General features: G+C 38.8%; 8 protein-coding genes and 2 non-coding genes across 18 annotated transcripts; 5 read left to right on the top strand and 5 right to left on the bottom strand.

Moving 5' to 3' along the window:
- Positions 1-811: 811 nt before the first annotated feature.
- On the bottom strand, positions 812-11790 carry LOC131324076 (telomere repeat-binding protein 5-like). Of its 4 annotated transcripts, XM_058355913.1 has the most exons (11): positions 11506-11790; positions 10217-10236; positions 10037-10105; positions 9215-9947; positions 8890-9102; positions 8715-8777; positions 8518-8597; positions 7900-8141; positions 2043-2333; positions 1739-1802; positions 812-1442 (listed from the first exon to the last, which is right to left on the bottom strand). In XM_058355913.1, exons 4-11 carry the CDS (start codon positions 9906-9908, stop codon positions 1287-1289), a joined length of 1803 nt encoding a protein of 600 aa, XP_058211896.1. In that variant the 5' UTR covers positions 9909-9947; positions 10037-10105; positions 10217-10236; positions 11506-11790; the 3' UTR covers positions 812-1286. The 4 variants fall into 4 exon arrangements, with proteins under 4 accessions (XP_058211896.1, XP_058211904.1, XP_058211884.1 ...); XM_058355921.1 differs by lacking the exon at positions 10217-10236; XM_058355901.1 differs by having other exon boundaries at positions 10037-10236; positions 11506-11789.
- Positions 6462-6569, top strand: LOC131309340 (small nucleolar RNA snoR100). The gene has a single exon (XR_009194971.1). It is a non-coding gene; the product is annotated as a small nucleolar RNA snoR100 (small nucleolar RNA).
- A 4730-nt stretch (positions 11791-16520) lies between the features above and the next one.
- LOC131331677 (protein FAR1-RELATED SEQUENCE 5-like) lies at positions 16521-19478 on the bottom strand. The gene is made up of 4 exons (XM_058365630.1): positions 19257-19478; positions 17982-19165; positions 16716-17871; positions 16521-16640 (listed from the first exon to the last, which is right to left on the bottom strand). Exons 1-4 carry the CDS (start codon positions 19476-19478, stop codon positions 16521-16523), a joined length of 2682 nt encoding a protein of 893 aa, XP_058221613.1.
- Positions 19479-21207: 1729 nt separating this feature from the next.
- LOC131322610 (uncharacterized) lies at positions 21208-24877 on the top strand. Its single transcript, XM_058353993.1, has 4 exons — positions 21208-21492; positions 23601-23704; positions 24336-24465; positions 24555-24877. The coding sequence occupies exons 1-4, from the start codon at positions 21379-21381 to the stop codon at positions 24591-24593; spliced, it is 387 nt and encodes a 128-aa protein (XP_058209976.1). The 5' UTR covers positions 21208-21378; the 3' UTR covers positions 24594-24877.
- A 326-nt stretch (positions 24878-25203) lies between these two features.
- LOC131322595 (PGR5-like protein 1B, chloroplastic) lies at positions 25204-29996 on the bottom strand. 3 transcript variants are annotated; one of them, XM_058353966.1, is made up of 8 exons: positions 29661-29996; positions 28103-28165; positions 27923-28009; positions 27689-27743; positions 27275-27511; positions 26216-26289; positions 25967-26065; positions 25204-25475 (listed from the first exon to the last, which is right to left on the bottom strand). In XM_058353966.1, the coding sequence occupies exons 1-8, from the start codon at positions 29892-29894 to the stop codon at positions 25383-25385; spliced, it is 942 nt and encodes a 313-aa protein (XP_058209949.1). In that variant the 5' UTR covers positions 29895-29996; the 3' UTR covers positions 25204-25382. The 3 variants fall into 3 exon arrangements, with proteins under 3 accessions (XP_058209949.1, XP_058209963.1, XP_058209956.1); XM_058353980.1 differs by lacking the exon at positions 27689-27743 and having other exon boundaries at positions 27275-27395; positions 29661-29995; XM_058353973.1 differs by lacking the exon at positions 27689-27743 and having other exon boundaries at positions 27275-27506; positions 29661-29993.
- Positions 29997-30618: 622 nt separating this feature from the next.
- Positions 30619-30690, bottom strand: TRNAG-UCC (transfer RNA glycine (anticodon UCC)). The gene has a single exon. It is a non-coding gene; the product is annotated as a tRNA-Gly (tRNA).
- A 1634-nt stretch (positions 30691-32324) lies between these two features.
- LOC131335867 (RHOMBOID-like protein 1) lies at positions 32325-36936 on the top strand. The gene is made up of 6 exons (XM_058371420.1): positions 32325-32897; positions 34130-34293; positions 34576-34739; positions 34832-35091; positions 35974-36100; positions 36596-36936. The coding sequence occupies exons 1-6, from the start codon at positions 32572-32574 to the stop codon at positions 36719-36721; spliced, it is 1167 nt and encodes a 388-aa protein (XP_058227403.1). The 5' UTR covers positions 32325-32571; the 3' UTR covers positions 36722-36936.
- A 2699-nt stretch (positions 36937-39635) lies between these two features.
- Positions 39636-46234, top strand: LOC131304510 (uncharacterized). Of its 3 annotated transcripts, XM_058331774.1 has the most exons (5): positions 39636-39796; positions 40488-41423; positions 44750-44866; positions 44969-45140; positions 45195-46234. In XM_058331774.1, the coding sequence occupies exons 2-5, from the start codon at positions 40497-40499 to the stop codon at positions 45860-45862; spliced, it is 1884 nt and encodes a 627-aa protein (XP_058187757.1). In that variant the 5' UTR covers positions 39636-39796; positions 40488-40496; the 3' UTR covers positions 45863-46234. The 3 variants fall into 3 exon arrangements, with proteins under 3 accessions (XP_058187757.1, XP_058187742.1, XP_058187749.1); XM_058331759.1 differs by having other exon boundaries at positions 44969-46234; XM_058331766.1 differs by having other exon boundaries at positions 39645-39796; positions 40387-41423; positions 44969-46234.
- Positions 46235-56435: 10201 nt separating this feature from the next.
- LOC131304501 (expansin-A4-like) lies at positions 56436-61017 on the top strand. Its single transcript, XM_058331750.1, has 3 exons — positions 56436-56695; positions 57512-57830; positions 60309-61017. Exons 1-3 carry the CDS (start codon positions 56548-56550, stop codon positions 60616-60618), a joined length of 777 nt encoding a protein of 258 aa, XP_058187733.1. The 5' UTR covers positions 56436-56547; the 3' UTR covers positions 60619-61017.
- Positions 61018-62615: 1598 nt separating this feature from the next.
- Positions 62616-66386, bottom strand: LOC131302869 (factor of DNA methylation 3-like). 2 transcript variants are annotated; one of them, XM_058329669.1, is made up of 9 exons: positions 66138-66380; positions 65008-65085; positions 64570-64892; positions 64385-64468; positions 64197-64280; positions 64063-64088; positions 63717-63987; positions 63330-63584; positions 62616-63098 (listed from the first exon to the last, which is right to left on the bottom strand). In XM_058329669.1, exons 1-9 carry the CDS (start codon positions 66280-66282, stop codon positions 62841-62843), a joined length of 1524 nt encoding a protein of 507 aa, XP_058185652.1. In that variant the 5' UTR covers positions 66283-66380; the 3' UTR covers positions 62616-62840. The 2 variants fall into 2 exon arrangements, with proteins under 2 accessions (XP_058185652.1, XP_058185645.1); XM_058329662.1 differs by having other exon boundaries at positions 63717-64088; positions 66138-66386.
- Positions 66387-68293: the final 1907 nt, after the last annotated feature.

Genomic DNA, 68293 nt, shown 5'->3' with positions numbered 1-68293 from the left:
TATAATTTTGTCTGCAAATGAAAGGTTAAAACTTATAATTAAATTACATCACAAGAGGATAAAAAGGGAGTGCGGTTATGAAAAATGGGAGTATAAAAATCAATTATCAAAATGAATGGTAAATATGTTCTACAGTTTAACGTAATTACAAAACGAAAAAAAGTGACAATTCACATAGCTATCGATATCATATATCATATATATCATACACAAATTTTGAGACCTTATAGTTTTTTGCGTGTTCTACAAGATGAATGGTGCTGATCATAATTTTGGTTCCGGGATGTGAATGGAAATTGAGAGCATGGAGGGGAATGGGGACCGTGAAGCCACTCTCTTTAAAACCCCTTAATCAAATCTTGGCTTCTTCAGCAAGTGCTAACGAGCTCACTGATGGTGAAGTACTGAAGTTATTACAGAAGGCGGCAAAGTCTCCGACTCGGCTTGCTGGGAATTTGGGACCCGATCCAGGAGCTCCAGACACACCGGCCCACCCCTCCTTTTGCTCGGTCGATATTCTTGCTAAGGCAGAAACCTTATTTTTGTCCCACTTTAAATATCACTTATGGAAATTCGTCCAATTTGAAACTCCAAAAAAACATATTTTTATATATTAGTATTTGTTTAATTTTCTTACACCATATTAAAAAAATTACTAATATGTAGAAATATGTTGTTTTTTTTTTAAATTGGATGGATTCCCGTGAGGAACATTTAGCGGAGTAAGCAACACCATAAGAGGCAAGGGAAAAAAAGGGCTGTAACGTCTTGGGAAAGTTTTACACAGGGCCTTTCCTTTTCAAGTCCAGAAAAAGTCCAATTGATTTTATTGAATTCATGATATATACAAAAATGGCTCAATACTATGTAGGCCTTCCAAAGAAGATTACAATTTCTTCACAAAACATAAAAGATCTGCATATACAACAGATGAAAATTCTGCCCCCATACCGATTTCTTTCTATTTCCAACCACCCAAAATAATAAGTACAAAAAATACAGTAGTCCCCAAAGAACAAATTTAATGAACACGGCAAGGCCAACCATTTTGGCATAAAAAAAATTCAGTTAGCAAGCTCTCTTATTCAGTCCAACATTTACAAGTGCCAATCTCTTTCCCCAACAGGAAAGAATCGCCACGAGAGCTATAAAAATAACTATTACGTACACCTTGTTTCCCCCTTCATCGTTACTTTTCACATAATCATAGTACTTACAAGAATTAAATGAAACAGAATCGCTTCTTCAGCAAGTTTCTGCGAGCTCTCATTAATGTTGAAGTGTTTTCAAAGAAGGAGGCGGCAAGTCTCCGGCTTGGCTTGTTGTTTGGCCCAATGAGCATGGGCATTGAGGACCCGGTCCAGGAGCTCTTGGGGCACCGGCTCACCTCTCCTTTGCTGGGGCGATATTCTCGCCGTGTGCACCAATGTTTTCCACTTATCCTGCACAACCCCATGTCACCAAGATCAAAATCTCATAAAGTGCAAGGACCAACGATTCATTTCGGCGTATGTGTTTCAGTTAGTTGTGAAGAGAAGGTGTTTCCGTCTAATCATTTTCCGGTAACACAAGCAACTAATTTTCTTGGACCATCTAAACTCCCAGCCCTAGTGATCCCAATTTCCTTTCACTAATTTAAAACGTAAAAGAATGGGACATTAAGAAATAACAGAACCACCCCATAGAGATAGGCCTAAAATCATTATGAACGAATGAAACTGAGAAATCACATTCATACCTTCAGATCAACATAAGTTCGATGCTTTGCATTATCGAAAGCTCGCAACTTAACATCGCGCAATCTGCAGAAGAAACAAACCAACCAGGGGTGAGATAAAGCATTTAAAATGTTTGACAAAAGCATTCCAAGGACATAATGTGTGTTTGCAGAAGCTTTCAGGTTTGATAAAAGCTGATTCTTTGCACCAATATCTAAAAGCATAAAAATGATTGCTTCTCGGCTATTAATTTCGCTTTTCTGTCTTGAATTATTTGGTTCTTCTTTCCTTATGTAGTTCCTTGGTTAGGTTTTCCAAACATACCTTCCCGTTCCAAGCTTCTCAACAGCTTGAACCAATGCTTCCACTTCAGAAACAGAGAAAGGTCGACGAATTCGGCGCTGCGCAGCCTCAGATCGATTAGATTTCCTCGCAGGAACCACAGCACTTGCCCCAACATTCATTGCTGGAACAACCACCAATGCTCTAGAATCTGTTAGGTTTTTATCAGTTGACATGTCAGGAGGAGACGGTGCCGAATCATGGTCACTTTCAACAAAGCTTCCCAAATTCAGCGATGGAGGATCCAGAACTGCAATAGGCGTAGGTGAATACCTGGTGGCACAGCGTTACATGTGAATCGTATGATCAAGACTAACTTAAACGATCTTTCCTTGAATGAGGAAGAACATGAGAACTTACATTCCTACTCAAATTTAAACTGTTATTGTGAAGAAAAAAATTCGAGCTTCCTAGGGACTATGGTGGTGCCAAATTTAGCACACATCCATTATGAATGAGAATCTAACTGATCTTTAAGAGAACATAATTATTGCACTTCAAATGTTCGAACTTTCCAAAACTACACGTTAAAGATTCCAACCGCTTGATCTGATCACGAAGTCGCACTGCTGTTTGTCATTCGATTCAATCCCTATTAATTACAAATAAAGATAGATTCCTTCCGCTCTAGTTCTATACAGACTTAAGAGCATCCGCAATGGTACTAATCAAAATCAATAATCAAAATGTACCACATCAGCATTTGATTATCCATTTAGTTCATAATCAAACTTAACAACCTCTACCTCCACATTGGTTATTTTTGTATCCCTAACCAAAAAAACTCTACAATGCACATTTGTCCAATCGCAAACGAGTTTTAATCACGCACCCGACCATACCAAATTATTCGTCTCGATAAGACAATTCCAATATGGGGTGTTTTTGAGTTATTGAGTTTTGAGTTTAATTGTTGAGTTTGGTTATTGAGTTTTGGTTATTGGTAAAAGTTGTTAAGTTTGGTTATGGAATGAGTGAAATTTGGTTATTTACTAAAAGACTTGTAACTTTGGTTATTACAATGTGGGGTGTTTTTTGAGTATTGTTGTTAAATTTGTTTATTTACATCCATTTGCTTATTACAATGCGGATGCTCTAATATCTATATTATAAAACAGAGCGATTTTCTTTTAAAATGTTTAGACATACAAACAAAGTAGCATCTATAGCCGTTCGATCGTACTTTCTCATAAGGTTATAGCTGTCGGATTGAATGAATATTTCCTATTATATATGCCTACGCTAATATAAAAAAAAAAGAAGTTACGTTTCCGTGATCGTTAAATGTTTGCACTTCGAAGACCCTTTTCAAATTGAAATGTTGAAAAACAGAGTAAACACAATAAAGAGAATTGCTTTCATTATACTCTTACAAGGAAAGGAAAGGAAAGAAAACACACAAAGTGTTTAATTCATTTTCCCAATGTTTTAATTTAAGCTCGCAATGACAAGTTATAACTGTCTCACTATCTGGGCCAAATTATTTTTTCACATAAATCACTCGGGCCCAACAGTACTAAACCAAGCCCTGGGAAACACCCTCAACAAATGTCATAATTGGGAATTCAAATTTCACTCCCTTCTGGACTCTGAACGTATTTAAACCTGCAACTCCCAAAATCCTCTTTACTTAAAAAATTTCTCCAAACCTCCCTTAGAGCAGAGGCGAAAACAATGCTTTACTCTTCTTCTGCAAATACAATGGCTTCCAACATTCCTGTTGTTGAAGACACCGGAAAACCGTCTTTTGCTTTCCGTCATTTGCTCAATACAAAAATTACGAAGGCACAGAACCATTCAAGTAATTTGAAAAACGATGTCTTTATCCCAAACCCCCAAAATTCCAGATACCCACATTCTGGGGCCTGCCTTCGATGAACTTCCCTTGGCACTCACTGTACACTACCCTGTTTTCGAAGAGTGCCAAATTCTCCGAGATGATACCGGTTTGGGTTGGTCTTACTGGCCAAAGAATAATTTGGCTTGCTGGCCAGTTATTGATTCTGACTGGAACAAGTTGAGCTTGAATATTCTATATTTTTTTACTGCTTAGCCTTTGCATATGTTGCTAATGTGACTATTACTAACTACTATGAATATCTTGTTTTGAAGGATCATTAACCAAAGCACCGTAGTTGAGAACAAACTATATTGTTCGAGTGGCGACTAACAATTTAGATCAGTAATGCAATGTGCCACAAATTCTATTTTTGTTTGAGTGTAATATTCTACATCTTGAAGTACATTGACCAGGTTACTTTATTTTCTTAATTTCCTGCTTTAATTGAAATGTTCATGTACAAAGTACAATAAAAGCAGTGGGTTTAGAACAATACAAATGCATAGCTAAAGCATAAAAACAACAAGGTAACTGATAATGCCACGACTAAATTTACTAGTGCCACGAACGTTTGATGGACATGACGAGTTTACCCATCAATTAAGTTATACGGACATACTACTGACTACTGTACTTTCGTCCCCTCCTCTCTTTTAACCTTTCCTCCTGTTACTCGTCTTTCTTGCTTCAAAACAATATTTTTCTCATTCCGTCCTCCGATCTATTCCCCACCCTCTTGGCCGACGAGTATGATCTCCCGTTATATCTATTTTATCCCTCATCCTCTTCGCTCATCGAGTTGCATGCAAATACGGTATCGCCACCCTGTTGCCGGCGGTGTATTTGAGCAGAGAAAATATGTTGAGGAGTTTTCGAAAGGAAGCAATTGGATTTTTTGTGATTTGGATTTCCGGTGGCGTTCAAATTCGTCTTCATTTTAGTTCTCGGAAGTAAGCGATTGAGGGCTTGGGAAGATCAGATGGCAAATGGGAGAGGGATAATGAAGAATTGCTGGTGGGTGTGGCATGTGGAGATATAGAAATTAAAGAAGAGATGATAAAGAGAGAGGAGGAGTGTGTGGTCATGGTTGTCGATCTCTGTTAGACAAGAGGGGTGGGAATTTCTGGTGCTTATTAGGAAAAGTGTAGCAGGGTCAAAAAAGTCAGATGAAGTAATGTTTCGTGGCATTAGGAAAAATAATCGTGGCGTTATCAGACTCCAAAGAACAATTGACATGTAGACATGCAAAAGCAATGGCCTTAACTTTGTATGTATATGTAGACCTGCAACATTCAGTGCAGCTACATAAGAGTACCATAGTTGTAATACGAATAAGATGGCCCAAAACAATCAATCCCTTGTATTTGAAAATCTGAAACTGATTTCTCTAATTCAATAACCTCTTGCTATTTCTCTACTATCATCACAACGAAAATAAAAAACACTTCTCCACTGCAAATTCATTCAATGAGCACGTAGAAATGTGTGAAGCACGGGCATTACACTAGTATACAATAATGGCTCAATACTATGTAGGCCTTCCAAAGAAGATTAGAATTTCTTCAGAAACATAAAAAAGAATATGATCAATAAAAATCTGCATATACAACAGATGAAATTCTGTCTACATACTGATTTCTTTCTATTTCCAACCACCCAAAAAAAAGTAGGAGTACAAAAAAATACACAGTTGTCCCCAAAGAACAAATTTAATGAACACGGGAAGGCCAACCATTTTGGCATCAAAAAAATTCAATTAGCAAGCTCTCTTATTCAGTCCAACATTTACAAGCGCCAATCTCTCCCGTAGGAAAAGAATGCCGCGAGAGCTATAAAAATATTAAATACACCTTGTATTACCCCTCGTCATTAATTTTAACATAATCATAATACTTACAAAAATTAAACGAAAACAGAATCGTTTCTTCAGCACGTGCTGCGAGCTCTCATTGATGTTAAAGTTTTCAAAGAAAGCGGCATGTCTCCGGCTTGGCTTGTTGTTTGGCCCAATGAGCATGGGCGTTGAGGACCCGGTCCAGGAGCTCTTGGGGCACCGGCTCACCCCTCCTTTGCTGGGGCGATATTCTCGCTGTGTGCACCAATGTTTTCCACTTATCCTGCACAACAATCCCATGTCACCAAGATCAAAATTTCATGAAGTGCAAGGATCAACGATTCATTCGGTGTATGTGTTTCAGTTTACTTGTAAAGAGAAGGTGTTTCCGTCTAATCATTTTCCGGTAACACAAGCAACTACTTTTCTTGGACCATCTAAACTCCCAGCCCTAGTGATCCCAATTTCACTAATTTAAAATGTAAAAGAACGGGACATTCAGAAATAACTGAACCACCCCATAGAGAAAGGCCTGAAATCATTATGAAGGAATGAAACCGAGAAATCACATTCATACCTTCAGATCCACATAAGTTCGATGCTTTGCATTATCGAAAGCTCGCAGCTTAACATCGCGCCATCTGCAGAAGAAACAAACCAACTAGGGGTGAGACAAAGCATTTAAATTGTTTGACAAAAGGCGTTCCATACCGATGCTTTGGACTATCAATGAATGAAGCATGGTAATGTGCACATAAATTGATTTGGGTCTCTAGGCCTGCCATCTCTGATGCCATTTGGCTTTGATTTGGGGGCATGGTTTTACAACAAAACATCCTTGTAGCTCCTCGGTTCTTGGAGGTTTTAGGGGGGCCACTGTTTTAGTGGTATTCTGAGAGCAGCCACTTTGTGCATATATTGCCAAAGGTTAGGTCTGTCTCCAATCATCCTCCACCCATACCCCCAATGAATGGGGACTAGATGGATTGTGTTATGTTACGTATGTATGACAAAAGGCGTTCCAAGGATATAACGGGTGTTCGCAGAAGCTTTCAGGTTGATAAAAAGCTGATTCTTTGCACCAATATCTAAAAGCATAAAAATAGTAGCTTCTCGGCTATTAGTTTCGCTTTTCTGTCATGAATTATTTGGTTCTTTCCTTATGTAGGTCCTTGGTTAGGTTTTCTGAACATACCTTCCCGTTCCAAGCTTCTCAACAGCTTGAACCAATGCTTCCACTTCAGAAACAGAGAAAGGTCGACGAATTCGGCGCTGCGCAGCCTCAGATCGCTTGGATTTCCTCGCAGGAACCACAGCACTTGCCCCAGCATTCATCGCTGGAACAACCACCAATGCTCTAGAATCTGTTAGGTTTTTATCAATTGACATGTCAGGAGGAGACGGTGCTGAATCATGGTCACTTTCAACAATGCTTCCCAAATTCAGCGATGGAGGATCCAGAATTGCAATAGGCGTAGGTGAATACCTGGTGACACAGCGTTACATGTGAATCTTATGATCAAGACTAACTTAAACGATCTTTCCTTGAATGAGGAAGAACATGAGAACTTACATTCCTACTCAAATTTAAACTGTTATTATGAAGAAAAAAATTCGAGCTTCCTAGTGAATAGGATGGTGCCAAATTTAGCACACATCCATTATGAATGAGAATCTAACTCATCTTTAAGAGAACATAATTATTGCACTTCAAACGTTTGAACTTTCCAAAACTACACGTTAACATATTTTAGTTAATTAATTACTTAAAATGCAGGCTACAATTCAAATTTGGAAGAAAGAAGGTAGAAATGGAATTTTGCAGATTTTGGCACATTGATTATTCAAAATAGACAACAAGTTCAAGATATCCAAATAAGGTAGAATGGACAAACAATTTCAGACTGATTATCGGGAAAATATCAAAATAAATCTGGGCAGATCTACAGGGTTATGTTACCTATAAGACCAGCAACTAAAACGCCATAAAAGCCAAAAGAAGTTAAAGAGGAAAAAATGAAGCTTAAGTCAGTTAATTAATCACTTAAAATGCAGGTCACAATTCAAATTTGAAACAAAGGTAGAAATGGAATTTTGCAGATTTTGGCACATCGATTCCTTTAAAAATAAACATCAAGCAGAAGTCAGGGGAAAACCCATGTTACCTTGTTAGAGGCTGAGGTGAGTCACAAGTGAGTGGAAAAAGGGAATCTTCGTGATGCAGAGGAGGGGGAGCCAGCGAACCGCTAGGCTCCAGGGAGAAACTCAGAGCATCAAGCTTGTTATCATCAGATATTCCAGTTTGCAGCAGAGTTTTGTTATCATCTCTTAACTTCTTCCCCTGAAGAAGTACACCAACACGTAGCCCACCCCCAAGTATTTTAGTCACTGCCTCCATAACTGTTCTCTGCATAACAGGGGAAGATTGAATTTAGTGTGTCCAAATTCAGAAAACAGCTAAAACCCACAATCAGAGCGTTTCCGAGACTCAGGCCCCAGATAATGCGCATCGTGATACATGACTAGCATTCACAAATATGAAATTTTAGCAAAGACAGTCACACTCTATACCCTCATTATGCATTATTTTAGTTAGGGGATCTCAAAGGGCATGCAACAAAATCTCAATGATCCTATCCAAAACAAACTTAATTTGAAACTTCCCTCCCTATTTAAATAAGAGGTAAAGCCTTCGGCTACACGGCCTGTCTCATCCATTAATGATGTAAAGGGAAGATACTGCTAGATAGAAACAGTAGAGTTAATGTTCGCATGTGACATACTTTTAGTGAACCAACAGTTGCAGATTCTGGAATCTCAATAAAAAGCTCTGGAACCTTGAAGGACTTGATCCTAAGCTTCACTGAATAAAAGGAGATGCAACTTCGTGTAAGAACCACTTCGAATGTCGCACAGACAGACAGACACCAATCAAGTAAAAAGAAAACATATGAATCTCTCCATCAAGACTCTCACATACCATGGGAATCTTCAGATTGGAAGGTCCTGTATTGACCTGGTAAGCAAACTGGTTTCCCTGAGGCTGCATGAGGAGTTAGGATTATTAGGTGAAGAACCCAAAGACAGCACTAAAACCAAACCACAGCTGAAAATACAAAAACCCATAAGAAGAAACGGAAGAGACGGAAATAAACCTCCACACATTGTTGCACTTGAAGCAGAAGCATCGCAGCTAAACTTCTTCCCCGGGAAGCTGGTGATGCCCTTACAACTTATCCCTCTATCAGGATTTGGTACCGAGCTGTGGTCATAATACAGCTTCCTCTTTTTGATGGGGTAATCCCTTTGAGACCTTTGGTATTTGTAGCAAAACTTCCTATGGTGGTAGACAGGCTTTACTTCAGAATCTGGAGACAAGATTAATCCTCAACTAAAGTAAGTGTTGTAAAAATGAAATTTGCAGTTATCTCCAATTTATTGTGGGACCCCAGTGAAATTAAACAATAAGCAACTACTCACCAGCATTAAAATGTTTCTCCTCGCGCTTTAATTTTGGAGTGACTTTCCAATATTTGGATGCAAACCCATTCCTTAGTCTTCGGTTACCAACACAACTTGGTGCCCTGAAGGACTTTGTTGTGGTGCTGCTAGGATGAGTGCACCCAGAAGAGTTTTCGTCATCATCTCTTATAACTAAGTTTACATCCTCCCGAATTGCAGGGAAAGAACCACAAGAAAAGTGATCAGTGCCCAAAGGCATTGTCATGCTACTTTCTACACTAACTAAAGCAGGGTTTTTCCTGTCCCTAAGTGTTAGATTATCCAAACTGCAGATATCAGCCTTGGCAATATTTGATATGTTTCCAGTATCTTGTAGCTCTATGTTCATCTGTTTCTTAAATTTATCCACTACTGTACAATCAAAAAACTCCTGGTACCCAGAGGAAGCCAACTCTACTTTGTTCTCGAAGCTTCCAACTTGAATCTTGCTTTTAGCAACATTCACCGAACAGTCAGAAGTTATCATTGATTCAAGTCCCCCACAAGGTTCTACTCTTAAGATTTTATCTTCATTCTGCTGCTCTTTCTTCATAGAAACTTGCAAAGTTGGGCTCAGTTCTTTTTCAGTTAACCTATCACTTGAACTAGGAGATCTTTCTTCCTCCAACAATAGCTTGCCAGCTACGGTAGCCAATAAGTCAAACGCACACATTTGATTGTCATCAACTTTCTTCCTAAATGAGCACCTCCTCTACAACAATACACAAGGAACCAAAGTTAGAGGTCAGAAACAGGAACAAAAGAGGAAATGAGTGATTCTATGGGATAATATCGATTTACCCTATCTGATCTGGTCGCTCGAGGGATGGGAGGCACCTGATAGCCATCAAATCCATAATATAACCTCTTCTGCAACACCATATCTCAGAGATCATAACAGAAACTCAACAAAAAGCAAAAGACCAGCATTCCTATATACAGTGTTTACACAGTCCAAAAGAAGCCCAAACAAATGTACACCTGCCAATCACCCAAGGTCACTGCAACAAACAACGATTACCAATCAGAATCGTGATAGGGAACGATTTAAGATCAAAATTAATAGCGGGAGATATTAGTTAGAAAAGTCATAGTAGCACAGAGCTTTATACTGAATATAATTAGAATAAAAGTAATATTGATGCATTTTTCATATGATCAAAGATGCACCATTACCACTGCAAAAGTCATAAGTCTGTCTCATCTTTTTCTTTATCCTGACAACAACCAGATAGAACATAATTGAATTTGTGCAAACAGAGCTGGTCAATTTCTATGCTTACAATTCAAATGGCTTTGGTTACAACTTACAAGGACATCGTGCCATCAGATATGCATGATCTAAACTAAAAGAATACAGAGAAGAATATGATTCTAATGCATCAACGTCACTTGACAGCTAAAACTGAAAATCTAGATCAGTATACGTGATGGTAAATAATACAGTAGCACATACGGATCAATTGCAGCTTGTCTGAATTTACACATGAAGTGAAAAAATTCAGGCCAACTGAATTTTGAAAATCAACCCCAAAATGTTTAAAATTGGTAAAGACATGATTTTTGGGGGAAAGGAAAAGAAAGGAGAGAAACTGAAAAAACCCCTCATAAAACCCTGATAGAAAGGACCCCAAAAACTGCCAAGACAACAACAGAGTGAACAGGTGTATCGCAAATGGACGAGCTCAAGTCCTATGTACCCAAATTCTTCTTTCTACGCATTTTCGGGCCGCTGGATCTAGTTAAAATTTTATATCACTTAAAAGTTTGAATTAATCCAATGGCCAGAAACACACCGGAACACGGGTACACCAAATTTCTGGTACAGATGATTTGAGGGGCATTTGGACATATGCATATAGGCGATCTAAAACCCAAGAACCAGATCAACCCGGGAAACCGGAGAGAATTCAGATGATTTCGAAGGGAATGTGGAAAAGATTTGGAAAAAATGGATCTCAATTGTTTCTTTGATTTTCAGGGCAAAAAAAAAAAAATTGGGACAAGGTTTTTTCCTTAAATTCCACGCCAAACTAAAGATCGAACCATCAGAAACGGATTTCAAAGAATGAGAATTCAAATCCAAAGGAAAAAGCAACATCATGAGAAATTCAAATGACAACCAAAATCAGACAACAGGAAAAGAAAACAAAAAAAAAAAAAAACAAAACAATTCTGCCTTTAACTGTTTTTTCGAGACATCCCAATTAACACGACAAGTCATTCATTCAAGATTAAAAAACAAACCAAATCCATCATCTCATTCTCACCTTATTTGGCCCGAATTTACAAAAAGCTTCGTTCTTTTCCCGCGAATTTGCTTATGATCATCAAAGATCGGAGAATTGTCGGAGAAAATAAAAAACGTTCAGAATTAGAATTCCCATCGATCACGACGCTCAAACATACCCGAAACTCTATCTACCCCATTTCTCTCTCTCTCTCTCTCTCTCTCTCTCGGAAAACAAACGTGTTTTCGAAATTCAGACGCTACCCATAATTCTCTCTCTCTCTCTCTCTCTCTCTCTCTCTCTCTCCAAAACCCTCTGAAAACCATCCAAGCATTTGCTTAAACCCCAGTTCTTATACCATCGACTGTTATTGCCAGAACAACCGGTAAAAGCCCGTAGTGTTCCCGGCTATAGCAGGTTGAATATACCACCTATAAAGACCGGTTCTTTGCAAAAACATGACCCACACATCTCCCCAAGGCTTTTGGGATGGCGCCACGTGGATTTTGGATCCTGTGGCCATGGTTTATTTGCATGATCGATAAAAACGGTGGGTCACGAAGAGAGGAATTTCTTTCGGATTTTTTTACTTCTGAATTTTGTGGGACGTCCACTTGAACTATTGATTTTCAAATATAGGTAATTTAATTGCAAAAATTGGAAATTCCTACCACATTAAAAAAAAATATAAGAAATGAAGGAGATTCATATTGAGGTCGAATTTGGACTCTAAATTAATATGATCATCGTGACCAATTAGGATGTGGGTAATGTCCGTCCACTTAAAAAAGTGAATAAACAAAATTAGATTCGCATTATTTGTTAATTTCATATCTCTAATCAAATCATATATCCTATTTTTTGTATAGCTACGATAAGGTAAAAAGATGAAAACGTGTTTGACAGGTATTATTAAACACAAGAATTGAAAAGATTTTCCGTTGTGGCAACGTGGGAGCTTAGAATATATATATACACACACACATACACGTCAAATAGTTGGAACTTCAAAACAGTATATATAAAATTAATGAAAAAGGTGTCGACTAATCATGCACCAAATACGCAAGTGGGCTCGCTAGTGCCAAACTACTTTCAAAGGAGAAAGTGATTTCACTCTTTTTCTCGAGTTTTAATTTTTTTTGAAAGTGAAAGTATATGAATGTCTCATAATTGACGAAGGGGTCGTATGGCAAAAGTCAGTGTGTTTATAATAAGCACACAACACTAAAATATCCAAGTTCAGATATTTTTTTCATGGTCAATTTGTAGGGTAACGTGAACTCTAATGATAAGTAAGGTTGACAATATAAATTTCAAGCTTTTGATTATAAAATTGTGAGGATGAAGGAAATAACAAGGTAAATTCCTAGACAAAGTAACGAGTTTGACTACGGAAAGAACGTAAGAATATGAGTACTATTCCAATCAAAGAAACATAATAAAAGAACAACGCATAGATGGTTTTTTAAAATTAAGAAAGTGGTTTAAACAAAAATTAAGTGCGTTGAAATATTTATAGGTATCCCAAAATGACATATTTGTTAAAGTTTAATTTTTGGCCATTAAGCTTTAAAGTTTTTTGACATTAACAAATCTGCCAATAAAAGTATATGAGGATACAATATATTTCTTTTTTATAAGCAAAGAAAAAAATTTTATATCATTAATTAAAAATGATACAAAAGAGAAATTCTTTTGTAATATATACCAGAGAGCATCATGCACAAAGGTGGTACCTCACCTATTACTACACCTATGAGGATACAATATTATGATATTATCCATATATTATCTTCTTTTTTTCCCAAAAGCAAGATGTGGTCAAATTTTGGAAAAAAAGTTTCCACGTGGGATAGAACAAGTAATTTGACGCGGAAAAGGAATCTCTTGGGCATTTTTCTGCCGGTATTATCTCAACGTATGCATTTTTTAATTTCCGGAAAACAAAAAGACAATAAAACTCAAAAGAGCGAAGGTCATAACAAAGGGGGTAAACGTGGCAAGGTTTAGAGCACGAATTAAGTCACACACTCCAAATTTGTGTGCACGTGAGCGCGAAAGAGTCTTAAAAATACATTTCAAACGTAATATGAGAATTGAGAGAGAAACCGTACAGGCCGACATTTTAAAAGATCATGCAAAGAAGGCCCACCAACCACTGCAAGATAACGGCGTTAGTGTCGGAGGAGGATATAGGATAAGGAGGAGTATGGGACCCAAGACTTTGAAGCTGTCAAAAGAAAACGTGGTGCCCACTTTCGAACACGACGGCTGCCCAATGTTGTTAGAATTCGAAGGTGGAGTCCGGAGAGTGAGTTCTTTTTGGCAGTTATGTCGTAAGAAACAAGGGTGTCGTGTAATTGACACCTGTCATGATGAGCTAGAGAGAGAGAGAGAGAAACAAGAGGAGAGGGGAGAGAGAGAGAGAGAGAGAGAGAGAAACAAGAGGAGAGAGAGAGAGAGAGAGAGAGAGAACAACGGCTGGCCAAGAACATGTGAGAGATTAAGCTCGTGTCTTTATCCAACTTGAAGTTTCTTACACAAAGGACGTGCGGTTTTTATCGTGCTTACGGAGTACGTGGCGCGAGTTTCTCTCTTTAATACCCGTTTGGTTTTAGATTAGTGGGAATTAGGTGAAAAGGTAGTTAGGGACACTTGGTCCAATTACAAGGAAAAAGTTTTGTAACCAAAAATAGAAAAGACTTTAACAAGAAAATTAATACATGTCGGAGAGAGTTGCGGATAAGATTTTGCAAAAAAAAATATTTGCTGCTCGTCGAGCCAGTATACGTGAATCTCGACTAATCACGTAAGACCAATTCCATTATCCGTTCTCCATCTCTTCTCAGTTGCCAAGGACGTAAGGTCTTTAATGGCTGCCATTTGTTATCTTCCTCTTCCTTTTTGTGTGTATATATGCACGTGTCGATAGGAAGTGTTAGCAGCTAGGTGTTGGCGGCTCTACAGCCGAGGCTGGGTTGTTAATTGAACACTTTTAAAAAGGGGGAAAAACTATCATGCATGTAGTAATTTCATTTTATGCTTTTTTTTAAATACTTAATCCTATATTATGAACACTCATAAATTCAGGTAATTTACAATTGATCAACTAATATATTAGCCCGTACACACTCTTTGTAAAAAAAATTAAAAATATATAGAGAGAGAAATAATCTATTTTAATATTACTTATCCTCTAGTTTCTCTCTAACGATAATAAACTCATATTACCGAAAACAAGAGCATTTGCCAAAATTAAAAATCCATTCAAACCTATTAGCCACACAATTCCCTACAGAAAGAATATTCGGATATTTATTCGTCGAGAACAATTGTAACATATTAAGTATTTTTATTGAGCTGATTTTTTTGTAGGCTGTCGTTCCTCAAATGAACTGATCATCGAAGTAAACTTCGCGCACGTGCAAAATGGCTACTGTTCCTCCCATCTTTAGGTGAGTGAACAACATAAGAATAGAATGGGTGGTTGTTCCTAAACATAGTTCACAAAGTTATTTATAGTTTCATAACCAAATTTCTAATTTGATTAATTAGTATGTGACAAATGTTAAATTTACTGGACTACAGCACAGCATAGAGGTCTCCAGTCCAGCAACGAAAGGATTGAACTTGGGCCCAACAATACCACAGGCCACGGCCCAAGAATGCTGGTTTCTTTTCCTCCGTTGTGAGAGACCAACAACACGTCCTTGGCCATCATTTTTTCAAAACAAAAAAACTATCTAAAACACAACTACGGACACAAAACTCCTTCGGTTAAGAAAAAGAAGTTCATGTTCAGAACCCTTACATGTATGTGGATTCAATGTGCATCTAACGGTTCCAATTACAATTGTGTACGAAATCAATCTGTACTATTAAGCAAATGTAGTGGGGCTTTTCAAGCCTTTAAACTCCCCTCCCTAATTTTTAAGAATCTTTTTTGCCTGTAATTTTTTTTTTAAATTAAGAGAGAAATGGGAAGAGCTACGTGGGGGAATTGGCCACAGAGAGAGAGAGAGAGACTCCTACTAGAATTCGTAAGGAAAGGGAAAAAAAAAAAACAAATCAAATCAAATCAAATACTCGGTATTTCCAACAAAAACCAATATAGATATCTTTCCGTGCATCGCACAACACTAATATGAAACTATTTGGTTCTTAAATTGGTTCCTCTCTTTCACACGTGTTTCTCTATACTTTATCTTATACAGTTAAAATGAATCACTTCTAACAAAATTTCAATTTCATCATACATAAAAGAGCCACAATGGTAGTTGATTCCTTTTTAACTTTTTGTCGACAAATTTCCAAAAAAAAAAAATTGTTTGCAGTCCGGTCTCGTCTATATTAAAATTAGCGTTGTGTCTATTTAATACATACAATAGTAAGAAAAGGGATTTTTTTTTTTTTTCCTGCATTAAACGGAAAAAACGCTAATTATATATTTTAAATGGGTGATTGTATGATTGCTTGTCCAAAGGCAACAACTCATTCACAAAACGAAGGTCTTTCCCACTCTCCATTCGCCTCAGATCTACAGCACAGCTTTTCCGACTTTTTTTATGAGGGCTGCTTTTCCCCCCCCTGACACCCCACCCCCCTGGCCCCACACCCCATTTCCCATATTACCCCTCCCCTCCTTCTCCCGCTCCTCCCTCTTTTCATTTAATTTTTTTTTTTTTTTCTTCTTTATTTGCTTTTGTTTTTTTCTGTTAGAATTTATTTTTCGTTTTTTTTCTCTTTATTTCCTTTTGATTCCTTCCACTTTGAATCTTTTTTTTATTAATTTAATAATCTTTTCTATTTTCTTTATTTGTTTCTTTTCCCATTTACCTCTCTTCTTTATTTTTTTTTTTGTTAACTCAAATTCTATTTTCAATTAAAATTGACTTTATACTTAATAAATTTATATTATTTTAATTAGTTAATTAGTCTTAACAATGAATAATAAAAATAACTTGTAATGAACAATAAATTGAAATAAAATTTCATTTTATTATAATTGAGTACATATTGTCAAAACATGAAAATACATAAAAACACAAATTTTAATCAATATCTCCTCCAAATGCTGCTCCCGGCGTGCTTATACCCATTACTTCGTACCACAATAGCAAACGTGTTTCATAACTGGCAGCCCATCCTTTAGCTTCATCCGATGAATTCACCTCCCACCATGTTGGGATGGGTGGTACAGGGTAATGAGGTTCTAAGAAAATTTGCACGAAGTGATTGTTGTTAACACGGGCAATAGCAATTTCCCGGCGGTATTCGATTGGAACTGGAGGGGACCTCAATGGCAAATGAGTAAAACAACCGTAAACATCCTCATCAAATGTATGCAGTACTAGGTTGTACCTTGTTGCGATGACAACTCCCAAAGTCATAGCCTCCATCCAATGATTCTCTGGTGCTGTAGGCTCGAACCAATTCAGTAAAATTAGTAGACGATTTGGCCAATCATCTGCTGGATAAACCACACTGTATAGATAATAATTTTGTTGAATTTCTTCAATAAGCTCCTCTCGTACTCGACTCCAATCATTTTCACTATACCCGATTAGTGCAGCTATTGCCCTGAATCCACAATGACCATCACCAAGCACGTCAACAGTGTGGGAAATATAAGGCTGAAAAGCCTGAGGTAATCGTTGAATGTAGCGATCAGTGATGGATGCAACTATAAATTGAGTGTTGCGAACCCCCGAACCCCTCCCACGTCTCCCTCTCCCTCTCACTCGCGATGTTGCAGTCCTTGATCCTGAAGTGGATGCTTCTGAGAAAGAAGGTATGCGACGTGTACTTTGCTCATCTCTACCTGTAGGTCGACCTCTATGTTCTGTGTTATACGATGGAGGTCGAACTGTGCTACGAGATGGATCTGCCATATCGATAATCCTGTCTATGATATGCTCTCGCATAGGTGGATCCATCCCATCTAATATCTCAACGACCTGAGATGTCCTGTCAGATCGTGCTCCCTCCTCATTAAACTCGGTTGCGTGCATAGACAACCTAGTCCAATGAGCATGAATACTCCATAGCGGAATTGGAGTGGAAATGGAACGATAATATGCAAGATCGTGCATGCATGGCAATCCGTGTGTGATTTTGATCGTACAGTTGCAATAGCCAACAATGTGGGGGGATACTTCTAAAGCGGTTTGTAGCTGATCATCTATGAACTCCATTGCTTCTAATGAAATTCGACACCTTACCTGATCAAAAATGTCGTCACGTAATTGTTTGTGGCGTGGAATGTTCAATGATTTCTCGAACGACTTCTTAATTTCCCCGAACTGATTTTTCAACATCTTTTCTATTTTATCAAAAGATGTTTGTAGCGATGACATGGTATCCCCCAAATATGCCTTTAGCCTCGCATGTGCAGACTCTGCCCTGTAATAGAATAATGCACTGTGTTTAAATAGGAAAGTATCAAAAAATATTTCCTAGTGTAGTAGAGAAATGCACAAAATTGTAATAGTAAAGTCAAAAAGTGATTTTACCTTTGACTTGAATTGCTTCCGAGGTGCATGCATGTATCTGTCCATGCTGAAACAAACCGCTCTTTGTACGAGCTTAACCATGTTTGCCACAGGTAAGTTATGACATACGGGAACTGGCGAAAATCGTTGCACATGGCTTGCCACTTCTGTTCGAAAGACGAAGGTGTAGATGAATTGATAAGCGAGTGCCATGACTTGATGAAGCGCTTCCATTCCGGACCAAGCACACGGCTGCAGTTCTTCATGACGCACTGATTTATGTGCCAAATACACAAGATGTGACGTGCTGTAGGGAAACATGCTTCAATGGCGTTCATAAGCGCTAAATCCCGATCTGAAACAAACACCAATGGCATCGACGCCCCCTTTTGAAGCATCCAGTTTTTTAAGTTATTCAATGCCCACGTCAATGTCTCTTCTTTCTCATTACTAAGATAACCGAACATAAGCGAGTAAGTTCGCCATGTGGATGTGATACCCACAACCTCCAATAGTGGTTTCCGATACTCATTGGTCTTGTACGTGGCATCAATGATTAGTACAGACGGAAAGTTGACAGATAGCTCTAGACTCATAGGATGAACCCAAATAATATCTGTGATTTCGTTAGTATCCGGATTTGTAAGAAATTGATGGAGGTAATGTTTCTTAAGTAATTGACGTATGACATACTGAATAGGAGTTAGACCGTCCAGTTTGGCTGCTTTATTTGTAAAAATAGCGTTATAAACGCTCTTGATTCCCGTAGTGTTTGACGGGTCTTTTTGCTTCAAAATATTAAGAATCTCACGAGGCGCAGTGCTATTGGCCATGTCGGCCACAAATTGTTTCTCTACTGATTTTAGCCTTGACGGGTACTCGTGGCCCTCAATATGTTTTGCTGTTTCATGGTTATGGACACCACTAATAACCTCTAAACCCCACCTGATACCGTATGGATGTTGTGGTATACCTCGCAGTTGAAATGGGCAATCGCATTTTCTAGTCCCAGTGTTTCTTTGCAAGGATTGCCCTTCAACCAGATACCGTGGCGGTTCGTACTTTCCTCCTCTTTCACAACCAAGAATGCACTTCGGCAATTTGCCGCCTTTTAACTTAGCAGAATTTAAAATAACCACCACAATACCATATTTTAGACCAACGCTCCGCGCCCAAGCTAACATATCTTCTCTACTTTCAAAAATCTATATAAAAAAAACGAATATGTATAAATACAACATTAACCAGTCTTAACATAAATAACGAATATGCAAAACAATAACAGTGAAAACTAACCTGGTCGGTGGTAAATTCTAGTGTATAATCGCGACTATTGTGGGAGACACTCTCCTCACTACGAACATCATTCTCAAATGACCAACTATCTGAAATTGAAAAGTTGTAGTCATCCATTGCTCCTTCCCGAATTTTCCGCTGCGGCGTTCCTAAAAAATTTGACAGATACACAGTCTGTGAGGAAAGCCTAAGTAACCATGCTAAATTTTCACCGAAAATCATTATTCTAAATTGTGTGGATTATATTTGACATAGAAATAACCAGGAAAGTCCCAGGTCGGATGGTCGGACGAGTCCAATTAGAATCACCATTCCTTCCTTAGTCGGTACGAAGCCAGACTTGCTGACAAACTTTCGAGGGTGTTAGCCTCGGGTTACTCCACAATTGTAAAAACGATCATAAAGCATAGTGTCACATGGACGGACACCTTTGGAGTGGAAACCACTTATGCTTTAGACCAGTAATTTTAGTAGAATAAGTTTTCTAGCTATCTTTAGTATTTTAACTTAATATGCATTTTTAAACACAAAAATAAAATATAACAGAAGGTTACGGTAGCTTACGGAAGATGAATGTGGCTATCGAACGAAGTGACTTCTTACAGTAAGCTTATGGTAGCTTCGAAAGAGAAAAGAAAATACTTTTTTTTCTCTCGAAAATAAATATTGACTAAACTACTAAATTTTTTGGATCGAGAGGCTGATCAGGTGGTGATTTGGTGGCGGCCTTGGGTTGAGTTTCTTGAAGAATTCAAGAAGAAACTCAATAATACTAAGAACAAAGTAAGAACAAAGAGCAAACACAAAGTTTCTAGAGAGGAAAGTTGGAGAGATTCAAGGTGTGAATTGAATGGTTTCACAAAGGATTCTATTTATAGGAAAATGAGGACCTCTCTCCTCACCCCATATGGCGGCCCCCCCCCCCAATATTTGCTCTATGGTTGAAGTCTAATTCTAGGTTCAAGTCTAATAAAAATATAGTTACAAAAATAAATATTTCAATTTTCAATCTGTTTGAACTGGTGCAAAGATGTTATTTTTCTGATCATTTCATCCTAAATGGTCGTAATAAATTTTTGCCTCCAAAGCCTTTCAATGAACACCCTAAAAGAGTCTTGAAACTAAATAATGAGTTTTAGGGTATTTGTTGAAAAGTTTTAAAGCAAAAAATTCATTATGACCATTTAAAATAAAATGATCAAAAAAATACGATTTTTGACCCGGTATATTTATAGAAATTAAATAAATAAGATAAAATTAATTAAATAAAAATAAAATTTAAAAGGTGAAGGTGTTTTAAGAGGGGAGGGGGGGCCGGATGTTTTTTGGGTGGGGGGGCCGGGGGATAATCCGGATTTTAAGGAAAGGCTGGGGTTTGATTAAAAAAAAAAAAAACAAAGGTGAAGGTGTTTTAAGAGGGGAGGGGGGGCCGGGGGATAATCCGGGTTTTAAGGAAAGGCTGGGGTTTGATTAAAAAAAAACAAAACAAAGGTGAAGGTGTTTTAAGAGGGGAGGGGGGGCCGGATGTTTTTTGGGTGGGGGGCCGGGGGATAATCCGGGTTTTAAGGAAAGGCTGGGGTTTGATTAAAAACAAAAAAAACAAAAAGAGAGGGCTGGGGGTGCTGGGTAAAAACAAAAAGAAACAAAAAAAGAAGGCTGGGGGGGGGGGCGGGGGCGGGTAAAAAAAAGAGGAAAACGGCCGGATAAAAAAAAGAGAAAACAAAAATGGAAGGCTGGGGTAAAAGAAAACAAAAAGGAAAAGGGAAAAAGGTAAAAGAAAACAAAAAGGAAAAGGGAAAAAGAAAACAAAAATGGAAGGCTGTGGGGGGAGGGGGGCCGGGTAAAAAGAAAACAAAAAGGAAAAGAGAAGGAAGGGGGTAAGGGGTAAGGAGGTCAATGGGGTGTGGGGCCGGGGGGGTGGGGTGTCAGGGGGGGGGGAATAGCAATTTTCTTTTTTATTCCACTTTTACCACAGACAACTGACGATACTCTCCTCTCCATCGATCGTATCGAACCCTCTCTCTCTCTCTCTCTCTCTCATCACGAACCCTAAATCGTACTCCGATTGAATCTGCTGAAGATTTGCAGATTTATCGTGTCAGAAATTAATCGGATTCTGAGTATGAAAGAGAAGAAATCGGTGAAGTTCAATCTTCAGCAACAGCAACACCAGAACGGTCACTTGTCTCCCTTCAAATTCGCCAAATTGTTAGATCCAGAGGCCTCGTGGGACAAGGTTCGGACTTTTAACTCTAGGTTTTTTTCAGAATATCGATGTGTATCATTGTTAGATCCAAATTGTTAAATTGATTGCTCTGTGTAGATTTTACTATAGCTTAAGGTTATGGTTGAATGATGAAGCATCGATCGCCATCGATTATGCCCTTGAATTCTTGTCTTTCGCCCTTTTTGGGTAAGATATTAATGCGGAGATGGAGTGTTTATATGCTTGCAATGCATGGGAAGCTTCAAAGCCATGTACAAAAGTAGTAGTAGTAATAGAGTGGGAGTCCCAGTTTCCTGAATTTGCTGCTGTAGGCTTTCTTGTATCTCAGAATAGAATTCAAATTGCTTAGAATGCAATACCCAAATGTAAGAATAAATGAAACAGAGAGTTAGGCTCCGTTTGTTTGGACTTATAATATTATCCCCAAAAATGTTTTGCTAAACTTTTGGTGTTTATTTGTATAAAATCTGGTAAAATCTTTTCCAAGTAAAATGTTTTACATGAAATCGGATGAAATTGACTTACACCCGCTTCTTGGTAAGTGTTCTTCACTGCTTAGGCATGGACATCCCAAATAAAATGAGTAACAACCAAACACCAAAAATTAAAAGCTAACAAATTTGTTTTCCACAAAAATAGTTTTCATTATAGATAATTTTCATGTAAAATGTTTTACATGGAAACAATCGGAGCCTTAATGTGAGAAGGAAGAATGTATTTCAGAGGATTAATCCATAAAATAAAAGAAGGCTTTGAGTACTAAGCAAACTCCGTCCTAGGCCTCCTTCTAGTCTAACTTCCTAGGTGGTGGCATGACAGGCTCAAAGCCACTCACACACAGCAAATCCAGCAGCAGCCGCAAAAGCAAGGGGGTAGGGCTACGTTCACAATTCTGCTACATAAATGTAATCTTTAATGCTCCTGGTCTTTGGCTTGCCGTCGAAACAAGCAGCCCTAGGATGGCGCGTATACCTTTCCTTTTCTGTTCTTCGATCCTGTCTTTTGCCCCCTTATCGCTTTCCTCCATCTCATCAACCTTTCCATTCATTTTTCAAATGGAAAAGCCTTTACTTGTTTCCCAAAAAGCCACCCTCAACAGCTGGGGCAACAACTATTCTCTAATATGAACTTGAAGCTGACATGGGTTAAAGAAATGTCGAGATATTGTTCAACTGCCTTTGTGACCGGACGTTTACTGGAGGAATAACCTTTTGATCTTAAAAGCAGTTCACATTGAACCACCACTTAAAATATCCGGTTAGAAAAGACTTGATGCAGGTGGATTTTTCTTCTTCTTAGAAACTAATAGGAACATGCGGAAAATCTATCGGATTCAGGAAACCCTCTATAAGATTAGTGTGCTTATTCAATCCTCCTATTCCTGATTTTTTGAATTTTGAATTCACTTGTTTCTTCACCTTCTGCTCATAATCCTATCAGATTCAGGAAACTCTCTCTAGTCGATCAATTTTCTTTATTCAATCCTCTTATTCCTGATATTTTAATTCACTTGTTTCTTTGTTTTTTCTTGACTTCATATTCCCGTGTATCATGCCATGTCATTTTGGGTCTTGAAACTATTGTTCCACGGGGAGAACCGGAGAAGTATAGAGTCATAATCCCTTTGGTCTTGCTGACATCTGATTAAACATCATTTTAGAAGGTTTGAAAATCAGTCGACTTTTGAAAATGCTTGACAGGTCATGTTGAAAACCTGGTTATTCATTACTTACTTATAAGCCCTTGTAAGCAAATGCTACAGGCCTGGTAGCTTTGTTGCGTGAAGCTGTGAACAGTTAAGGTCTTGCAAAGGAGCAAGTTTGTGCTGCTGCTACTTGGCGAAGTTTGAGCATGATATATATTCTCAATACTTGACTATGTTTGAGATGTGTAATAATTTCAAATTGAGTTCCTAATTTCACCTTCTACGTTAGGCAACAAGAACATATAGTTAAGACCTTTAAGCTCTAGCGAAATAATAAATGCCTAGAGTGATAGTATTGGGAACATTTTGCAGCTACAGTATCCTTGTCTAGTGAACTTTTCCTTCTTTTTTACTATTACCGAATGGGTTTGATTTAATGAGTTATTCACTATGGAATTCAACTCTTCTCCAGGACCAATTAGGGGATGTATTGCATTGGATACGACAAGTGGTGGCCCTTGTTTGTGGGTTGCTATGGGGTGCCATTCCTTTAACTGGGGGCATATGGATTGTTGTGTAAGTTCCTGCTTCGACTCCTCCAGCCATATCTTGACAAGATTTCCAAATTGTTGCAATTGCTTGAGAAGATATACATCATTTTTCTATGAGTTTCTTGTGGTATAGGCCGGGGCCCTCTATTTTGGAATTTCATCCCCAGTGACTTAACGACTTTTTATGGGCGGCATACCTGGTTGTAAACTTTATTGGTGACATGGTCTTGCAAATCTTGGAGTTCTTTTTAGTGTGAATTGCTTTGCTTATTGCCCTGCTTTTAAGAAATTGTCATGCTCCGAGATTTGCATGTGTGGGAAAAATCATTTGAATGTTTTACATCTCAGTGGAAAAATGTCTATTTTGGTTCCCTGAAGTTTAAATGGTTCTCATGGGTCTAAAGGTTCTGGTGCTTGATAGTTCCCTCCAAAGGACCATCTGTAGGAGATAAAGTAGAAGTGTGGGTAACCTGATTAGCCAGCTGAAGACCTGCTTTCCCATCGCAATGTCTCTTGCTGCTTGTCAAGTTTTATTGGAAGGGAATTTGGCTGTTTGTTGATATACTTTGTCTGTCTTCAAATATCATACTTCCGATCAACCTCTGCTTTTGTATATGCAAACATTCCATGATCACTTTTAATATCACTTTGCTCAGGTTCCTGGTGTTATCCTCCGGGATTATATATGGTTATTACGCGATGATACTTAAGATTGATGAAGAAGATTTTGGTGGCCATGGAGCTCTCCTCCAAGAGGGGCTTTTTGTTTCTGTAATGCTCTTTCTGGTATGTAATAACATCTTGTTCTTGCTGTTGTCTCTCTTACAATTTCATTTGATGCTTTGTGTAGCTTACTCTTCTGCTCTTTTCATCAGCTTGCATGGATTCTAGTATACAGCTTGGCGCACTTCTGATTTGTTGGCTTCCCGACTTAGCAACCCTCATCCTCTCTCGCAGAACCATAGTTATCTAGCTTTGTTGTATGAGGCTTCAGCTTACTGTCCTGACTACAATTTGGAAATTTGAAAATCTCCAATAGTTAAGTTTTCCATTTCATTTTACGACTAGATTCGGGAGTGCATGGATGGGTTTCAGATCATAGTAGATACTGTTTCCTTGACAGTTACTCTTTTAGCATCCCATAAAAAGTGGGAGATTTTGCTCTGTATTGCAATTAATCAAGTTTTTATTTGCATTATCTGCGTCGATATTTCTCATGGCAGTTCAACCCATATACGCATTACTTTCAGAAGTTTGCTAATGGGTAAGTCCATTGGACTACAACTGTTTCTGTCCTGTTTTGTGGTTTCGGTGCCATGGTCCCTGAATTTGGATGTTGCACTGATCTGTTAAACCTGTTTTCACAATTTTGATGAATGATAAGCAAATTAATTCAGTATAAACACCACCCATCAAATCTCTTCTCTTGGCACTCTGTGACAAAAGGAACAAGAAGAACGCATGATTTTGACAACCGGAAGCTTCAGGATCATGATTTTGAGCTGGGATGGACGCTTAGAAGAGTTGACTCAAAACTGTGCGTAATACCAGACACACAAACTTTGTATTGATTAGAGATCAGTACTTCTTTTAGGATTATTACAATTTCCAAACAGGAGAAAAATGCGAGACAAAGAATCAGGATATGGTATGCAATTCTAGGGATCACATTAATCATGTGGAGCATCAACTAGCCATGCATCTTACTTCCATCTTTGATGGTGACTCCTGCCTCTCTGTTTAATCAAGTAAATTCGCCCATAAACCAAACGTCTACCCGGAATTGAGATGGATTGCTGTACAATAAAATCATAAAAAAACCCACGTAAGCAATGATAATACTTGGGGCTTGTATGTATTATAGTTCCAAAATGAAAATCGGGTCAATTTCACACTAGAAATGCTCGCTAGACTGCAATTTGTGAACTGTACTGCTGACCATATGATGTTCTTGGTTTCAACACCATTCAATGACCCAATAAAATGTATCACAAAAAATATGCAAAGGATTGAAAGATACACAAAAACTACCAAATCAAATGATGAAATGTACCGTATTTTTGTTCTTTTTATGCATAAGAACAACCACGTTATCGGCTATGGCCCTTCCTATATAGTAGGAGTATATACTTGCTTCATCTCCTCTCAATGTTACATTGGTTATTCTCCTTCCTAATTGCTTTTCCTAACTCAACAATTGAAAGCTTAATCAAGTTCGTGAAGTATGCATTCTCTAACAAGCAAATACGCATCCTTTAACATGCAAATACAAGCAAACTGCTTTTACCTCAACCTTGGTGCGGAATTCCAGAGAGCATTCACACACATGACAATCTGCTCTATGGGGGGAGTAATTGGACTGATTCGATCTTGCAAATCCAAACACCTGCAAGGGCTTAAAGCTTTGAGGACAATGCATTGAAAGTTGATCCATACGGGACATGACTGGAAAATCTATACCAAAAAGTAGAACCAACTCTAAAGTTATAAGCTTTGGAAAATTCGAAAGAAACAAGCTTATTTGTGATTGAACAACCTCCTCCCCACAATTTGGGCAAGCTCCCTTAACTGCTACCAAGTCATTCCTCCAAAGCCCTTCAAGCGCTTTAACTGCAAGGAGTTTTCAAATGAAGCGTGACATTAGGATGATAACAACACCACAAAATCGCCAGTTATTTGCTGCTTTCCCAAGCAAACCATATGTTACCTCAGTTTGCTCATTTTCTGATAACTGGCTAAGTTATACTACAGACCGAAACACTAAACCAGAGAGGCTTGGCTTAAAATTGCTTGAAATGTTAGCTTATGGTTATGATCTGTGACAATGGGGAAGGGCTTTTCAGCTGGTGGTACAACATACACTCCCGTTTAAAGAAATTTTTTAAAGCAGTACACTTAACATACGTCGTAGTTGGAGGCTCCCCGATTGCATTTATTCTTTGTAACAGTTTTGGTCTACTTTGGTTAGTTTGTAGTTTTTTTCTGCTCCTTTTCTTGTACCCTGGAATGGGATCTGTCTATAGCAGAATTTGTTCATACAGGGGTACGCCCCTTTTAGTTCTGTAATGGTTCGAGCTTAATCAATGAAATGTGCTTATCAAAAAAAAACATATGTCCCTCTAAAAGATTTCCTAGCCATTCAGAATAACAATGCAAGATCTGTCGTTCCCCCTTTTCTGTTAAGTAGATCTGTTCCTGTCAATGAAATTTCGTAGTAAATTCAGCTATTTTCTTCAACCTTACAGTAAACTGACTTTGACTTTGGATGCCATGATATGGAACGATTTGGGCTTACTAAATCTAAGTGAACAGGTAGCAAGTAGCCCTGGACAGAGCTCAATGGGAAAATAGGATTCATGTAGCTGACCCTAATTGATTGGGACACAAGACTTGGTTTGGTTTGGTTCTTCAAACTTATTTTGTCCCCCATAAAGACACTACAAAAACTGAGGATACAATCCCTCAATGAGACTCACGTTCGAGACTCATTTAATTACTTCTAAAAGATTCGTGTAATTTTTGATAGAGCCAAAGTTTTAGACAGTATAGAAAGCTTAGATAGATATGTACCAGTAGGAGGCCAAAAGATTATTACCAGAAGCTGATGCAATTGGATAACCAATCACAGACCCCAATGCCATAAAAAGCATGCCGTTCAATATGGCAAGGAACTGAGATGGCTGGCTGCTGTAATAATATCCGGAACTAAATGCATCCTGATAAGCATGACCAATACTGTAGATTACGGGGATGAGGCATGCTGAACTTCCAAAACCAAGAAACAGGAGCCATACACCTGCTAGTAGAAAGACCTGTGAAGGATCTTCCTGCCCTACATACACGTCATTAAATCTTCAAGGGGATAACAATTGAATGCGCTTGTTTACATATAAAGTACTACATTCAGAATATCAGATACCGTTGTGGTCAACGAGATAATAGAAAATGGAACTTTCAATGTCCTTGGATACATTGGAAAGCCAAAAGAAAAAAAAGAAAGTGAAGTTACATAAGGGGAACAGTTGCAGGAGAGTGTTCATTCTTTTGACTCTGGACAAAAAACCCTATCAAAATATAGTCACTGATCATTTGCTTGAAAAAGAGGCTGATGAGAAACAGCACAAGACTAATACCACACATATTTTTACGACATATAGGTTGGGATAATATTGCCTTATCATCAAATGCAACACAACTGTAACTACATGTATTTGTATAGAAAGCAAGGTTGGAATAAATTTACCTCAGCATCAGCATATGTTGACTGCCTCCTAAGGCTGCAACGTGGGTATTTGACAACATACTTTGAACCATAAGACCGTAATTTCAACTGTTCCAGTTGCGTAAATATATGAGTTCAATGCATAACGAGTCAAAGACCATGTTATTGTAGCTAAAGGTCATCTTAGTGCATAACGTTTACCTCTACTCTATCGAACATGTCATCAACTATTAAAGGATTGCCACTGTAATAAGCATCCCGTGCCTAGGACAAGAACAAGAAATAAGAAACGAGAGAAATGAAACTGACAGAGTAAGAGAAGGAGAGAGAATTAACATGTTGAATTCTATTCATTAGGATTATCTCTTTAGTGTGGCTAGTTTAAGCCTTACCTGTTAAACAACTTATTCACGAAAACTCAATCCATTTCGCTATTAGGTCTCGTAAGGCTAAAAGCAACCTCACGAATTCCTCAAAAGTTAGCGCTTCTACAAGTAGACCCATTATTAATCCATCACTGAAGGACTAATTTCTCCACAATGTGATATGACTTATATCATCAAATACAGTTTCTCTAGTTTCTGAGAATTCGTCAATTGCTTGTAGATATTCAGTTTGGACATGCCATTTCTAGTTTAACGACAAATGAATATGTTGAAACAGCAACATAAGGATTACTTGACAGACTAGTTGAAAAACATATTCCAGACTTGAGCGTAGCTATGTAATGTCAGTGAAGCCATAAGTTATGAGGCCACAAAGAAAGGACATGCGTGCGGTATAAGTCAAGTCACAAAATGTGTGTGCATGAGCGGGTAGCGTGGAGGCATCTCTTGAAAACGTTACATACTACTAAAGTTCACGATAGCGAAGATTGAGAGGGAGAGAGCGGAACTGAGTCCGTAAGCAGAGGGTACTACTGAAGGATACACATATGCACATAACCATGTAACATCTTTTATTATGCGCTTCAACACACTTCGACAACACTAGTAGAACACTCATCTACTAACTAAATTACATTCTTCAGAAGATTAAAATAAAACTAAATTAACACACACAGACACACTCTTTCATCATATTAAAGCACACAATTAGATCCCACTTTTTAAACTTTTCGCCATACAAGGCACATTGGAGACAGCCTACGGGATATCGTATACGTGTATATAAAGTTTTTTTTTTTTTGGATAAGCACTCCTTTCATAAAAGCACGAAACACATTACAACCTCTTAGGGGGCATACCCCTGCTATACAAAGAATCACACTATGCACTAAATCACCATACTATATCTATACAGCAAGGACATAACAAAACAAAACTATTGATATCGTATACATGTATATAATGTTGTATGTATATAACACTAAGGGATTGGTCAAGTGATCTTGGTAGGACTTAGGGGTTAGGGGTTTGCTCCCTCCTAAGGTCTCAGGTTTAATTCTTCTTGCTAACAACTCTTGGGGCACCTCACCGTACACGAAAGCGTGTGAATTGGATGTTGGAGGGGCTGTAGGATTAGTCTAGGGTGCACGCAAACTGGCCCGAGACACCTTGCATCACACACACACTAAAAGAAGAAGCTGTATGAATACAATTCGACATTACAAGCATCTCTCCGATAAATTGCCACAAAGTACTTTCTATTCTGCTAAAACAAATTTTTTCTCCAATCACCAATCGACGAATCAACAAAATTAAAACACGAATTTGAATCCCAATTAAAAGCAACGAAGTGGAAGGTAAAACGAGGAAACCTGGCGATAGAGAGCTTCTAGGGTTTCTTTGCGGGCAGTTTCGATGGGGCCGACGAAGATACAAGACGGCCCCTCCGCCCGCGGGTCCCGCTCGTCCCGGGTGAAGACGCCGTTGTTACTCTTCGTCGATATACGGACCGAGAACGGGGCTCCGGTGCGGTTGCTTCGGGCCAGCTCGATGACGGCGGACCCGATCACGTGTGTCGTGGCGGAGGTGCTTGCGCCGGTGGCCATCTACGCCTGAGCTGCTGCTGGTGGTTACTTGTTACGTTACGAAAGAAAACGTGCGGCTGAAACGAGTCTCGGCCACGAGTTTTATAATTCTGGGATATTAGTATTAGTGAATTTTATGACGAAAAAGCCCTCTGAGGTTGTGGTTCGTTTCAGCGCCAAAATATCTTTCCTGTGATTGGTGATGCTCATTTGTCTTTTTCTGAATTGATAGCAATAATTCGTAAATACTCTAACCGATATCAAATTGAGATGATTTTTTAGAGGATCATAAAAAAGTAATTTGAATAAAATAAGTGATTCCGATCATTTTTGTGGGATCCGAGACGGACGCAAAATCGATCTGTGCACAGCTGCTTCACAGCCTTTTCTACTTCGATCATTTTTGTGGGACCCGAAACGAGCGCAAAATCAATTCGATCTGTGCTCGGCTGCTATACAGCCTTTGCTGTACCTGTAGCATGACTAATTTGTTTTGAATAAAAAATAAATAAGTGATTCCGAACATTTTTGTGGGACCCGAGACGGACGCAAAATCGATCTGTGCGCAGCTGCTTTACAGCCTTTTCTACTTCGATTATCTTTGTAGGACTCGAAACGAGCGCAAAATCAATTTGATCTGTGCTCGGCTGCTATACAACCTTTGTTGTACCTGTAGCACCACTAATTTGTTTTTCAAAACAACAAAAAAAAAAAAAAAGGGAGAACAAATGCAAAATGTTTGCTGTGCGTTTGCCGGGAGTCGAACCCGGGTCTATTGCTTGGAAGGCAATTATCCTAACCGTTGGACTACAAACGCCCGCTTGAGTTTGCAACTGAAATATTAAAAATATATCTACTTGCTTTGTGTAATCCAATAACACTAGCTTTTTTTTTTTTTTTTGATCCTCACAATAACACTAGCTGGACCAAAGATTTTGGACCCGGCTAAATATAATTGCGAATTTACTATATGTAGCCAATTCATAAAAGGGAATTCCAAAATTTCCTTTTATGAATTGACTACATGTAATAAATTCGCAGTTGTATTTAGCAGCATCCAAGATTTTAAGGGAAGAAAAAGAAAAGATGAAGTGAAAATATATAAGCTACAACAACAAATGCATGAACCAAATATACCCCATAAAAAAAAGAGCTAGTTAGAACCAACCCTTTAACCGGAGGATCCAGTTTAAACCATTCTTTCGACCTTTTTCATGTCTATCGTGATACGTGGAATCGTTCATTTTTGGCAAGGTTGATGTCGATGTTTCACATCAAATTGGATCAGTTACATCTTAAATCTCATTGAGCTCTATATAACATATCTCATTCAAGACTTGAAATGTCAAACTTTAATTTGTCGTTTTACATAAGAGGAATGAAACGTAGACATGTTTGAAATTGTACAATGCACGTGATTTTCATAAATATCTACATTCGAACCTATGCATGTAAATACGTTTGCACACACTTTCCTTTTAGGTAAGAACAAAAAATGACCTTATTTGTTAAGTGGAGAGTGAAAAAAAAGTTCTCCTGAGTTTTTCGGTGTCAGGTGGGTATATCTCACATGGTATCTACTCAGCACATATGAGCCGTCCAATACACTTTTGGATAGTTCAGATTGAAACCCTCTCTCTCTTCTCACCCCAACACTTTTCTCTCATTTATCTCTCTCCAAATCCGAGCCGTCCAAAAACGCAACGGACGGCTCAAATGCGCCGAGCGAGCACCACGTGATACACACCCGGCACCGATAAATTTTCCCTTTCCCGGGAATGGTGACACAAAATACATGTGGATGCTGAAGTCAGTAGCGTGTGCCAATTTGAGGCAGAATCTTATGGCAAGAAAAAAAAGGAAGGGACCTTGCTACTGGTACAGCAGATTTTACACAGACAGCGTGTACGGTGCGCGTTTGGGCCCATCTTGGGTCCAATAAAGATAATCGGAGCCGTTCATTTTGTTCAATATATTTTGCTTAAGGTCTTTGTAAAAAATCAGCTCCATCCGAAAATGATAAGGGCATTTGCGAAGCGTCCAAAATCCCTGTAAAAGAATTCTAAAGCGATTTTGGACCCTTCGCAAATGCCCTTATCGTTTTCGGATGAAGCTGGTTTTTTACAAGGACCTTAAGAAAAATATATTGAACAAAATGAGCGGCTCCGATTATCTTTTTTGGACCCGAGACGGGCCCAAGCAGCATTTCTGAAAATGAAGCAACAAAAACGAGGATTAAAAACAAAAGCAACAAAAAGAGTAACACGACAAAGTTCCAAGATTGGTAATTTTGCCAAGGGGACTGAATTCTCACTCTATTCTCAAATGACACGTGACGTGAATCATGCCAACACAAACAACAGCCGACAACTGTACACTCTCAAACGTTGTTTCATAGTATAACTGTTAGCCATCATAGGTATGAATTACGACAGCTCTTCTTTGCTATTTACTGGAGTATATCCTTCCCCAATCTCTCTCTCTCTCTCTCTCTCTCTCTCTCTCTCTCTCTAAATACAGCTCTAAATATAGCAACCTTCCACATTCCTCAAACACACAATCCCCACATCCCTTCCTAACTCCATGATTCCCCACACAAACAAACCCAAGCCACCAATTTCGCTTCACACCCACAATGTTGTTCCCCTGCTAAATTCAATCCCAACCACTCTCCTTCCTCAAACCTCATCCGCCGCATATGGGGAGGGTCTCTGACTCTCCACCGGTGGAGGGGGAGGACAAGCTCCAAATCAAGGTCCATTCCCGCCGCGGCGACGATAAACACCACCACCGCTCCACCACGTCTCCTCCTCGACCGCCACCACAAATGTATCAGCCGTTCAAGAAGCACTTCTCATGGCTCGTGCCTATTTTTGTGGTTGTCAACGTTGCTCTCTTTATCATTGTAATGTACCTCAATGACTGCCCCAAAAGGTCCAACAACTGTGTGGGCGCCGATGTTCTTGGCCGGTTCGCGTTCCAGAGCCTCAAGGAAAACCCACTCCTCGGACCCTCTGGTCCCACGTAAGTCCATATTCTCATGTTAGTCGGCGCGTAAGGTTGTCTGAACACCCTGAGTTAATTTTCAAGTTTGGATTTTGGGATTAGCTTATGTTTTTGTTCTCGCATTATGTTCGGTTGTCAATGCTTGAACTAGACAATGATTACCTCCTCCTTTGTTTTTCCTTTTTTGGGTTCAAAATGATTGGCTTTAGATGGCTAGTCAAAATGAAAGTGGGCAAAAATGCCTGTTCACTTTTTTTTTTGTTGTTGTTGTTTTTGGGTAAATTACGCTTTCATTAGAAGAAATCAGTAATGCAGGAGCACCGGGGCATTCCCCTGATCAAAGCAAACAAAAACAAAGGCCTATCCTAAGATCAGGCTCAGTCAAAGTAAAGGAGCATTGAGGCTCTCGTGCCCGTGCCCGTGCCCGTAGCGACACAAAATTGTGCTTCTACTAGCTAAAATAGTGAACTGGCCTCTTTTGCGTAGCCTGTTGAAATTCCTCTTACTAGGAAGAAGCTGGTGGCCTAGGATTAGTATGGGCATAAGTCTCCCTAACCATCATGCAAGAGACTCTATTGACTATAACGCGATGAGAGTAAGCTCCTAACCACATGAAAATAAAAGAGAATGTTTATTTGGGGAAGAATCATCCTACAAGGATTGAGATGACACGACACTCATATAGAATATAAGTTGGGTGAGAAGGTTTTCTTATCAAATCCTGTAGAACATTCAAGAAAATTAACTATTCGTTAATTTAAGGATAAACTCTGCATGACTGATAATCAACTTCATGTAATCTGCAGCTTCCCAAGTACTACCATATTTTAAAATTTGCACAGAGTTGGTATTTTTGCAAGTTGGATTTTGGAAAAGGATGGTAAAGATCATCTGCCATTTTCGGAAATCGTTGTTGAAGCTTGTTGAACTTCACTACTTCTTTATCTTCTGATCATCATAAGGAGAACTCATTGGACCTACATAGGTTCTTTTATTGTACTTAAAAATACTTTTTGGATGGATTTTGGTTCATCAGCAGTTAATGCATTGTAGCTTGTAGGTACTAATGTTGATACTACTGTTTCGAAAGTGCTTTTTCGATGTGTTTAACCATTAGGTTCATAGGGTTAGCTATTTCTATTTGACTTATTTTGCTTCTATGACATGTTGGCATTGAGTAACGGGTCTTTGTAATGGTTTTTCAGTGGGCTGAAATGCTCTACCTAATTGTATCGTTTTCATTTGTTCAGCCTACAGAGCATGGGGGCTTTAGAAGTGAAGAAAGTGGTGGAACAACACGAGGTATGGCGCCTGATCAGTTGCACATGGTTACATGCTGGTGTCTTCCACGTCCTCGCCAATATGTTGAGTCTGCTATTCGTTGGCATTCGGCTCGAGCAGGAGTTTGGATTTCGTATGGATATTGATCCTTCCCCATTTCGTCTTTAGTTATTGACTTGTCCCAATCATGATTACTTCGTCTCAAGATTTATGTGTTGCCAATTTTGTTTTCTCAATAGAAGAAAAACACTTATTTCATTATCCAAACAGTGTCTTAGCTAATGGAAAGACTGCATTTGAAATTCTGCACATCCCTGCGTATGTAGTATTTTCTGATTGATCCGTATTTGCAGTAGATTGCTTAGTGTCTTAAGCTGATTCCAAACCTTGTTTATCTACTTCAATCTTTGAGCAGTGCGGATAGGGTTACTGTACACCATATCGGGAGTAGGTGGGAGCTTGTTGTCGGCTTTGTTCATCCGAACAACGATTTCTGTGGGTGCCTCTGGAGCTCTATTTGGTTTACTCGGAGGCATGCTTTCCGAACTCCTTACGAATTGGACGATATATGCCAACAAAGTACTCAAAATCTTTTCTTTGCTAAGCTGAGCTCTCTATTTTATTTTTCAGTACTTGATTATCTTACATGTTCTTCTTGTTTTCTTCATCAGTTGGCTGCACTGCTGACTCTAGTCCTCATCATTGCAATTAACTTAGCGGTGGGAATCCTTCCTCACGTGGATAACTTTGCACATCTCGGAGGGTTTGCAACCGGATTTCTGCTTGGATTTGTGTTTTTGATTCGCCCACAGTATGCGTGGGTGAGGCAAAGGAATTCTCCTCCTGGTTACTACGGGAACTCATCGAAGCCCAAATATAAGATTTATCAGCGAGTATTGCTGGTCATCTCTCTCATAATTCTTGTTGCCGGGTAACTTTTCTTTCTTCCTTCTGGTTTCGGGTTGATGCCCTGTACCATAATCATCTGTAAGTTACTTGTCCGGGCTTATCCATAATATCATAGTGGTGATTAGATCTTTAATTAGCTCAAAAAGAAAAGTCATATGATTCCCCATGTTAAATCCATCATGGTTTGGCAATGCCTTTGTTTCTTCTCTTTCGCCTTCAAATTCAATAATCTTCTACTTCATATTCAATATGATGGTCTTCCCCATATTCTGAACCTTTTTATGCTCCAACTCTTCCTTCTAGTTCAGCACTTCCTGTAAATTATTTAAGAGCGCAAGAGAATGATGCCAAAGAAAATTCTACTCTTGGTACTCCACATGGTACAATGTATAAAAAAGTGATCTAGAAGTGGCTCTATTCAAGTCCTAAAACAAGTAAAAATATGTCCCCGTTTGCTCCAATTCAAGTCCCAAAAAAACAAATCTCCACTCCCTTAATCTCGTGTCACGTGTCTCAGAGTGGTAACATTGGCGGTGGTTGATGCATGAGGGCATGATTATTCGATTTTAATGAGATGAATGGGCATGTATAGTGACATTATTGGCAGTAGAGCTATGGTAGTAGCAGCAAAGTCACTTTCCTTCGTTTTCACGAGAGTGAAGTGTGCGATCTGCAAAATAAAAGATTAACCATCAAAGAGTTCATCTTTTTTCAACATCCATACACATGGAAGCTTGAGAATTCTTAGTGAAAACATCACGGTCTCTTCATGTTGCTTGAACCAAAATGGCTGAATGAATTCACATTGCTAGTTCCAGAAGGGAGGCGGAAAGGCCTTTGATTTTGTCATTCTCCTTTGTGTTCTACGTATGGTTTAATTCATGAATTGTTCGTTTCTTGACAGATTTGTTTCTGGCCTGGTTTTGCTCCTTCGTGGAGTTGATGGGAATGACCACTGTCCATGGTGTCACTATTTGAGCTGTGTCCCTACCCCTTTATGGAAATGCAAACCGGAACAAGTCTATTGTGAGGTAACTCATAACAAATTCCCTTGTTTCAGCCCCTATTTTTTCACTAGTCTCATAGTAAAACTTGAAATCATATTGAAAACATCAAGAAAGATTAGCAAAGGAAAAAAATCATGAAGTTAAGTTCATATGATTATGGGCTTATGTGATGATGAACTCGTTGAAACACTGTTTCAAAAGGCACGCCTTGAGCACCTTGAGGCGAGACAGAGTTTGTGAAGCGCAGCTGAAGCTCATGAGGCGTGAGGTGCATGAGGCATGAGCCTCATGTTTATTTCACAAATTACTGCCCAGATTTCATTGCAACCATGGATTAAAGAGAACTACCAAGTAAAAAGGCCCTGTACGCCGAATAAAACCCTTCAAAGTAACTGACGCATGAGCCGGTCTATGAAAACTTCAATTCTTTTCTGGGTGTGATTTAGTAGGAAAAAAAACATCGGAAATTTGTTGTGTTCACATTTGAAAATTTTTTCCCTGAATGATGTGGTGCTGCAGTCCAGCACAATCCACAACCAGCTGGACTTGAAATGCCTGAGCAATGGGAAGAGCAAGGTTTACACGTTTGATGCTACAAACAGCACTACCAGTTTGGAGCAGCTCTGCTCCCAGCTTTGCAGTTGAGAGAGTATGTTCTGAACACAGACAGACAAGTATATAGGATATCCTTGAAGTTTGAACGAATACATGTGAGCCCCTACAAATTTGATAGCTCCGGACACATCTGTGTGTCTGAGTAAGTGTTTGTGGCAATGCTCGTTGAAAATTTGATGTATCTACTCTTCATCGGTGTATCTCAAGAAAATATTATTCCATAAAAGTATTTTTACAATCAAATATGCCTATGTCTACTCGCCATTTAATTTATTCCTATAATTTGCAGATTGTTTGTTTTTCTCACTCGCATAAATGTTGAATGGCTGAGTAAGAACAGATTGTGTAAATCTAGGTGAATTTAGTTAGTTCCTATGTTTGGGGATTTTCAAAATCTCATATGAGTAAATATAACCAGGTTACGAGGTGGAAGAATTTAATGAGGTGATTTCCTTGCTGTGCTTCTTTTATTTGCTTTTACTAGCACTAAACCCGTGCTATGCACCGGGATTTTATTGTCATGTATGTAACAATGAATTTGCAATGCGAGACAACAAAAAAGGAAAATATATTATTCTCAAATGCAAGATAATGTCATTATTGGCCAATGTATAATTACTAATTGCTTAATGTAAAATAAGAAAACCAAGTGATGTTTTTTTTGTCTTTGAACCACGAACTAGTAGAGATTTTGATAGAGAACAACAATTCATGGTCTAAATGCAACCTTAATACTCATATGTGGTGAAAAAGCCAAAGATCTCAAGTTTGATCGAATCAGGCCATAAGAGACTTTATCTCAATTCAAAGGTTGTTGAATGGTGGCAACCTTTTGGTTTCATACTCTTGATTTTAATTTAGTAATTTCTGTTTGGTGATGAAATTACTAAAAAAATCAAATATTGCAAGAGTCTTGGGCGCCTGACACCATTAGCTTTCCAACATACTATAAAGGTAGAGAATTAGAGCATCAGCAGTGGAATAAACAAATGTGAATAATCAACACATGCCACATCAGATTTTGATTATCCATTTTTTTGATTATCTATTTAGAAGTTGCTAAAGTTAGCAATGTCAAATTTCACATTGGTTATTTTTTTCCCATAATCAAAACCAATAGGCTCTCCAAACTTTTTGTTAGATTTCTTGGAGGGTTCCAACCTAAAACCAATTGGCAATAGGTGGAGTAGCCTCTAGAATTTATTAACCAAACTTGGATGGCTTAGATGAGCAATGTGGGACAAGTCTAACACTCCCCCTCACGTGCAGCCCGGATGCACGTGGAGGTGACAGACCAGGAGCTGACTGACTGACTCGGGCAATAGAGATGACAGAGACTTTCCCACGAGAGGTGAGGCCACCCAAGACCTAACTCTGATACCATGTTAGATTTCTTAGATGGTTCCAACCTAAAACCAATTGGCAATAGGTAGAATTTATTAACCAAACTTGGATGACTTAGATGAGCAATGTGGGACAAGTCTAACACTTTTTTCCTTCATTTCACGCATATTTTTTGAAAAAGTGATTTTTGAAGGGGGAAAAAAAAACAGTTTATGTTAGAAACAGTTAAACAAAAAATGAACTTTGTTCACTTAAAAACTGGAAATACAATTTGGAGAAATTTTGAAAGAATTATATTTACACTAATAGTTTTCAAATTTTAAAACTATAAACACAGTTTTTTTAAAACAAATTTTGTGTAAAAAACAGTTTTCTATAAAAGAGTTTTGAAATTTCAAAAACAAATTTTTGAAAAACACACTTTATTTACTTATAGTTATTTAAAATTTTTGAAAAAATTGTTTTTTGTAAAAAAAAAAGTTTCTAAAAAAAACAGAAAAAAAAATCTAAAAGTTACAGTTTTTTAAAATTATATTTTGAAAACATTGTTGAGAGAGAGATAGTGGAAGAGAGAAGGTTTTTGTGTAATATTGGTGTACTTGATTGAGAGATAAAATTTGGTTATTAACAAAAATATTACTAACTGTGATTATTGAAGAGCCCAAATTTGATGAGTTGTTAAAGAATTGCTAGGTTTGGTTATTTCAATGTGAGCACTTTTTTGATCCAACATTACTAATTTTAATAATTTTTTGTTTTGCTTATCCCACTGTGGATACTCTTAGGGATAAGACGACCATCAGTACTATTGTCATATTGTCAAAAGGTCACCAAAATCATTATTTTTCACGACGGAAATTGTGACTCAATATCTCATATTTTAACGAGACGTTTACTTAAAAAGACAATTCATTATGTCAAAAGTGAGCGAGGACTATTGACAGTAGTACAGTAATTGATAGCAACGGAAGTAGTGATCGTAAGTAAGGTGTGGAATGCTTTGAAATTGTGATTAATGAATAATAGTAGGTGTCAGAAGAAACTTGTATATATGTTCTCCTTTCATTTGTTGTCACATGGATTTTTGAATCTCAAATCACAGACACGTTATTATTGTCTTTGTATTTCTGGCATTTTACACCCATCGCCATTGCTACTTCCAATACGAATCCAAATCAACAACCAATTATCACACACTCAATTCTTAAAATCAATTGTGATATCATTACCGAGTAACTCAAACTCGAACTCCGTTCATTTTCTTTAGATCTGATAAGGTTATCAATCTGATTATACAAGGAAAGAAAGGGGGCACTACAGCCGGGGACGGAGAGAGTATGTGGCCGGGGGTTACAAAGTGAAGTTTTCGGTGATGGCAACTCGGGAAAAATTACTTGTGTTTGATTCTATATACACGACGGTCTACAGTCTATTGATAGGATCGTGACATTGTGCGGTAAATCAAATCTTATAATTTACCACAAGTTCAAATGGTTAGATACACCGTGCCGGGCGCATTCGCCCCGGTCGGAGAAGTTGAGCAGGATACACGGAGGGTTTACGTTGTTGTTAAATTAGGAGCCATAGCGTCTGAACTGAAAAAAGTACAAATTTGAGGAGTAATCTGTGACACAGGCCAAACCCTAGGGTTTTCTATCTAATTGTCCCAATACTTTATAGAGTATTAGAGTATTTGTATCAGACCTAAATTACAATCCCATCAGAATCAGAACCACAGAGCTCCGGCGACGATAAGCGCAGGTCTCTCTCTCTCTCTCTCTCTCTCTCTCTCTCTCTCTCTCTCTCTCTCTCTCTCTCTCTCTCCCTGGCCGTATGTATCTCTCCGTCTTTTTTATGGGGCAATTTAGATGCCTAACCATGTAGATTTGGTGTCTGTTAAATCGTTAACCCTAACCCTGTGTGGATGTTCAATTTATCAGTTCATGTCTCCTTTTATTTTACTTAAAGTTACGTTTTTTCAGTCGAAGGTAACGAAACCGAGAAGAAGGGGTTTGTTAATGGTTCTGATTTTGCTGATTCCTTGTGTCCAATCGTAAATGAGAGATATAGGTGGTTATTCCATCGACTATCTTGTTTGCACTCAATTATCAGGGCTTCTCAGGTCTTCTAATCTGTTTTTCTGATGTTTGATTTTTGAATCATCTGACCAAACAAAAAATCATTCAATTGGAATCCAATTTTTGTGTTTTTATGGTTTTTATCTTGTATGACTGTATCCCATTTAAGGTCATAGGTAGTCTGTAGTCAGAGGATTAACAATTGCCATCCATAAGGTTAACACTAGATCGCGATTTTGCTAATTTCTTTCTTTGACCGAGCTTTGTTAACAGTTCAGCAGTGCTACTTTACCAGAGTAGCTCGGTTTGGCTACTTCTGTTAGGTTAGGGGGTTTTGTGGGGTATCTTATTTTATTTTTCCCCGGCGTTTATAGAGGACAAAGATGGTCAATGAGAAAGGAATTGATGGCGTTTCTAGCTCCAGCCCGGTGAAAATGAATGGCAAAGAAACTGGGGTTGATTGTCAGAGTAAAGATGAGGAGAATACTGGCAAAGAAGTAGTGAATGGAGAAAATGCAGTTGTAGAAATGAAGAATGGGGAAATTGTAATGGAAGAAGAAGAGAAGAATGAAGTGACTGCAAGTGTAGAAGAAGGAAAAAATGGAGGTTATAAAATTGAAGAATACAAAAACAATGAGGCGAATGCAATCGAAGACGACGATAAGGAATGGAATGCAACATCAGAAGATGATGATGAGGAGGACGAGGAGGATGGGGAGGAAGAGGAAGAGGATGAGCATGAGGAGGAGGAGGAGGAGGAAAAAGGAGTTGAGAAAGAGGAAAATGCAATTGAACTAGAAGAAGAGAAAGTAGGAGCAAATTCAACGGAGAAAGTCCAAGGATCGAGGAAACGAAGCAGAAAGAAGGAGATCGAGGAGGAGGAGAAGGAAGAGGAGGAGGAGAACACAAATGAGCTAGAAAACAAGAAAGTAGGAGCAAATTCTGGGGAGAAAGTCAAAAGACCAAGGAAACGAGGCAGAAAGAATAAGGTGGCAGGATTGGGTTCTGAGACACTAGCAACGAAAGCGGAAGATAAGCCAGGACCATCAGGCAAGGAAAAGACTTCCAAGAGGGCTGAGAGTATGGGGATGATTTTCATGTGCAGCTCGAAGACAAAGAAGGACTGCTACCGTTACAACGTTCTTGGGCTGCCTGCTAGCAAGAGAGATATTGTTGAAAAGGTTTATAAAGGGATGAGGCTGTTTTTGTTCGATTTTGATCTCAAACTGATGTATGGGATTTACAAAGCTGCAGGACCTGGGGGTTATAATATTGAACCCAAGGCTTTCAAGTCAGCATTCCCATCTCAGGTTAGTGACTACTTGTATATGAAGTGTTAGTCTTTACTGGTTGATTACTTGGTGCAACTTAACTTCAGAATATTAGAAGCCTCCTCTTTTACAAACCTTTTGATAGTATAAGAAGCAGGAAGTACTTTGTTCATGTGCTTGAGCACATCCATTTTCCATGCCTCTTCTGCTCTCTCAGGGATCTCTTACATATTAGATGGGGAACCATGTTGCAAAAAAAGTTACCATGTCCTTAGTTTAACCATGAGTTGCCATGTAAAGGATGTAGGTGTATGAGGATTTCTGTTTGGTCTTTCTTTAGACTTTATGGTCACGTTTCTCACTTCTTGTGCTTTATCTTAATGGGATTTCGTATGGCCGCGAGCACATCCATTTTCCATGCCTCGTCTGCTCTCTCAGGGATCTCTTACATATTAGATGGGGAACAATTTTGCGAGAAAAGTTACCATGTCCTTAGTTTAACCATGAGTTGCCATGTAAAGGATGTAGGTGTATGAGGATTTCTGTTTGGTCTTTCTTTAGACTTTATGGTCACGTTTCTCACTTCTTGTGCTTTATCTTAATGGGATTTCGTATGGCCGCTACACTCACTAAACGTACAACTGCATCCTTGTGCCAGTCAGTGACAGGTTTACTGGTTCTCACTCCCTGGACAGGAGTTTTAGTGGGTGTTGGCTGCTGGGAAGCCTATTTGAAGAAAGATCTTTGATTTTAATGCGAATTAAGGCACTAGGAACTGATGCTTCTTGGCATCTTTTACCTGGACTTGTTGAACCCTTCAGCCAGGATTCAACATTATGATTTTTATTGTGTTTCATCACAGCTGAGCCACTTTCAGTGTCTTATAGCTTTCTGCAATATTCATTTATCATTAATCACTTTCTTGGTTCTTATTTTCATGAATCTGCACTAGCATCAGACCACTTCACTTGCGAACTTTCTTAGTGTAATGTGGCACGCTTAACTCATGCTCCTAGTTGACAGAATTTGGTGTGACTTAAGGTGTTGCATGTTTTGAGTTAATTGAGTGCGGCTGGCTCTAAGGAGAATAATACTAGTAGTATGGTTATTATCTTTATATTGGACTCATGCCTAGTTGTATATGCTGCATTTTAAGGAGGTGACTGTACATGCTCAACAGGCCTGCAGACATGGTAAATGTTTAGCTTCAGAATCGGGGAAGACCAAACCTGTTCAATATCAGCTCGACTGACAAGCTCAAGCCTGATGGCTAGAGTTGACTTGGTTCCCCATCTTTGGTAAAACTAGGATTTGAGGAAATATGGAAGAAGGCCTGACCTTTCTCTTCACCCAGTCCCAGTACCAAATTCTCAGATTTTCATCTTCTTTTTCACCTTTTGCAGAGTCTTATCTTCTGCATGTATCTTTTCTTATCTCACTGCTTCCTTACTAGATTGACTGAGATGGAAGCTCTAAGTCCTGAACCAAATCAGTAAAAATGCTGATATGGCATTTATTGGGAGAAAGGGTTTTATGGGTAGTCCTTGCCATCAAAGGATTCAAGCATAGCGAATCCTAGATTTCACTGCTCATGAGGCTTATCTAATTCTCCAAGTTGAACTTTGCTTTCATGAGTTGACCTTGGGATGCTTTTATGTTTTTCTTTGTCTCCACCTGTCAATATACACCTGAATACGTGTGTTAACTCTCTCTCTCTCTCTCTCTCTCTCTCTCTCTCTCTCTCTCTCTCTCCCCTCGGGCGTGTGTGTTGCCATGTGAAGAGTTAAAGGATGTTTTGGTTTCACTTATTTTTGTTTTATGGATAAATAACTTTGGTCTCATACACTTTTCCGTTACATGAAGACAATATGAGTTCAGCGCTATTTCCAGTTCACCTAGCCAATGCTCAACTTTTCCTCCCAGGAGTTCTGTTGTGGCATGCTTGACTTGAGATCATTACGGTGTTTTGCCTTCCTTTTTCTATTATTTTGGTTGCATCTGTTGATATAGCTTTCTACAGTTAGTGAACTTATCGTATCGTATCTCCATAACACATCCTTATAGAGAGAAAATACGGATTCAAGAATACTCCCTCTGTTCCTAATTGTTAATCCCTTTTGACAATTCCAACTTTTTAAAGGAACATGTAATGATCACAATTTATGTCAAATCTCAAAGTGTTATTTCCTTTATTGTCCTTTATTCTAACTCATTTGTTGTACAATCATAGACATTTGTGAGGATACTAGGATAGTTTTGGAAGCATAACAACTTTAGATTATTGACTTTCCTATAGGGAAAAACATTTTGAAACATCCCAAAATGGAATAGGGGATGAACAATTAGGAGCGGAGGGAATATCGATTTTAACAATGTCTAGGGACAAATCTTTAACTTTCTTCTGGTGTAGTATACTAGTTACTAGTACTCTAAGAAGCACGAATACAAACATGGGACACGGATATGAGGCGACTCGGACACACAGATACGCTATATCTTTACAAAAAGGGACACGTTGGGGTACGTTGTTTGTATACATTCAGATATATAGCCATGTATCTATCACCATAAGTTTACGTCTCTCTTTCTACAATACATAAGTTAGATTAAGTTATGAAGAATCTTGATTGTCACCGGACTCGAGTACAATGAACAAACCTTTTCCCTAGTTGATTAGAAGGGAATGGTGATGGCAATACATGAAGATGGACTTAAAAATGTTGTCCAGTTATGCTGCTAAATTGAGGTTAGATGGATTCATTGGAGATGTTATTTACATCTCTGGCTAATATGGTTAATTTCGCAGATTACGGGAATGAAGAGAAGTTGAAGTCAATCCCTACTTGTCACTAGTTCAGAATATAACTTGCTAGGATAAGTTTGTGCACTATTGTCAATGGGAGTTACTTGGTTACTTTAGTAGTTGTGGTTGGGCATTTGTCTTGCAACTTTCTTAAACACTGCTTTTTCTATCCATTAGAGTGGGACTAACTCACTCATGTATTTCTGGAATATGACCCATTCTTATGCTGTTTGTGGAGTGTGCTGTGGAGTGTGCTGTTTATCTCTGTTTCAAGCCCATAACCTGCTGAAAGGGGAAAAAAGAGAGAAAACAGCCTAGTAAGTTGACTTGATTTTCTGTGTTGTCTTGTGGAGTTGTATTGTTTTGATCGAGCAGTCAGCCAACCCACAAGAGGTCCCCCTATTTCAACTCCTGGATTTCTGTTTTATGCCTCCTCTTCATGATGTAGTGAAGACAAATTACTTTCAGTCTTTACCTGGATTCTTCGTTGCATCACTTTCAGTGACTGAGAGAATAACTCCTTTATATGCGACCTCAAGGTAAACATGGAATTTTGTTGTAGGTCCGTTTTACTGTTTTGGATGATTGCTTGCCGCTGGCAGAGGAGAAGTTCAAAACTGTAATCAAAGAAAACTACTATGGAAAAAACAAGTTCAATTGCCAACTGACCTCACAACAGGTCTGTTAATGGTTTCCTTGATGGTATACTAAAAGTAGTGACGTTGGTATTCACTCATCTGCAGACTTTGGAAACTACTGAAAAGCATATATTCTTTGATAGGTGAAGGACCTGTGTAAGCTCTTTTCTGTTTCCAGCAGAGGCTCCAAGTCTAAGAAGTTAAGCAGAAAAGCGAGAACAGAGACTCATATCGCGAGAGCTGAACCTCGTATTGCGAGAGCTGAACCTCGTATTGCGAGAGCTGAACCTCGTATCGCGAGAGGCAGAGCTGAACCTCGTATCGCGAGAGTCAGAGCTGAACCTCGTATTGCGAGAGGCCGAGCTGAACCTCATATCGCAAGAGGCAGAGCTGACCCTCGTATCGCCAGAGGCAGAGCTGAACCTCGTATTCGCGTAGACGGAGGCAGAATCCGTCGGCGGAGTCGGGACGAAGAGAGGCGGGGTCAGGACGAAGAGAGGCGCTCCTCTGCATTGATTGCAGACCGCCGGTACCGTGAGGCCCGTCCTCCTGCATATGATAGAGAGACATATAGGCGGCGGGATCGGGATGAAGAGAGGCTCTCTCCATTGGTTGGGGCCCACCGGCACCGTGACCATCCTATCATGTATGAAAGAGAGCTGGCACCTCTGCACCGCCTTCAACCTTTGCCTCCACCAACAGCTGGTGCTCTGCCATATGCTTCTTACGGGAGGACAGTAGAACTTGATGCCTACGGACGGGAGGTAGTTGTTGAGCGTCGTGACCCTAGGCTTCTAGATTTGGATGTAAGGCATCGGGATGAGATTGGCAGCCGTGATCCCTATATGTCGTACAGGGAAATTCCTTCATACCGTGATAGTCTGTATTCTCCTGCAGTCCTAGCGCCGCCCGAGTACTATCCTCCTGTGGAACCACGGGCAGAGTACCGTCTTGCTGCTCCACCGCCATCGGAGTATCGTCATCTTGGAGCAGCTCCATCTGAATATGATCGTCTTCGGTCATTGTATCGGTATTAGATTTCAGCATTTGGGAATACAAAACCATCAATGGTTTCTCTGGTGTTCCATTATAACTCTCTTGCTGAGCGTTCAGGTAATTTCCGTCCAGTAGGGCTTTGGTTTGTTTTCACAGTCAAAACATTTGGATTAGGTGCGCACGGGACAAAAATGGTGACGAATTTGTTGGAAATATCTTTGGAATGGAAAGGCTTGAGCCTCCGTGCCTGTTCTTCATAAAACTTTTTTTTTTTTTTTTCTCAATTGGAAGCACACAGCGTCTCTTTTAGGCCTAATGTTGCATCCTTAGTTACAATTTGCTCCCAGTACTTGTACTCTGTTTTATTATCAGCGGCCTGATGTTGGCTGCAATAAGAGGCTATATTTGTTTGATACTGTAGTTATTTACCGCTGTAGTGTTTTAATGCTTTTTTGATCTTGTTCACTCACATGTAGGAAGAGAAAGATGAAATTAGGAAGTGTTGATATCAGCAGTGCTTAATTCTTTCAGTTTGCTTATGTATGTTTTATATGAACTGTAATTCATCTCATGGCTTTCTTGTGCATGTGGTGGGGTTCTTGGTTTGGCAAAAGCCTTTTTGGAAATTTCCGTTTGACCCCAAAAAAAAAAAAAAAATCCTTTTTGGGCTTTTCAATAGATTTTTGTTTCCCTTTCTATCTGCATCCAGTGATACCGCCTACTGCAGGTGCAAGAGGACAGATAGAAGTCCTAGATATGATGCCATTTTTGCTTGGATGAGAAACTTTAGTGGCTTTTCTTAGGAATGCAGGTTATTCAATAGTAAAATGGTCCCTCCATCCATGCATGCTGAAGTCTGAGCTCAAGTGCATAATTATAGCATGAAATTGTTGTACGTGAGAATTGCTGTGTTTTGATTCTAAATTTTTGGAGGGAATTAATCTTTAGCTCGGTTCGTTTATGTATCATGCTTGAATCTAGGCTTGAGCTCAGTGCATAAACTTGGTTTAAGTACTTAACAAATTGCTCAAACACAAAATTCATGTTATTACAAGGAAAATGTTGACTCAATGGCTCTTAGGCTGGCGGTTAATGTGAAGTTCTTAAATTTCTGTGAAAAAAAATGTGCACAAGAATTTTGAGAATGTTGATTGATTTCTGGCATTATCTGTGTATCATCATCCAGTTTGCAAAATCACTATACAAGTAGTTTTACTGACATTATGCTCGAAATGTGTTCATTCTAGTTTGAGCTCGGTTCTCAGTTCGTTTAAATATCAAGCTCGAAGTCAAACTCAAACTCTAAACCAAACGAGTTGTGCTTGAGCTGTTTATGAACCGATTCGTTTGCAGTTCAATTATTGTTCATCCCTTTAGCCCTTTGCCAAGAAAGTAATTTAGCAAGCCTGTGAGTAATTGTGTAACATTGCATGGTGGGAATTGTAAGAAAGAAGAAAACTAGGGATACTCCTGGAAACAAGCGCAAAATCCAGAACCCAGGAAGGGTTATCCGTAGAAATTGGGAAGTAAACCACATTTCAAAATCAATTTGGACTGATGATTGGTGAAGGTTACCCATCTAGAGTCATTTATCGCAACGCTAGGTAGCCCGAAAATGTTTTGAAAAAAGAAATCAGTGGTCCGGATTCCATGAAAGTGAATTTGAATTATTGATTTCTCTTTTCGGGACATTTTCGGATTCACTTTTCGAGCTACCTACCTATCATTATGGTTTATTCAATTGTGACGTCTGTCAGTCAACTGGCTCCAAAGGGCACTGTCCCTGTCTATTTATTCCGAAGTTTGAAAAGTTGTGTGCGGACGACTCCTCAGCCTAAACTTGCTGCGCTAGGGTTAGTCCAGTTCATTGGTGGATTTGCTTCAAATACAATTGACTACCGTTCGATTCTTGGAGAATTAGGCCTCAAGAAAGCAATTTCTTGTTAATTCTTTAGTCTCAGCGTAAATGACTTGTCTTTGATCGAACCGGAAAGAGAATTAGTTGAGCTCCGCTTAAGTTGGCCTGGGCCAAACAAAAGTTTAAGAAAATTAAATGGTAAACCTGCGCACATAACATGTCCACAGAGAAAAATTAGCGATTTGAAAGCGACATCGTGCAAATTATAAGCCGTAATGACGGGTGTTATGTTCCCAAACGAATTGCTCACAAACAACCGTGTCATTCTGCATGAAAATTATGCACCGACTTATTTATTTATTTTTATTTTTTATGACAGAGGAGCAGTTAGCAGTTTTACACCCAGGTCACTTATATGGACTCGATTATGCAATCCAAACCTCCGGGGGAGCTAGCGCGGCCACACCAGTGACGACCCTTCACTTACTTCGGGTTACTCACCTGATGGAAAATCGAACTGCAAACCGTGAGAAGTACTCCTAAAGTTTGGGTCCAAACCACTGGGGCAATTCCTGGTTGTGTAAATTATGTACGACCTTATCTTTTTGTTTATCATTTCTCACCTACCAATGATCGGATGTGTGTGTTGTGAGTCGTGATTGGCCAAACATTAAGTGAGAATTAACACTCAATAGATAATCTTGTGTGCTTTATGTGCCCTACCGAATGGGGAGTTGTACTTTTCCCTCAAGAACATGCATGCTCTCATTGTTATTGCTCACCCTTTCATCTGATGCGTTGTCTCACTATGGTGTTTTTCCTGGTTCTTATGAGGTCACATCATGGGGTAGCCTTAATGGGGTCATGGGCCTTAAAAAAAATGACGAAGGTACTGATTTCCTGCTCTTAATGGGATCATGGGCCTCAAACAATTTTTCGCCATTCGACGAGATTTACATAATGAACGATTCCAATCATTAATATTGGTCCGGTATGAGCCCGACAAAGGAGTAACTGGACGAGAAGCTCCTCTCCCATTACTGGAGAGGAGCTAGATCCTTGAATATAAAATTCTTTACCAATTTAAAGATATGAGTAACTAGTTTTCTATTCGGTTAGAATAGAACGAGAGACTGTTAAATTGGGACGGAGATAGTAAGATCTTGTGGACAATAATTGGGTCATTGAGCTAGTAAAGGTACTCCATAATGTTTGAATATCCCCTTTTTGAAAATCCCAGAGCTGCCACTAGCGTGTTATCCCCGGGAGCTCGGCTTGAACAAGTTTTGCCACCTCGAGGAAGACCATTAGCGTTTGGACAGACGCTAAATTTAATCGGATAGAAACTAGAAAGTCTGCGTAAAATATGTGAGGAGAGCTGTTAAAAACGTAGCTCGATCTAAAGATGGCCGAGGACACAATTCAACAGTTGGGTTTCCCGGCCAGAATTGTTCACTTCGGCTAAATATTTCCGACCAAAAATCAACTATAGCACAGCAGGTTACTGTTTCTGATTCTCATCACTATGGCCGAAAGTTGAGATTTTTTCTACTTTCAATGCATTGGGCTCTTTCCCTTGTGGTTAATTGGTTCAATACATTTCTTTAAGTTTTGGATTTGCTGTGCAAATTTGGTGCTGTGGGGTCTTTTGCGGTACCTTAATCAACTACTTTCGAAAAGTTTTGCTCAAAATAAGAGGCCACCAACCTTAACTACCAATAACCAAAACATAAAGCCCTGATTAGTGGAAATGTTGTCCATATTAACTCTTTTACACTCAACGTCGGTCACGGATTGATGGGCACACCGTACACTTGTTTCAATAGCTATTTATTCATTGCACATGCACTCACTAGGGGTCGGTTAAGAGGTGAAAATTCAAGATCTGGTTAGACAAAACCTATGTTTGAGTTCCCGTACGCTCTTGTTGGATCTAAACGTGCTCTTAACATCATCCCCTTGTGATGTAACCTTAGTTTTAGCCCCGATACAAGCACGGTGAGATCTTCCATCAACAATAATGTGTTGTGACAGAAAAATAAACCATAAAAAAGGTGACGGCGTGTCATACTTGCACTTCCATTTAATATAACCAGAATTAACTAGACTCCGCTGTTAAAACGTACAGCAGAGGAAAATGTACTACGAATACGAACAGGGAGAAAGAACAAGAAGAGCCAAAAGCACAAATTTTGGTTTGACTAAAAGAGGAAAATGATTGAAGGGGGTTCCATTATTGGGAAGTGAGAGACAGGCTTTTTAATTGAATGCAATCATCAAGGCTAGACCCCAATACCTGACTCACATGCTCCCATAATCATATATATGATCATTCCCTATAGGTGGTACGTGGACCTATTACAATCACATGTCCAATTCCCTTTCATGTTTTACTGCAGTACTTTTTTACTTGAATTGGTTGCCATTTATTGGAGTAATTATCCCATCGCGGTGCCCTAAATTCTTTTTTATCACATACTCCTCCCGTTCCGATTTATTTGTTCAATTTCAAATTTTAACTTATTAAGAAAATCAAATTTAATCCATTGATTTGAAATTTTACGTAATCTGAGCCATTAATTTTGAAATTGGACGGTCAATTTGAACATGTATAAGTTAAAAAAGAGACAAACAAATCAAGACGGAGAGAGTATTTTAGTGGACTCTACACACTTAGGCAATGGAGAACACATAAATATGTAATCGACAACAATTTAGGGCGCGCACCACATGACAGTGACGCAAGAGCATTGAATAATTTTCCCATTTATTGGGCTTCTGCACTTTGTGTTGCACGGGAGGGCACATGGAGCTGGATAGTGTAAAATCACTTGTACCAAAATTCTTTTTATACCTCCATTTTCGTGTAATTTAGGATCTCATTCGAATGTATTAGGGAAATGATTTTGTCACTTTTTTTTTTGTTAACGTCACTCCTCTGCAAGTGTATTTTTGCACCAAAAATACACTTGCAGAGGAGTGGCGTTAACAAAAAAAGGGAGTGACAAAATCAACAGCCATGTATTTTTGTAAAAATACTTTTGTGTGACCTGGTTCCAAAAAGTTATACCATCACACAGTTTGAAAAGTAACACATTTTTTAACTAAAAATTTAAGGGAACTGATTTTCATACTCTCATTTCTTATATCCATACTTTCTTTTTTGTCTTCTAACAAAAAAAATACATACACTTTCAACATAAAAATAAAAAGGGGTGTGGATATAAAAAAAAAGGAGTGAAAATCAATTTTCAAAATGAATAGTGTAAAAAAAAAGAAAAAAAAGGAGTGAGTTTCTGTCAAATTTAAGATTGGCTTGATCATATTTGGAGTAAATTCGGAAGGAACCGGTTGCTTCTCTCCGGTTTGCATTTTTGTAGGCCCACCCAAGGTCCACAATAATGATTGGAACCGTTCATGTTGTAGATTTCGTCAAGAACTCCAACCACACCAAGGCCCACAATAATAATTGGAATCGTTCATATTGGAGATTTGGTCGAGAACTCCAACCACCTAATAAATTATGATGATCGAATACCAATTGATACTTGATTGGTATACATTTATATTTGAAAAGTATATCATTCACACTGGATTCCAATCCAGTTGTGTGTATTTGGTCAATATAAATGTGTACCGATCGACATGATTTCGATGAGATCTCACATTATAAACTGTTGTGCACTTAGAATGGGCCCACCAAAATGCAAACTGGACAAGGGCCAGAGAGAAGAAAACTGGAGAGGAGCCGGCTCCATTCGACATATATTTCAATCAACCCAATACGGAGTTGAACCCAAGTAGCTAAGAAATTGTTTTACGTAGTGCTAACGTGACTATCAGTTTATCGAGCAAAGTCCAAATCAAAATTAGAAGATAGGAAAACATTTTCAAAAGTTGTTAGCTTTTACTTCATTACGCCGATCAAGCGGCGTCTAGACGTTCATCTCGGCACGGACGGCTCAAATTGAAATTTAATGCATACAAATTTGAACCGTCCATTGCTTGGTCAAGATCCAAGCAGTTAATTTCCGAAATGAATGGCCAAATCGATCGCTCATCACCGCTGCCAAATACCTCCACTGGGCAGTATCTCCCAATCAGTTTTCTACATCAACGACTTTGCCTAACTTAATTTACAAGAAATTTCGCAGACAAAATTACCAAACTATAAGATGGGATTGCTATGCTTGTCGAATGTAAGCGACATTACTTTAAGTACTCCTTACTACAAAAGAAAACGTATTGAGTTGATTTTGCAATTATCTATGTATGAGCAGAGCACAATCAGAGCAAGGATTTATGGACACTCAAGTTCAATATCTGAAACTTCACACATTACATTAGAATGTGATTTTTGGGTCAGTAAATATTGTAATATAGTATATGGGTCGAATTTGTAAAAACCAGTAAAAAGTCTATTTTTATTCTAAGAAGTTTTACAACTCAGTGGATCAAACGACTCCACTTGCACATCCCATGAGCACTACTATAGATAGATACTGGAAAAATACATTGAGTATACTCGATGTAAGCTATAAAACTACCATAAGTATGGATTAGATCTATCGGTATATATATATGAGTTAGGTTCCGGTGAGGAATTCCTCATTTTATTAAAATGCGGGACTCCCCTTTCCGATTGAATTTCGATGATCCGAGCCGCTCAAAGTGATCAGAACGTGATTTTAAGGGTCCCCGTGAAAAATCAGCAAAAAAAATGACCGGGAAGGGCTTCATCCGAGCAGTTTTCATTGAACGGTTCAAAAAAAACTGCTCGGATGACGTCCTTCCCGGTTATTTTTTTTGCTGATTTCTCGCGGGGACCCTTAAAATTACGTTCTGCACACATTGAACGGTTCGGATTTTCAAAATTTGATCGGGAAATAAAAGTCCCTCATTTTAACAAAATGAGGGATCTCTCACTTGAAAATTTCTAATATATATATATATATATATACACAAATTATCAAGTGAGGGATCCCTCACTTTGTTAAAATGCGGGACTTTCATTTTCCGATCAAATTTTGAAAATCCGAACCGCTCAATGTGTGCAGAACGTGATTTTAAGGGTCCCCGCGAGAAATCAGCGAAAAAAATGACCGGGAAGGGCTTCATCGGAGCAGTTTTTTTTTTAACCGTTCAATGAAAACTGCTCGGATGAAGCCCTTCCCGGTCATTTTTTTGCTGATTTCTCGCGGGGACCCTTAAAATCACGTTCTGCTCACTTTGAGCGGCTCAGATCATCGAAATTCAATAGGGAAGGGGAGTCCCGCATTTTTTTAAAATGCGGGATCCCTCACCAGAACCCGACTGTATATATATATATATATATATATATATATATATATATATATATATATATATATATATTGTTTTGGTATCTCGAATGTTTCAATATTTACGACCTATTTGTTATGATGAACCCGAATATAACATAATTTCTGATGTGACACTGCGGTTCGCTTATATCAAGAGTTTGGCTGCACTCGCACTCCCGCATGTATATGCAAATTCGGGATACTGAATAATCTCCCTACACCAAGATAAAATTTACCCTCCCCCATGCATATCCATAATTTGTCCTCCTCTCTATCCGAACTCTATCTACAAAAATATCGTTATTGATTATGTAAATATCAGTCACCCAGGATACTGAATAATCTCCCTACACCAAGATAAAATTTACCCTCCCCGTGCATGTCCATAATTTGTCCTCCTCTCTATCCGAAATCTATTTAAAAAAATATCGTTATTCATTATGAAAATATCAGTCACCCTATTCATATCAAATTTATCAATCTATATCACCTTTTAAAAAATATCCAAAAACCCTTCATGACTAATCATGCTTCTATAGTACTCCCTCCGTCCCTTTTTAAGTGTCCTGCTTCGTAACTCCAACTTATTAAAAAGACATCATCATTACACATTTCACATCAACTTTTTCCTCCATTTTTCCTACTTACCCATCATCATTACACTTTTACTCACTAACTTTTCAAAATGAAATCTACATTTAGGGACAAAATAGACAATGCACCAAATTTTACCCCCCTAACTTTACAAAATGGACACTTATAAAGGGACAGTCCAAAATGGAATACTGGACACAAAAAAAGGGACGGAGGGAGTAGTAAAAATTTCACTTTTTATCATAACACCCTCCTATAGTATTTATATATATCCGTCTAGATTTTACTCCATCTCTTTCTTTTAAAATGTCCACTACAGTTTTGCATGTTATGTTTAATTGTCTAATATCTCTTAATGTATATTGCTAAAAATATGCAATATGAATATTCCTTGATGTATCTCAATTATTTCTACAAGACAGTGATTTTAAAAATATTAAGCATAATATACGTCGAGAAATATAACCATTGAAAATGGCACACAGAGCCGTACTGAACACTTGAAAAAAGGGACAAAAGGAGTAACCGTAACAAACATTCCTCGAAATTTTAACCGCTAACAAACGGCGAGGGAATTGGGGCTTCCAGAAGGAGCAGAGACAAATAATAACATCATCAAAATGTGAGCGAGGTGTTGAGAACCGGAATGGATGGGCCCCGGGTGCTCGTGCGGTTCAAGATGCGCACATGCCCGGTGGACCAGGCCTGGCCCATTTCGATTAAAAGGCCCGGGTAGCGTATGGATTAACACCGATTTTTACGGGATTAATTGGGTCCCGCCTCCACCCGGCCCATGCTGCGTTGCGTTGCGTTGCGTTGGATGCTTTCGTAGTTCCAATGCATCATCGTGCGTTTGATTGGTTGATTACCCCACAACGTTTAACAGCTTGGTCGCATAATCATTTTTATTATGACGAGTGCGGTCGTGCTCTCAATTCTCGCTCCGCATTTGCACACTTAATATGTGTTCTTGCAAATTTTAATAAATTAAACGTTTGTGTTCTGCTAACTGAAATAAGTGTTTATTTTTCAAGTAAGTACTTATTTTTTGAATTAAATGTGATGTATTGTGAGAAAATAACCTGCTTCGTATAACGGAAAATAAGTATTTAAAAAATAAAAATCTTAATGGAACGAACCTTAATGGGATATGATCTGAATTTCACGCTCGATCTCATACTCCCATTCACGCATGCACACGTGCATTGTGTGACTTAGCCCAAGAGTCCTACGACTCTCATCAGCGTATGCCAGAGGAATTCAGATCATATCCCATTAACGACCCATATGTGACTCTTTTTAGTCCTTTACCTGGTCCCCTTTAAGAGATCTTCAAACCGCAGCCGCTCGTTATGCAATAACTCGCAATTACTCAGTCATAGAGTTGAGTTTTGTTCACCTTCCATTTAAAAAGGTGAATATTACCTTCCTTTCTATTGGTTGAAATAGCATGGATCCCATCACAAAGTGATATCATGCTTACCAAAAAGTGTATTGCATGGTAAGCATGACATCACTTTGAGGTGTGATCCACACCATTTTAACTAATAAGAGGGAGGGTAATGTTCACCCTCTTTTAAAGAGGGTGAACAAAATTGCACTCCTTAGTCATATGGCTCCAAATGATTTATAGTATATGATTTTCACAGATATAAACGAGCCACATAAACGAAACGAAGCTTTACGTAAAAATTATTGTAATTAGAAATTGTACGGTACTCCCCTTTAGAGCGTGTCTAAAGGAGGTAAGAAATTTCTATACCGAAAAGAGATTTAGAAATCTATGTGACAAGTTGAAGAGTCATTTGTAACACATGCGCTCCATAAAACTCTTCAAACTTTAAGTTTTTTATTACTCTTTTTTACTTTAAAGGACCCACTTTGTCAAACAATTAGATACAAACTATCCAATCCTAAATAGTATATACTGTAATTGATGTGTGACAATTCAAAAACTCATTTCTCACTCTTAACTTAAAAGAGTAAGAGAGCCATCCACCACACAATGTGTGGCAACTTTAGAATGTCCGTTCTTTTTAACATGAAATGGCACTTCAACCATGTATGATTTGTTCTTGATTTTGCGATTTCCTTTGGAGATGCTCTTACAGAAATGGAAGAGAATCATCTTTATAATTTTCGGGGTTGTCTTGTAGCAGGATACACTCGCATATTTCTTGAGGTCACAACATAAGTAGAAAAAAGAGCAAAAACCAAAAAGTGTGAACAGAGATTTGCTCTCTCGCACAGTGGTTGACTTATCGGAGAGTCTATTTCCCACTGTTTCCCTTCAGAGGTAAAAAAGTTCACATGAGTAACGAACGAGACACCAAGTACGACAGTGTTTTGTGTGGTAGAAGGAAAAAAGTGAAAAAGCAGTTCGATAGTGGCCGGTTGGACCCTAAGTTACATAATGCGTATGTACGTGCAAGAGCGCTTGCATGAGCGTGAAAAATATCTTTTGAAAACTTCCAAAACAACTATAATTCGTGAACGTGAAGATTGAGAGCACGAATGCAAAGCAAGAATTGAGAGTGGAAACGAATCATTTGAAAGGATTACGTGACTAAGGGCGTGGAACCCTAACCAATTATGGGATACTTTCTTGGATAAAAGATCGTCGCCGCAAAACGTTTGTCACTCCTTATCTACCGACCACCTAACAAAAAAGTGAATGATAATATCCCTTGCACATAATTTTTCGTTACGTAAATGGTCGAGAGTTACGCGGGATAATTACTCGTGGACCCTACGCTAACCTCTGTCAAGCAGCAATATAATTGGAAGGTACGTCCTAATTAAGGTGTAATTACATCAATTGCCACTGAGAGCCCCTCCAGCCTCCTCCATAAGTAGAGCTTCACCTTCCCCCTCCTTTTCCCTCACCCCATCTCTCTCTCTCTCTCTCTCTCTCTCTCTCTCTCGGTGCCATTGTTTGTTGTACATAGAGAAAATGGGTGGCATTATTGTGGGCTGCATTGTGTCTCTTGTTTCGATTCTGCCTCTAATCGAAGCAAGAATCCCAGGGGTTTACACCGGCGGACAGTGGGGAAGCGCTCACGCCACCTTTTATGGCGGCAATGACGCCTCTGGTACAATGGGTATGCAATCTCTACTAAATTCTTCATCCAACAACTGTAATTTCTGGCCTTTTTCAAACACATTGTCTCAAGATCTATAATAATGTACGTAAGATGATTCAAACACTCAATTATCTTAAAACGTTACAAATTCTGCTGGCTAGTGTCATTAGTAGATTTTTTTCAGCAGTGCAATTTGGGGTATAATGTGAGACACTAAGAGGCTGTCTTTATCAAACGTTTTTGGTCTTTAGTGAGTTTTTTTCAACTTTAATATATATTTTTATAGTACTAATTTATTCTCTCTTTTTTTTTATCGGCAGTACTAATTTATTCTTCTTGTCGGAGTGAATGATTAATAAAAAAAATTTTACCCGAATCTAGTAAAAATTATAAAAAAGAACCAAAAAAGACTTTGTCAAAAGGACCAAAAAATTTAGGCCAAATGAGGCCTTCCTTACTCCCATTTTCTATGTCGTTCTTGTGCCCCCTATAAACTTTTGAAAAAGTCATTAAAAATAGATAAACTCATTGAAACTGAAAAATTAATCCATAAGCAGGGGCCCATACGCCATTGGCTCGTCTTAATTCCATCCATGCTCACACAATACTCCAACAAGGCTCTATCCCAACTTTTACGTTACGTTTTCGTTTTCAATTCTCGCCGTCGCTAATTTTATATAGTTGCACTAATTTTCAAAGACTTCTTCAAGTTTGTGCATGCGCTAGCTTATGTTCACGCAGTTTATGTGGCTTCACGTTTCAGCCCTACTAAATTGGACATAATCAAATACGGAGTACTACTACTAATCCATCTCTCTGTTTTTTCACAAACAGGAGGAGCATGTGGGTACGGCAACCTCTACAGCCAAGGCTATGGCGTCAACACGGCGGCCCTAAGCACGGCACTCTTCAACAACGGCCTCAGCTGCGGCGCCTGCTTCGAGATCAAGTGCGCCAACGACCCCACCTGGTGCCACTCCGGCAGCCCCTCGATCCTGGTCACCGCCACCAACTTCTGCCCTCCGAACTACGCCCTCCCCAACGACAACGGCGGCTGGTGCAACCCTCCTCGGACCCACTTCGACCTCGCCATGCCGATGTTTCTTAAAATTGCCGAGTACCGTGCCGGAATTGTGCCCGTTGCTTACCGCCGGTAAATTTCTTTTTCTCCTTGTCTTTAACTCACTCTGTCTCTTGCTCTGTTTTTTATGTGTAGGGTCTTTTGCTTTGTCGTGGGTCATGCTCTGTTTTGGTCCTTGTGTTGTGGACCAGATTTTAGTTGGGTATTTACTACGTTCTCAATTAACCGAAAGACCCATGATTTGTTCACTGTGTCCTTTTGGATCCAGAGGGTAGCTCGGTTGGTAAAGATCTTGACTTCGTGTCCATGAGTAGTCATTTCGAGCACCCCTCTGGGTCAATGGAGCTGTGTCTTGTCATTAACTTTGGTATTGCAAATTAGTTTCTCTCAAACCTAATCGAGCAAGCTTGATTACTCGTGTTAGAACATCTCCAACAGCTTAACCATTTTTCTAGCCATTTTGGCTAGGCTAGGAAAAGTGTGTTAGGTAGCCACTAATTTGTAGTTTACCCAACAGCCTCTCAACACCCCTAGGCATTTAGAATAAAGTAAGGACATCAAAGTAAACCACCTTTCCCTTTGTCGTTATCCCAGAAATCTTGAAACTCACTCATCGGAAACACAGAAATTCACTTACCGGAAACCACCTTTTAGAATAAGAAGAGAGAGAGTGAACGGCAACTCTTGAAACCCATCGATAGGAACCACATCTCTCTCTCTCAAACTGAAAAACCCACAAATCAAACCTCAAAATTGAAACAAAAAAATCAAACATCCGATGAAACCACAGAACTGAAAAAAAACATAGATCGCAAACCATAGAACTGAAAAACCCACAAATCAAACCCCCTGAAAACCCCAAAAAATAAAACCTCCGACGATGACGAGGTTGGGCTATTCACGGTTGAAAATGTCCTTTGGCGATGACGCTGGAACGGAGAGAGTGGTATTGCTGACCGACGATGACATTGCAGCAAGAATCGAAGCAAGCGAGCGCAAGAAGCTTGCCTCACCCAGCGAGGGACTGGAACCGAGGTTAAACTGGCGACCTCTCAAAAGAGGCTGCCGGGTCTGTGTTTTCCCCCCTTTTGTCGCCATTTTGTCGAATATTGTGTTTTGGCTAAGCTAGTGGAGATGCTCTTAATGATCTTTGCGCATTTAAGTGGGTTGTTGGTTGGAATTGCGGTCTTTCTGAAATTACCTAATTATTTCATCCTTTTTTATGTTAAGCGGTAGGAAAATTACGTCAAAGAATTACATATTGGTCATTTAGTTCAATCTTGAACTTTAAAGTCTAATTCGGAATTTGAACGTAAAAATTCTAAAAAAAAAATTGGATGATCAATCAGGCACTTGATTTCTAAAAGGCTAATAAAAAAATATTCCAAACAAAAAACATTTTGGATCATTTGCGTGAAAACTCCACATATATAAAACCCCAAACGGTGCACAACTTGTGATTCCCATAGTTGGGTTCGAAGAAATAAATTAAAAACGGGGGACACTTTTATAGAGACAAATTAATAATTATTTCATGCAAGCGACAAGATTTGACTCATTGACCTCTCAACTGAGAATGTGAAAGGGTGGCCCCCTAGTTGGTTTTACTTATTTCTTCACCTCCACTACTGTCTACTGCTTAGAGCATCTCCAATCCATACAAAATAGAGGATGGATGTAACACATTGAGGGGAGATTTTGTAATTTATTCCACTTTTTCTTCACTTTTTGTACTTTTTTGGGAGAATTTTTGAGGGACCCACCGTCCTTTTTAGAGTTTGGAGGAAATTTGTACTCCAAATTTACTTTTGGTCCTCCATTTTTAGAGGACCAAATTTACTTTTGGAGGACCAAACTCTAAAAAGGACGGTGGGTCCCTCAAAAATTCTCCCAAAAAATAGAAAAAGTGAAGAAAAAGTGGAATAAATTACAAAATCTCCCCTCAATGTGTTACATCAATCCTCTATTTTGTATGGATTGGAGATGCTCTTATGTGCAAGGGTAAATACCAGCACTTGGTAAAAATAGAGATTTGGGTTGCGAGGTGACTCTAGATTTTCTGTCCGCGCCGCCGCCCAGGATCTACAATGCACGTGGAGGATGCACCCCAAAGGGCACAAAGAAAAAAAGATATTTATACTTGAAACGTTGGACACGCTCCGTAGTAGGTGAAATCCCATTACATCTACTTTACTGCCCGTTTGCAAACCTATGATAGTTACAATTGACATGCCGGAAGAGATCATTTTGGGTTACGCTTTTGCAATAGTCACAATGCGCGAGTCAATATTTGTCTTGCTCGGCAAATGTAATTGCCCTGCTTTTAAAAAGTTCAACCATATGATGGTTGTTATTAAGAAATTGATTACACAGGGTAGAGCATTGAAACAGGAGTAAAGTTCTTGGTGGGACAAGGATATCCTTTTTCCACCAATGTCAAATTATTTCTGGTCCAACCTTAGCCAATCAGTTTCTGCCGTTCGGGAAGAAGAAAAAAAAAAAAAACAGTTGAACCAACCTAGCCCCTGACTTTGCCATTTATTTACGCAGGGTGCCATGCCGGAAGCAAGGCGGGATAAGGTTCACGATCAACGGTTTCCGCTACTTCAACCTTGTCCTGGTCACCAACGTCGCAGGAGCGGGTGACATCGTGAGGGTGAGCGTAAAAGGGTCCAGAACGGACTGGATGAGCATGAGCCGGAACTGGGGCCAGAACTGGCAGTCCAACGCGGTGTTGGTGGGCCAGGCCCTTTCTTTCCGGGTCACCGGAAGCGACAGACGGACCTCCACCTCGTGGAACATGGTCCCGGCCCATTGGCAGTTTGGTCAAACCTTCACTGGAAAGAACTTCCGAGTTTGAAAAATAAAAGGAGGAATATTTCACTGGATCTACCTTTTTAACTTTGTTCATTATTTTTACCCTTTCGGCGCCATTTTTCTTTTTAACTGTTAACTACTAGTAGTTTGGCTGTTGGGTATGTATTATGAGAGAAAGCCGACGCCTCCGCACAATCTCAGCCGTCCAAAACACTTTTGGACGGTCGAGAGATTGAGCGCCGTAAAACTTTTTCAGGGCTCCTCCGTGAGTAAGTTTTTCTCATGTATTATATATTGGGTATAATTGATATGGGAAAGTGAAAGAGCAGCAAAAAGATGAAATGTATGGAGCCGGAGTAATGTATGTTTGAGTGTGTACCATGTGTATATATATCTATGACTGTTTAATTATAATATCTACTTGTGTATCTATATTTCAGAATTTTGAGGGCTTGAAATAGATTTGGCCAATGGCATTTTGAAATTTGTAAAAATGGTTGAAATTGATTTGGAAGGACATTGATCCTGGTTCTCACCTGTTTGACTTTTTTTTATTGTATGGAATCGAACAAGGCTTAAGAAAGATTTGGGAGCAAATTTGAAACTCATGTTGTTTCGGTTGAGTTTTCTTTGTGGCATTTCGGCTGGCTCCTTGTCTTCTTTTAGGTTTGGTTCTCGGGTGGCGTTTTCGCTGGTGTGTCCTTGATCCGTTAAATCTTCGTAATCTTATTCAAAGATTTATGAAAGAAAATTTGCTGATAAAAAAAAAAAAAGAAAGACTGGTTAAATTTCAAAAAATTTCCACTAGGTTTTTTTTTTTTTTAATTTAGGTGGCCAGATCAGCTTACGCGAATCTCGACTAATCCTGGGTGCCGGAGTTCCAATCGAACATTTACTTATCATGCCTCTAATTCCCTACCAAAGTCTTCCAACCACAATTCAAAGGTGGGATTCTGGATTTTCCCAGGAGTAAAATTCAATCCATGGATCGTACTACTACTTACCAGGTCTTCTATTCACATTTCCACCTTTAAGTCCAAGTGGGACACATCTGAAGGAAGACCCAATGATCTTGTGTTGAATTGCAGTTTCCACATGCATTGGAGGGTGGGAGAGCTCAGCTAGCTATGTTCTTGTTCACATATTGAGATATTGAGATAGCAAGCTGTCTAATCTTCCTCTATTCTTCATCATTCTGTTTGGAAAAGGTCATTGGATTCCTACAGCCCCCATAAAGCAAAAACAAACAAGGCTTTGGATACCTAGACCCGATTTATTCCTTCGTTTCACTTTTACTTTGCTTGCTTGGCGTAGTTTTCTGATCAGCAAAGAAAATGTTATCCTAAAAGAAATAGGAATGAAGTCTTGCACCGAAATAGTGGCTTTACGTAGAAAGCGGCATCACGACGAGGGGAACCATGGTTGGCAAGACACCAACCTGATGTACAAGAACGTCCCATTTTCCAACCACGCCACACCCTCCTGCACCAATACCACCCTCAGCTACATGCCTAAAACCTCCCATTTTGCTTGACATAGTTTTACATCAGAAGGCTGCTGTATATATACAGAACAAGATTGAAGTTTAGACCGATAAAGAATTGAATATTTGAGGAAATTATTTTGAAAATCAGTAGCAAAGCCCACTGGGAAACACCCATCCTATGACACAATAGAGCGCGCACAGGAAAAAAGAAGGTCCACATGAAAACAGAAAGGCCTACAAAATTAGCAGCTGTAGCATGTTATACGCAAAGACCTGCTACTTAATCTGCTTCCCTGTATCAAATATGAATATGCACTGAAAGAGCAAGAGTAAATTTAGGATACTATGAAATTGTAGTCCTCAATTATGTTCTGATCATCAATACTTTCGTGTCTAGCTATAGAAAGGAGAGATTACTTAGTGCCCCGAGGGCACCATATGTGGGGATTCAAGCCCTACCACACCACACATTGATGTGGTAAATGAGCCTAGGACACCAAGTTGTGCCGAGGGGCAATAAATAATTTCCCCATAGTTAAAATCGGAAGGCAATATATATACAAGATCAGTGTTTGATCTCAAAAAGTTAGAAGTTCTTAGTACATCGTTTTGAATCAAAAACAAAACAGGGGGAAACACCCATCCTATGATTCCACAAAAGAGTGCAAAAAACAAGATGGGCAGAATCAAAATAGAAAGCTTTAGAGCTGCATGTTATTTACCTAGGTAATCTGCTACCAAACTTTCCTCCCCCCCAACAAAAGTAGAAGAAGACCACATCAAGAACGAGACTTTCTCCTCCGTTTATACAAATTCCTTCGTTTATACAAATTCAACTGTTTCAGCAGGTGAGATACTCCCTCCTTTACTGTTGCCTTCCTCTCCTCCTTAAAATTCCACAGTTCATGCACGGGGTAACGTCCACTAGGATTATAATCGTTCAATTCAATCAAGGCTATTGTTACAGCCTCATAGACTTCATTGCCAAGTTGTTCCTTCAAGGTTTTCAATTTCTCATCCTTCTCGTTGATCACTTCCTGAACAGTAGTAACATAGGATATAAACCGTACAATAATAGAAAGCTAAAAAGGCATAGCATTTTCTATTTCTAACACATGGTCATCATTTCATTGTGAAACTAAAATACTATTGATGTCTGAGACTACCCAATCACGTTCAAATGCTAATAAACATAAAACAAAACAAAAAATTTGCATAGGCAAGGTAAACGACAGAATCTAGCAAATTCATAGTAATGCAAAGAATACCTTATGATCTCCTTCCATGCAGATGACCTTAAAAGGATGCCAGCTTGGATCCCTTAGATAACTCTCCCACAACGAGCACAACTCTATGGCTTGTTCATCTGTTGTTTCATCTTCATCATATTTTCTCTTGGTTGTCACTTCGCCATCAGTTGCTGCTTCATCCACGTACCTTCTCTTCGTTGCAGTTTGGAAGGGCTTACTATCAAGCTCTCCCATTTTCTTGACACTAATGTAAGCATGGCTATCCAAGAAACCCTAGAGTGGAAGACCATTAGATATCCACTGGACATTCAAGGACTTGTGTTGCAACTTCCAAGTGAATATCTTCTTGACGTCTTCATTAAAAATAGCGATAAAGGATAGAAATGAGAAAATAATATTGCTTACGTTGATTAACTCTTTGCGGGCTTCTTGCAACTCATCATTGCTCTTCAGCTCCTTAGCTGTAAGAATGCTAATGAGCGATTCCAGATGTTCAATATGTTTGTCCTTTTCTTTCATATCTTGGTGAATCGCATTGGTCTCGTTCTTAAGTTCCACCGCACCATCCATCTTGTTCTCGAGCCCCACTTGCCCATCCTCATCGAATTCTCTTATGACTTTTAGTGCCAACTTCAGTGCCTTCTTGGACTTAAGTTTTTTCTGCAGTTCAGCAACCCTTCTATTGAGATTTCCCTTTTCCTTCCGCCATAGTGCCTTCTTGGAATCAAGTTTCTGGTGCAGTTCAGCAAACCTTCTATGGAGCTTTTCCTCTCCTATCTGCCATAGAAAGTCACAGTACATTGCGAAATAGTCAACTTAGTATAATTAAGTAACATAATTGTCTTTTTACTTGCATAATTAACAATGTAGAACAGGGCATATTACCTCTCGTTCTCCTGCCAACCTTAAAGCATTTTCAAGTTTCTTCTGCAATTCAAAAATCATACTACAGAGCTCTTCTTCCCCTCTCTGCCATAGAATCTCATAACATATCATGCAATAGTTTAATTTTTTGAGTTCAACTACAAAATTGGCATTTTACTTGCGCAATCAATGATAAACTGTCAAAATACCTTCTGTTTTCCGGCCAAAGTTGAAGCATTTTGAAGATTCTTCTGCAGTTCAACTATCCTACTACGGAGCTTTTCGTTTTCTATCTACCGTAGGAACTCATAGTAAATCATGCAATAACAAAATTAGTACGAATCAACGACATAATTGTCACTCTACTAAAAAATTAAAAAATGGGGCACACTACCTTTCGGTCTTCTGCCAGCCTTAAAGCTTTTTCAGCTGCTTTCTTCTCAGTGTTGATCTTCCTCCTCTCCTCCTCCAACTCTTTTTCATGATTCTTAATATCCTTGTCGATCTCCCTTGCCTCCTCAATGTTTCTTCTCTTCTCCTCCAACTCTTTTTCACGGTTCTTAAGATCCATGTAGATCTTCCTTCTCTCCTCCTCCAACTCCTTTTGAAGATTCTTAATTTCCATGTCACGAGCTTCTAAATGCTTTGCTATCTTTTCATGCTCATTCAAGATTTCTTCCAGCTCACTCACAGTATTGTTTGTCATCTTCCTCACGTCTAGTTCAAATTAAATTCCGCCAAACAAAACCAGAACAAAACAACACCCATTATGAACATTATGTTTAACACAAATCCAGAAGAATGAAATTTCAAATAAATTACTATCACGCACTGTGGATAGTGTGAGGGTATTTCCCAGAGAAGGGCTCTTTCGCAACTATTCCCTCCTCAGTAGTATCCATTGGAGATTCTGAAAAATGACAACATCACAATAAAAGATACTATGAACGGCTATTTCAAAACATTAAAAATTCATAGCAATGAAACAATGAACATAATTTGTCACGCGGATCAAACTGATTATCAAACTCTAGGTCATAAACTACAATTTTTTTTCCCTTTCAACCATATTATTTTTACTGAAACCGTGCATGACATGTTCAGCGAGTCACCGACGAATTCAGGGAAAAATATTAAAGAGGGAATGTTGGAAAAACAAACCATTTTTCAACCACACCTGTAATGCATAGAGAAATAGAGATATACCTCTCTCCGGGAAAGGAAACAAACAAAGACCAAAAGTATGCTAATATTTTTTTTTTTCAAGTGTCCGGGCCTGCTTACGGGGCAACTCGAGTACTCTTAGGCACCTATCCCACGGTCTGCTACCGGAGGTCAATTAAGGTCCGAGCAAAGCCCGTTTCAACTGGCTCCAAAGGGGTGATACTTGATAGCACCCAGGTGGGGAAAGTGAGACCTGAGGAGGGAGTGAGCCTCTGACCTTTACTATCTGGCCATGCATGGGTCAAGAGTAAGCTAATAGCTCCTATTATACTTGTTTGTCTCTCTGTTTGGTGTGTTAATGTCATTCATGGCGTTGGACAAGACTCAAGAGGAGTTCTTGCAGAGACAATTCCTTCTTTCGGGGAATAGAAAAACGGAAAAAAAAGAAGAAGAAGAAGAAGAAGAAGAAAATAAGCCTCTTTGGATGGAGGGATTTCACTAGAAAAAGAAAGAAAAACAAAACAGTTAGATGGAGGGATTTCATAAAAAAAGAAAAATAAATGTTTATAGTTTCTAGCGAATCACTCATTTGGATTGAGTATTACAATTGAGTATTACAGGGAGAAATGAAAAGAGAAGATTTTTTGATCGACTCTCCCCTCACAATCTCACAAAGAAAATGGTGAGAAAAGACTCCCATTCTTTATTATCTCACACTTTCTCACCAAATAAACCACACTGTGGACCATGCATGGTAGAAGAAGCAATTAAAATACAAATTGGAGGGTGAGATCTCACCTCGATCAAGAAGATATGCTGTAGGTTTGGTCCAACGACAATATGCCTTCCATCTATTACTCTGGTGCACAAAACCTCTCACTTCTCCTCCGTAAGAACTCTCTCCCTCTCTCTCTTTCTCTTTCAGAAGATCATCTGAAACCATGTCGCTGATCACTTCCCTCTGTCTCTCTCTCCTCCTCCTCTTTACCGTCCTTGCACAGAGCGGGTATGAAAAGACTACTACATGTGGGGGTGTGGGACTGTGTGGAAGCAGAGTACCGAGGGTCGCAGTAATTAGTACAGTACTAGTAATAAGTTGCAGAGCTTTCTTCCACGCTTGCATTCTTCAAAGTACACGAGTATTACTTACCAAAAAAAAAAAAAAGTACACGAGTAAACACTCTTAGTTCAAGAAAACACTCTTAGTTCTGCTTCCAATCATTACTTATTTTTATTTTCAATTATTATTTTCATTTCTCTCTATCTCTCTAATCATTACCTCTACTTTTAATCATTATTCTTATTTCTTTCCCCACTCATAATCCTACAGAATTTCTCAAATTTTTTTTAAAAACTGATCCAAACGTAATAGAGTGAGTAAAAACATGGAGAAATGATTGATGAGGCTTCTTTGAAATTTGAGCCCAAAGCAGGGGTGTTTAAAAAACCGTTCGAACCATTAAACCGTTTTGATCCGAACTGAATCGTCTTATTTGGTCTGGTTTTGCGGTCCATTGGCTAGGTTATGGTTTAAAAAAAATTTAGAATAGTTTATTTTGGTTTGATTACTGGTTTTCAATTAAAGATTCATAGTTAAAACCGAACCAAACCATTTTGGAACTAGCATATATCAGTCCACTTCTTATAAGGGCGCCCTTACCGTATTACGGTAAGGGCGTTCCCTATTCTCTCATTTTCCGACCAAATTTCGATGATCCAAGCCGCCCAATGTGTTTAGAGCTTGATTTTAAGTGTACTCGCGAGAAATCAGCAAAAAAAAATAGGGAAGGACTTGATTTGAGCAATTTTTATTTGAAACATTCGATAAAATACAAACAAAAACTGCTCGGATCAAGCCATTTCTGATCGTTTTTTTTGCTGATTTTTTGCGAGTACCCTTAAAATCACGTTCTGAACACATTGAGCGGCTCAAATCATCACAAATTAGTGAGGAAAAGGGCTTCTTTACCGTAATACAGTAAGGGCACCCTTACAGGAAGATTTGTGTGTGTGTGTATATATATATATATATATATATATATATATATATATATATATATATAGGTATATACACAAAACTTCTAATAAGGGCGCCCTTACCGTATTACGATAAGGACGTCCCTTTTCGACCAATTTGCGATGATCCGAGCCGGTCAATGTGTTCAGAACGTGATTTTAAGGGTACTCGCGAGAAATTAGCAAAAAAAAAGACCGAAAAGGGCTTGATCCGAGCAGTTTTTGTTTGTATTTTATCGAACGGTTCAAATAAAAATTGCTCAAATCAAGCCATTTCCGGTCATTTTTTTTGCTGATTTCTTGCGTGTACTCTTAAAATCACGTTCTGAATACATTGACCGGCTCGGATCATCAAAATTTGGTCGGAAAAGAGAAGAAAAGGGAAAGCCCTTACCATAATACGGTAAGGACGCCCTTATTAGAAGCTTACTGTATAAGTATATATATGCATTTTATTTTTTTGAATTGTGTATATGCATTTTATTAGGTAAGTTAATCTTTTTCTTGCTGAAGTCAATTTATTTAGAGAAGAAATCTCACCTGTTAGGAATGTTTTTAATACTACTATTCTCTTCGTTCCTATTTAATTGTCCATTACGATTTTGCGTGCATTTTGAACGGCTTATATCTCTCGACGTATATTACTAAAAATATGCAATATGAATCTTATTTAATAAATTTAATTTTTTTTATAAGACAATAATTTAAAAAACATAAAACATTTCAGGCATAGATACACATTACACATGGAATTACTCCAGAGACGTAGGTAGTAGGTACAGCCTCTTGATGGCCGAAATGCCAAACCCATTTGTACACCAAATATATTAGAGAGAAATTTATTTACTGAGGCTTCGACGCAATTACGGCCGTCCATTCGCGCAATCAATGGTTGAAATTTATTTTTAATTTTGACCGGTCAAAATTAATTATCATTG

The sequence above is a fragment of the Rhododendron vialii genome, chromosome 1a, assembly GCF_030253575.1.
Source record: "Rhododendron vialii isolate Sample 1 chromosome 1a, ASM3025357v1".
In the NCBI taxonomy this organism is placed as follows: Eukaryota; Viridiplantae; Streptophyta; class Magnoliopsida; order Ericales; family Ericaceae; genus Rhododendron; species Rhododendron vialii.
Note: the sequence above shows the minus strand (reverse complement) of the source record. Positions and strands in the feature narration are given on the sequence as shown.

Excerpts from the sequence above, each read along its gene's own strand:
- LOC131335867 (XM_058371420.1), top strand. The coding sequence starts at position 32,572 with ATGGGGAGGGTCTCTGACTCTCCACCGGTGGAGGGGGAGGACAAGCTC. Across the intron at positions 34,294-34,575 it reads CGAGCAGGAGTTTGGATTTC|TGCGGATAGGGTTACTGTAC; the intron begins GTATGGATATTG and ends ATCTTTGAGCAG. Across the intron at positions 35,092-35,973 it reads CTCATAATTCTTGTTGCCGG|ATTTGTTTCTGGCCTGGTTT; the intron begins GTAACTTTTCTT and ends GTTTCTTGACAG.
- LOC131331677 (XM_058365630.1), bottom strand. The coding sequence starts at position 19,478 with ATGATTTTCGGTGAAAATTTAGCATGGTTACTTAGGCTTTCCTCACAG. Across the intron at positions 17,872-17,981 it reads GGAAGCAATTCAAGTCAAAG|GGCAGAGTCTGCACATGCGA; the intron begins GTAAAATCACTT and ends ATTCTATTACAG. Across the intron at positions 16,641-16,715 it reads GGGAAATTGCTATTGCCCGT|GTGAATTCATCGGATGAAGC; the intron begins GTTAACAACAAT and ends ACATGGTGGGAG.
- LOC131304501 (XM_058331750.1), top strand. The coding sequence starts at position 56,548 with ATGGGTGGCATTATTGTGGGCTGCATTGTGTCTCTTGTTTCGATTCTG. Across the intron at positions 56,696-57,511 it reads TGACGCCTCTGGTACAATGG|GAGGAGCATGTGGGTACGGC; the intron begins GTATGCAATCTC and ends TTTCACAAACAG. Across the intron at positions 57,831-60,308 it reads GTGCCCGTTGCTTACCGCCG|GGTGCCATGCCGGAAGCAAG; the intron begins GTAAATTTCTTT and ends TTATTTACGCAG.
- LOC131322610 (XM_058353993.1), top strand. The coding sequence starts at position 21,379 with ATGAAAGAGAAGAAATCGGTGAAGTTCAATCTTCAGCAACAGCAACAC. Across the intron at positions 21,493-23,600 it reads CAGAGGCCTCGTGGGACAAG|GACCAATTAGGGGATGTATT; the intron begins GTTCGGACTTTT and ends ACTCTTCTCCAG. Across the intron at positions 24,466-24,554 it reads TTTCTGTAATGCTCTTTCTG|CTTGCATGGATTCTAGTATA; the intron begins GTATGTAATAAC and ends TCTTTTCATCAG.
- LOC131324076 (XM_058355901.1), bottom strand. The coding sequence starts at position 10,117 with ATGGTGTTGCAGAAGAGGTTATATTATGGATTTGATGGCTATCAGGTG. Across the intron at positions 8,598-8,714 it reads CCAATCTGAAGATTCCCATG|TGAAGCTTAGGATCAAGTCC; the intron begins GTATGTGAGAGT and ends CCTTTTATTCAG. Across the intron at positions 2,334-7,899 it reads TCACCTCAGCCTCTAACAAG|GTATTCACCTACGCCTATTG; the intron begins GTAACATGGGTT and ends CTGTGCCACCAG.
- LOC131302869 (XM_058329662.1), bottom strand. The coding sequence starts at position 66,282 with ATGGTTTCAGATGATCTTCTGAAAGAGAAAGAGAGAGAGGGAGAGAGT. Across the intron at positions 65,086-66,137 it reads AGCATATCTTCTTGATCGAG|AATCTCCAATGGATACTACT; the intron begins GTGAGATCTCAC and ends GTCATTTTTCAG. Across the intron at positions 64,281-64,384 it reads CTTTGGCCGGAAAACAGAAG|AGAGGGGAAGAAGAGCTCTG; the intron begins GTATTTTGACAG and ends ATTCTATGGCAG.
- LOC131304510 (XM_058331759.1), top strand. The coding sequence starts at position 40,497 with ATGGTCAATGAGAAAGGAATTGATGGCGTTTCTAGCTCCAGCCCGGTG. Across the intron at positions 41,424-44,749 it reads AGTCAGCATTCCCATCTCAG|GTCCGTTTTACTGTTTTGGA; the intron begins GTTAGTGACTAC and ends ATTTTGTTGTAG. Across the intron at positions 44,867-44,968 it reads GCCAACTGACCTCACAACAG|GTGAAGGACCTGTGTAAGCT; the intron begins GTCTGTTAATGG and ends ATTCTTTGATAG.
- LOC131322595 (XM_058353966.1), bottom strand. The coding sequence starts at position 29,894 with ATGGCCACCGGCGCAAGCACCTCCGCCACGACACACGTGATCGGGTCC. Across the intron at positions 28,166-29,660 it reads TAGAAGCTCTCTATCGCCAG|GCACGGGATGCTTATTACAG; the intron begins GTTTCCTCGTTT and ends TTCTTGTCCTAG. Across the intron at positions 26,066-26,215 it reads GCCCAAATTGTGGGGAGGAG|GTGTTTGGATTTGCAAGATC; the intron begins GTTGTTCAATCA and ends AAGCCCTTGCAG.